At 49.7% G+C, this 70,635-nt stretch overlaps 1 protein-coding gene and 1 long non-coding RNA gene across 3 annotated transcripts; one reads left to right on the forward strand and one right to left on the reverse strand.

Annotated features, from left to right (window-relative positions):
• Positions 1–3,899: 3,899 nt before the first annotated feature.
• On the reverse strand, positions 3,900–8,871 carry ID2 (inhibitor of DNA binding 2). The gene is made up of 3 exons (XM_040224981.1): positions 5,849–8,871; positions 5,469–5,532; positions 3,900–4,663 (listed from the first exon to the last, which is right to left on the reverse strand). Exons 1-2 carry the CDS (start codon positions 6,194–6,196, stop codon positions 5,476–5,478), a joined length of 405 nt encoding a protein of 134 aa, XP_040080915.1. The 5' UTR covers positions 6,197–8,871; the 3' UTR covers positions 3,900–4,663; positions 5,469–5,475.
• A 642-nt stretch (positions 8,872–9,513) lies between these two features.
• LOC120851899 lies at positions 9,514–25,637 on the forward strand. 2 transcript variants are annotated; one of them, XR_005718434.1, is made up of 3 exons: positions 9,514–9,725; positions 13,349–13,425; positions 25,037–25,637. It is a non-coding gene; the product is annotated as an uncharacterized LOC120851899 (long non-coding RNA). The 2 variants fall into 2 exon arrangements; XR_005718435.1 differs by lacking the exon at positions 9,514–9,725 and adding an exon at positions 11,731–12,006.
• The last annotated feature ends 44,998 nt before the right edge of the window (positions 25,638–70,635 follow it).

A 70,635-nucleotide genomic window follows, 5' to 3' on the forward strand; every position in this document is an offset into this window, starting at 1 on the left:
GTGGTAAAGAAACTGCCTGCCGACACAGGAGGTGCAAGAGACACAGGTTTGATCCCTGGGTCGTGAAGATCCCCTGGAGGCGGGCAACTCGCTCCAGTAGTCTTACCTGGAGAATCCCATGGACAGAGGAGGCTGGAGGGCTACAGTCCACGGGGTTGCCAAGAGTAAGATACGACTGAGTGTCTGAGCACACACACACTGGCATTAGAATTTCTGAAACTAACTGGGTAGTATATATTTGAACCTGAGGGCAGATCTACCAATATGAATTTTCAAGGGAGCTATTTCTTTCCCAGACTGAACTCAGGCTGACAGACTTTCTTAGGATCTAGTGAGTAATGTATTTTTTTAAGTCTATACTTCAGCTGAGGGGGCCTTCAAGGGTTCTGTGTGGTGGTCACAGCTGTAACGTCCTGCTTCCACATGCTTTCCAAACCTTGATCCCCATCCCGTCAGGCCAGTGCCCTTAGGTTGCCGAGCCAGGAGCCCCCAGCCAGGACAGCCACAGTGGTGGGCACTCCCCTCCTCCCTCTACTCTGCTGGAGCTGTCTGCACGTGTCCTCTGCAGCGTTCCCTGGCATTCTTGTGACCTCAGGCTGGTGCCACTCAGAGTGCCTGTGTCCGTGGTTGGCACTGAACACAGTACCTGCGCTGAGCTTCTCAACCCATCTCACAGCCCCTGTCTCAGATGATCTTTATGATGAACCAGAAAGACATCCAAAGTCTTTGCAGCGTCATCAACCAGAACAAGGACACTCGGAGCCTGGAGGCACCTTCCCACCAGCACAGAAAGGGAGGGTGGGTGGCAAGTCAGGCTACTGACTCTCTGAATGGTCCTGGAGCCACGTGCCCACACTGTGGAGAGCGAGCCCCATAAATAATTAACATTGAAATTTTTTTTTTTTGAGAAAAGCTCCACAGTACAGCTTTTTATGGACAAGAATGCTATTTCCTTTTCAATTCAGAAGCCTCTTCTCCATTCCAGTAGAACACTGGGCCTAGTTGCTCTGTCCACGAACAGCTGTGCATCTTTCCTCTCTCAAGTCACATCTCTGAACCTAATTTCCACAGGATAGAAGATTTATGTCTGCCCACCTCAGAAGATTATCCATGACTCTGAGGACTAAGAGTAAATGTAAACTGACATTTATTGTTTGAGGTTAGTGGGACCTTGATTCCAAAATTAGATAAGGTCTGCACAAGATACCACAGCTCTATTTCATTCTCAAAAATTCCAAGCAAAATATTGGCTGACAGAACGCAACAGTATCTATAAAAAGTAACAATACGTTGTGTTCAGGTAGGATTTTTTTTAATCTCAGTTTCTAAAAATTTATTTATTTTACTTTACAATATTGTATTGGTTTTGCCATCAGGTAGGATTAATTGCAGAAATGAAAGAGTAGTTCACATCAGAAAAATCGGTATCATATACTAGAGAAATAATTTCAATAAATATGGTAAAAGTATCTTACCAAATTCACCCCCCAAATTATGATTTAAAATTCTCAAGAAATCCCTAACAATGGAAGGGTTCTTCCTAGAATGATAAAGACTATATATTACAACAAAATCCTAGAGTCAGGTCATCCATAAGGGATGGAGGGTGACCTGTGCTCCAAGGGCCAGGATAGGATAAAAATACCCACTCTCACTCACCCCTATTCCTTTAACACAGCATTGAAGATTCTGGCTAAAGTGCTTAAATAATTCAGAAAAATAAATAAATAACATTCAGTTAAACAGAAGCTTAAGGTAAGAGAAGGGAGAACGTTCAGGTTTTCGTTGGACTTCACAATTCATTTTTCTCCACAATCCCCTTATCATCTATTTGAGGCCAAGGATCACATCTGATACTTTTTAAAAAAAATCCAGGACCCCACCTGGTGTCAAGTTGGTGGTAGATACTAGTTTGCAAAAGGGATCTTATCCAAGTTATGAAGTAGTAAAGATGAAATGAGTCGCATGTGGAAACCACTGTACATGTGCTAGAGAAGTAAGCTTGCAGGACACCATCCTTCATTTTCAAAAGGCTGCATCTCCCTGATGCCAATTTCACTTCTAAGCCTCAAAGCCCCCCGCCCGCGAACGACCCTCCTCGAGGCGGCCAGCAGGTGGCGCCCGGCCTCCACCGGACAGACCCGGAAAGAGCCACTGGGCTCCGACGCCCCAAGTCCCCTCGGAAGGGCTCCCGTTTCCCGGACGCGGCTGCTCCCTTAGGTCGTCGATCGAAAGGCGCGAACTGCCCGCGGCTCCCAGCGACGGTGCAGGCCGGGATCGCCCCACGCTTCCCTCGCAAGGCCAGGGAGCCCTCGCGCGAGGTCCCCTCCGTCCGGGTCAGACACCGTCTCGGTCCGAGCCGACTGCGGGCGGGGCACCGAGCCTGGGGTCTGCGCCCCCCGCCACCCGGAGGGAAAGGACGCGGGTGGGCAGCGACCTGGCCTGGCGCTTCCCGCCCTCACCGCTCCCGGGTGCAGCCCCACGCGGAGTGGCCGGTCGTGCCGGGCGCTGGAGGGGCGGAGGACCGGTGGACCGACGGCCGGGGCCAGTCCTGAAGGGCGGCCACGGTCGGAATAACCGGCTCCGCAGGGGGGCCGCCGCCGGAGCCTGCCTCCCCGGGGGTATGATGATCCACGACAACAGCGACGGCCCCTGGATCCAAGGACCGGCCCACCTGCGGGCGAAGATGCGTTCCGGGGGCGGGGACGATGCGCATCGCGCGGGTGATGCGCAGAGCTGGCCCGGCCGGCTGCACGGGCCCCACCCCCGCCCTGGAAGGGTGCAGGAGCCCGGCGAGGCTGGGACCGCCGGTGCCCCCGCCCCCGCCCCGCGCTCGGGCCACGAAGGATTCCGCGTCGGGCCCGGAAACGCCGCAGCCGCCCGGGGCGGACTCGCCGGCGCCACCCTTACACCTGCTCGGCTAGGCCTGAGACGGTGGCCCCAGGTGAGACCCCCCCACCCCACGCCCCATCCTCACCGGCCCGTCCTCCTCGCTGCTTCTCCAGGTCCCGTGCACCCCGGACCGGCCTTCCTAGCATCCTACCCCCACCCTCAAGCCACACGACCCAGCGAAAGTGTCTTCCAACGTGAGAAGGTAGTATCAATATACGGGGATACAGATGAATCGTAAACACGTACCTACACTAGCTCTGCATTTTAAAGCCAGGTCCCAGCGTTGCCACGTGAGGGATGCGGTGGACACAGCACTCGGATCCTTCACTGTGGTTCCCTCTCTCTCCTTCGCTGCGCAGTCCAGGCGCAGCCAAGGGTGAAGGGCGATTTAAAGATTTAAACAGAAACCTGTCTCGGAGCCCGGGCAGGGCCCAAGCCTCCTCCCCAGGCTGGGTGAGCTACAGGTGCAGGAGGGAGCTCGCGGCCATGTTACAGCTTCATCCCCAGGGCAAAGGGGCCTTAGGAGCAACCAGTAGCATGGAGGGTTGTTTTTTTTTTCTTTTTGCCCCACCTCTAAATCTTAAAATCAGGTTCAGAAATTCTGTGGATTCTTTTCTTTCCTGATTAATAGCAGTTTCATTTGCTGCAGAAGTGTCTTATCCACTCAGACAGGTCATCCTCCAGATTCCACATCTAAAGTGCTAGGAGTCCCCACCACAGTAACTCTTGGGTTGGAAACCCCACCCCAAGGCACAGAAGTACTTTTTCCTTGACAGACTAAAAGAAACTTCTGAGTTTACAGACTCCCCAGGACGGTCAGCTTCCCTAAAAACCAGCAGCAGCCCTTTACCCCAGAGTGCTAGCCCTGACCACACATCTATCTGATAAGAGCCTTCTCCGCACTGCAGATTCCAAGACTTAGGGGTGGTAGAAGCGATGAAGGAGGAGGGATTAAATAAAATGGCGAGATAGAGACAGAATCTTAAAAATCATTCAGAATTCAGGCATTGACTTCAGACGTGTTTTATTATAATCTTATACAGTCTACATAAATTTGAACTTGTATTTATTTGGGTTCAGTTATAACATAGCATAATAAAAATCAAAGCACTGGTCCTCTGAAATAAAGCAGGCAATCACCATTCAATAAACACACTTGATTTATTTTGTATAAAAGGGTTAAGTTTACAACTAAACTTTTATAAAAAGTTTAGCATGAATAAGTACATCATTACACTTTGTATGCAGAAATGTACATTTCTGCCACTATACAAGAAAACTCTAATTAAAGAGTTCACAAGGTTTCACTCAATATATATATATATTTATATATAAATATATACACAGCATTCAGTAGGCTTGTGTCAAAAAGGTAATTTCTGACCAAAAGACTTCATTTAAGTAACTGAATACTGATCCTTCTGGTATTCACGCTCCACCTTTGAAAAAAGGCAAAGTCTGCTTAATTGGGCAATTCCTTGTGATTTTAACGTTTTCGCTCCCCATGGTGGGAATAGTATATAAAGAAAACCTTCCAACTGCAGAAAGGGCATTTAAAAGTCTTTTTCATAAATAACTAATATCACAGTCCAGGTCAGAAAACACCCTGGGGAAGTTGATCATTCTTAAGTTTTCCTTCCATTTTTTTTTAAAGGTCCATTTGACTTGTTGTCCTCCTTGTGAAATGGTTGAAAAATAAGTTCAGCGCCTTAAAAGAGCCTGTGGATTTGTTGTTGTTGTTGTGCAAAAGGAAAAAAAAAGTCATGAACACCTGCAAGAGATCGGGAGAGAAAGGACTGTTTAGGAGGTTTTAACCTAAGGGCAGAGACAGGCAGACTGGCGCCAGGAGGAAGCCGCAGTTTGAACATTTAACCAAACACTCAAACATTGGGCAAACCCTGGCGTCCAGATGCAGCGCACACACTCGGCCTGGACAGCGCAAATTAAACATTAAAATAGCAAAGGCTCAGGGGAAAACTTCCCAACGCAATCTCCTATTTGGATCTCCAACGGCAGTGCTCACAGGCGCCAGTCTGCTTCTTGTAACAATTATTTGATTGAAAACAGCCCTTTAGTTAACAGATAGGGAAGTCGGAATCCCACATCATAGGGTCTGAGACACAGGGTAGCAATGCTCAGCTAGCCGATCCCAGGGGGCTGGAGTTTTGGGGAAGGAGGATCCCTATGGAATTTGTGGTGATAAGATTAATTATATGGAGGTTAGTACCTCATAGTACCAGAGCAATAGCAGAAAACAGCCGGGGCATGTTACAGGCTCAGGAGAAGCCAGTAGGTATTCTCCTTCACCACCTTGGGAGTAAGTTACAGGCATTGATTTTTTCTTTTTCTTTCTTTCTTTTTTTTTTTTTTTTAAAGAAAACGTTCTGGGATTTTGAGTAACAGGAGCTAGATGGCTCTTCATGTCTAGTACGCGTAAACAATGTACTACGTGCAACACAACGAAGTACACATTCATTTACCAAACCCCCAAATTTTACAGATACGCAAGTACCCACGCGCGCACACACACACTCCAAGCGCCAGTTCACCAACGGGGGACACAAGCAGACACTCACCATTTATTCAGCCACAGAGCGCTTTGCTGTCATTTGACATTAATTCAGAAGGGAATTCAGAAGCCTGCGAGAGAAAGGGGGGGGGGAGGCACAAGACGTTAGACAACCTTAAGGAGAAAGAACCTTTAAAAAAAAATAGTTTAATTTTGAAAAGCAAGTTCCAATAACCCACGTTTATGATGAATTCAGACTCAGAGGCATTAACATGTCATAACTTAACAATTTCACGCACACGACTCCTTCCACAGCAGATTTTTTTTTTTTTTAATGACTGTAACAGGGACAGTGATAAAGTTATTAGCCCATCTGTAAGTCAGCGACTAGGGCCCGCCGCCTGACAACGGCTCTACCCGAGCATCGCTGGGGGGAGCGGGTCTTACCTGCAAGGACAGGATGCTGATGTCGGTGTTGAGGGTGGTGAGCGGCGTCCTGGACGCCTGGCTCTGTCCGGGTCGCTGGTGGTGCAGGCTAACGATGGCGGGGTGCGAGTCCAGCGCGATCTGCAAGTCCAAGATGTAGTCGATGACGTGCTGCAGGATTTCCATCTTGCTCACCTTCTTGTTCTGCGGGATGCTGGGCACCAGCTCCTTGAGCTTGGAGTAGCAGTCGTTCATGTTGTACAGAAGGCTCATCGGGTCGTCCACCGGGGTTTTGCTCCGGGAGATGCCCAGGCCGTGGTCCGAAAGGCTGTTTTTCCTAACGGACCTCACTGGACTGAAGGCTTTCATGCTGACCGCGGGGAAGGGAAGCGAAGCTATTGGGAGGAGGGAAGCGGGCTGCCCCGAAGCTCAGGCCGCCGCTGCCGCCGTCGCTGCCTCCTGCGAAGCTAGCTGCGCTCGGCACCGCACTCGGCTCAGAATGAAGCGGGGAGCCCGGCCCGGCGGCTTTTATACGCGCTCGCCGGGGCCACACGACCCGGCTTCCCCGCGACCCCATTGGTGGAAGGCGGCGCGTCCATCAGGCCGGGCGGGCGCGCCCATTGGCAGGTGCGGGCGCGAGGGGAGAGCTCCGTCCTTCCGCGTTCGCAGCCAATCGCCGTGGGGGTGGGCGGAACGGGCGCCAGCCCAGCTGAGGTGGTAAATAGAGTACAGTGAGCGCCGGGCCCAGGGGGACCTGGGGGTGGGCAGGGGCCGGGGGAGGGCCGAGAGACGGGAGCAGCGGGGCGCGGACACGGTGGCGGGGGGGGGAACCCCGGGACCGTAAGTGTGCACCCCAATTCCAATCCCGATCACGAGGCGGGACCCTCCCCCTAAAGGTGCCCCCCGACGGAGGCTGCTACACCTCCAAGCTTTCAGCATCACTAAGATCACAGCACCCCCGCGGAGTCTGCACGGCAGAGGGGGAAAACCACCACGGTTCCCCGCTCCTCCCGGAAAGTCATCAAGACGTTATGGAAAGCATTTCCGAAAAAAGGGAAAACGCAAATAACTTTGCCATCGACAACTGATGTTTGTAGATTGAGATCAGCCTCTTAAGATCAGGAAAAGCTTTATAAAAACAAACCCCAAAACACCCACGCGCGCGCATTTCAACGACAGGTTTAAGTGTGGGATCGTGCAACCCGGAGCAACGCAGAAGGCAGTATAGTAAACTCTGTGAAGTGAGTACTTACTGGATTAACCGTGCTGATCGCTAAGGAGCTCGAGACGCGCGGGACCCTTCCTGGGTTCCTTCTCTAACACTGGGAAGGGCTATTATAATAAAGGTATTAATCGGAAATCATTAGGAGTATTTGCATATTGAAGCTGTATTTACATACACTACCCTTGAGAGGCTGCTGGTCCGCTCTGCAGTGTCGGTGGCAAAGCAAGGTGACTAGCTATGCACATAGCATGATTTCTGGTGTCACATTTCAGCGCCTGCTGTATTTTTAAAGTTTTGTACAGGTAGGTGGCCCTAGCCACGGTCAATATCTTCACGCTGTTTTTTTAAAAAATCTATCAGGTACCAGGTTGGGAATCTTCTTAGCACCGGTACTGGAGGCAGCTTCAGGTTGTGTCACCCGCCCTCAACTTGTAAAAAATTTTTCTTTCTAGAAATCTTTTAAGAACTACAGTTTGCAGTTCTTTATTCAAATCCTTTTCAGTGAATTCACACATAATTCTAACTTAACGGAAGACTACAGTAAATTAGTTGTGTGTTTTAAAAATCATTTTTCTAGAATACAATAAACTAGAAAGTCTGAAAAAGCATTCTATTTTTAAGTGTCTTGTTTATCTCAATCTGCATCTCCTCGGCCTTTAAGAAGGAAAAGGAGGGCAGAACTGGAGGAAAAGTAAAGCCTAATAATGGGGAAACAGTATATTTTGCTTCAGTTAATGATTAATTCCTCAGCTGGTGGACCAGCCGGTCTGGTCCTGGACACCAACTACAGCCATGTGCCTGCACCACAGCTGCTCTCGAGGGAGGAAAAGTTGGTGGCGCTAGGGTGGATATCACCTTCCGAAAATCCAGCCACCTCAGGTGGGAGGATAGAGGTGATGGTTTCCTGACCAGCAGAGAAATCTGCTCAGGGCCTGCCCAGCGAATGCTGCCTGCGACTTCTTTGCGCACAGCAGTGGAGTCCCCACCTCTCCTCCAATATTAAGTCTGGAAATGACTTCATCCTGAGTCCCCACAGTTCGAACCTTTTGATGTTCTTTGTGTGCATGTGTTTCTGTCACATACGTGCCACAGTAGAACAGATTTTGTTTTGACACTATTTTGGTTCATGATGTTATACTTTGACTATTTTACAATAATAGCCAATGTAAACAAACATCTTTGGGATTCTCAAATTATTACTTGTGATTCTTGGACATTGCAGCTCTGAGATACTGACGCATTCCTAGCTTTTTCCAAGGACACCGTATGTTAACATCCGTGCCAGCCTCATTATCCCTCTAGCCGGGCTCCGGGCTGCTTCCTAATGAGCCTTGTGCGGGATTACTTTGCACACTCGCAAAGTTGATTAAGGCACTGCCTTCTCCCAGGCTCATGTGTGTACCCTGATGCAGTAAAACTGCTAAATATGGTGAAAATTTTCTGGTGTTTCTTCCTCTATCGGCCATGTCAGAGTCCAGTCAGCCTGGATGAGTGGAATTCGATTCGACTGGCAGGCCAACCAGTTCTACATTCATTTAAAGATCAACTTAAGGGGACTATGAGGCTAAGTTCATGATTTTTTTTTTTTAAAGGCCCGAGTTCCTAGTACGTTCTGTCTCAGCAAGCCCAATTCGCCATTACCTTTAAAATTATGTTTTCATCGGGAAAACGGTGAGGTGGGTTACCAAAAAAAAAAAAATCTGTCCATTGGTGTCTCCGTGGGCTTGAATTTGAGGCCTCTAAAGCTGCAGATGGGCCCTGGTTCTGCTAGATCCGTGGGTGGTGGGAAGGTGTGAATGGTTTCCGGTGGGGGGGGTGGGGTGGAGATGCATGCCCCCACCCCCCCCACTTAAAGTCACACGCCGGCCCAGGAAGGTCGCCTAACCTGGTTCCAGGGCTTCACTCCCTCGGTCTCCACCCCGGCCCGGCCGCAGGCTCCCAGCGCGACTGGCCCCTCGCCGTAATGAGAAGCAGCTCCGGGCCGGGCGCGCCAGGCTGGCCGGACGGCCTTTGCAATTCCTACCCCCACCCCCCGCCCCGCGTGATGCAACTGGGGGCGGGAGGAGCCTGCGGGAAGGCAGGGGGGGTTGCGGAGGAGGGGGTGTCTCAAGGTCCTCCCGGCACATCTGGCGCGCTGGGGAGCGCTCGCCTCTTTTCCCCCCGGTTTTGTTCTCCCAGCTGCGTCCATCCCGCCCGTGACCCCCCGAGCGAGCCCTGACAGGTGATGAATGCGCGGCGGCGGCGGCGGCGGCGCGCGGGCCGGGCCGCGGCGGGGCCGGGGCCGGAGCCCGGGAGCAGACTCTCTGGCGCCAGGCGCGTGACGCCGCCCATTCACGCCGCCCGGCCGCCTTGTCCTCGCGGCGCCGCTCAGGCGGCTGCCATGGCAACCGCGCCGTCACTCAGCGCGCGCGCCCAGCTGATCAATGCCTGCGAGGCCCGGCCGGCCCCGGCGCGCCCCGGCCCCGCCGCCCGGCCCGCGCGCACCTGCAGCCGCCGCGCGTCTTAAGTTTCCAGCGATTTGGGGCAAGGAAGGAGGACCGAGAAGAAAAGAAAAGGGGGGCTGGTTGGGAGAGAAGAAAACATACACACACAAAAAGCCAGGAGAGGGAGAAGAAAGAAATCTTCCTTGTGCAGAGGAGGCGTCATGTGGCTTAGAGGTTGCCAAAGCAAAAGGTTTTGCTTTATTTGTTTTGCAACCGAGGCGCTCAGGGTGGGGCCGGCGCGAGGGGAGGGCTGATGGGGAGAAAGTGACTCTCAGTGAAGGGCAAAAGTGATTTATTCCTTGGGATCCTCACGAGGAGGAGCTGGACTCTCCCAAAATACCTTTGAAGGGCTCCCTCCCGCCCCCACATACTGCCCATCCTCGGAACCTTGGGAGGTTGCCCTAAAAAAAAATAAATAAATAAAAATTCAGATTTTTTTTTTTTTCCTCCCAGGACAGCTCCCTCCCCTCGCCCCCCCTGAGGCTGGAGGATGGGCAGCCGGTTCCCGAGGCTCCCAGCCTCTGCGCGCGGGCGACCCGCGTCTGCGTCCTCATTACCACTACAAAGCCGGGCAGACGTCGCCTGTTTCCAGAGCTGCGCTTTCAGCTGCGAACATCAAGAGGCCAGAAAACATCCAAGTGGGCCCGAGGACGCAGACGCCGCCTCGGTCCTGGCTTTATCTCTAGGGAAAGTTCCATTTTAAGAACCAGATGCCAACATTCCCGGACAGTTTATGGTATCCGGATCCCTCGGGGTGCGCATCCGCGGCTTAGAGTGTTCGCAGCAATTATTTATCGTCTGCCCTGGAGAGGAGGTCCTGAACACGACTGTCCTCGGCGGACCCTGGGGGTGGGGGTGGGGTGAGGACACACGACTGTTCCCGAGCCGGTTATCTGGTTTAGCAGAGTTTGTTGTGGTTTTCGAGGAAACAGCATCTGGGTTACATAAGGATTCAAGTTTTTGCTTTGCTTGTTTATTTAATACCTTGGCAAGAGGGAACGCTCACTGAAACCAGATAACCGAATTTGGGTTTAAAACAGCCTTAGATGAGGGGCAACGAGAGGGGAAGAAAATGAACCAAACCACAAAAAGCAAACCAGGGGATGTTTATTTTTCTCCCTTTTGGAAGTTTTGAAGACCTGCCTAACCTCTTCTCGTCGCGCACAGCTAATAAATTGCATTAACAAAGCGCTTCAGCTACTACCGTGGCTTAGCGGGCATCCCTCCCCCGCGCTGCCCCCACCCCGGCCCTAATTCCTTCTAGGATTCGCGCGCGGTCCTGTTTGCCCAGAGATCTCAAGAGCACCAGGAAAACGGCGTGCTAAATCCAATTGCTTTCAACCGTCTGATCTCCTTGTAGGGAGATCACCTTTCAGCCCCGTTCAAAGAAAGCAAAGTTTGGAAAGTTTGGCGGAGGAGCCGATTTAACTACCAGCACGGCAAATATTTAGTTACAAACACTGTGAAGTGCCCAGATTTGTGGCCGCGTTTGGCTTTCACAAAGGATTTTCCTGTGACTTTTGTTCCGGTCACCAAATTAAAAAAGAAAATTAACTTAAGCGAGAGATAAGGGCTTGGAAAACAATCCCGGACCGCCCGCGAGCTGGCGGGCGCGGGACTGGCGTCGCCGAGTCTGCGCCGCCGTGAAGCGCGCGTCGCGGGGGTCCGGCCCCCGCGGGGAGCCCGGGTCACCGCTCGGACCCCGGGCCGCCGCCCACCGTGGGCCACCCCTCGCGGCACGCAGCGCCCCGGCCGCCGGGCTACCCGCCGGCGTCCGTGGGAAACCGCGGTAACCCTTTCCAGCCAGCGACAAGGGCGGGCTTGTCCGGAATCAGGCTGCATCTTAATATTATAATACTGCCCCCAAAGCAAAACCCGAGGCCCTGCTTGCGAGTCTCTTAACAAGAAACACATTGTGCGCTTTTTTTTTCCGCCTTTTTGGCCGAAGCCACATTGGCGCGCTGGCCACGGTACTGTGAGCCAAGTCCATGACTTCAGAGGGGAGGAACCCGCCTGCCCCGCACCACGTGCGCGCCCGGCCCGGATGGCCACCCCGCCGCGCCCTGCCGCCCTGTCCCGCCAACAGGTCAGGGGCTCCGGCCGGCCCGGGGCGCACTCGGCGGACACGCGTCCTGCGCCCACGGCGCTCTGGCCCCTGCCTTTTCTCGACCCGGGGAGGTACCCAGGAGGCGCCAGTGCGGGTAACTGAGCGCTGGCCGCTCTAGTCGGCTGGTGGAGATGCTTTATTTTAAAATAACTTTGACAGCCTTCTATGTCCCCCACCCCCAAGTCCTTGGGGCTTTTGCTCCCAGGTTCTACCATCCCTCTTCCCTAAAAAGGACAATTTACAGTATACCTTCTCTCAACTGGAAATAGCCCGAGGGTTCTGCAAGCCCTCTGACCCCTGTCACATGTCACTGCTGTCCCTGTCCAGAGGAGGTGACAGGATCTAGGGCTGCATTTTCAGGGAGGTGAGTGCTGGGGACCTGTGGGGGCGCCCCGGGAGGAGCAGTCGTGGGCACCCACCCTCAGCCTGGTGGTGATCACGCTGTCTTCCCAGCGCTGCTGATGTCAGGACCCTCATCTGTTTCGATGCCAACGCTGCCCATCAACCAGACTCTGCCGGTTGAATTAAGTGGTCCATTTCATCTTAACCATTTCTGCCTTTCTGGGAGTCTTTGCGAAGAGCACAGATACATTACATTTCAAAGCAAAAAGGGAACCGTGATGACCTTCTTTATTTAAAAATTTTTATTGGAGTACAGTTGATTTATGGGGCTTCCCAAGTGGCTCAGTGGTATAGAATCTGCCTGCCAGTGCAGGAGAGGCAGGCAGGAGACCTGGTTAGATAGCTGAGGGACAAGATCTGGTGAAGGATATGGCAACCCCCTCCAGTTTTCTTGCCTGGAGAGTCCCATGGACAGAGGAGCCTGGTGGGCTACAGTCCATGAGGTTGCAAGAGTCAGACACCATTTAGCAACTGAGCTCCGGCACACACATACGCACACAACTGATTTACAATGCTGTGTGAGTTTCTAGTGTATAGCAAAGTGAATCAGTTACACATATGTATGTATCCACTCTTTTTTTAAGATTCTTTTCCATATAGGCCATTACCCAGTATTGAGTAGAGTTCCCTGTGCTCTACAGTAGGTTTCTTTTTTTTTTTTAAGTCTTTATTTTCATTTTCTTCTGTAATGTATGTGTGTGTGCGTATGTGTGCGTGTGTTAGTCACTTAGTCCTGTATGTTTTTTGCGACCCCATGAATTATAGCCCACCAGGCTTCTCTGTCCATGGGGATTCTCCAGGCAAGAATACTGGAGTGGGTTGCCATTTCCTTCTCCTACAGTAGGTTTTTATTATTATTATTATTATTATTATTAGTTATCTAGTATATATATATAGTAGTGTGTATCTGTCAGTCCCAATCTCTCAGTTTTATCCCCCTAACCCCCTTATCCCCTGGTAACCATGAGCTTGTTTTCTAGTGATGGCCCTCTCTAAAGGGAGGTTAATTGTTCACACTGGGTAAGAACAATCATTTACAAGCTCATGACAGCTTGCCTGTTTTGCTCTTCATTTTGCCCCCAAGAGTTAGGAGGGGCAGATGCTGCCTCCATTTTACAAAAGAAGCTGAGGCATAGAAGAGTGACATACGCCTGTGTGAGCCCACACTCCCTAGAACAGTACCTGTGATGATCCAGAGGTGTGTGACCTTGACCCCAGGTGGGATGTCAATTACTTCTTTACCCTTGAAATTTGTTCCAGTCCTGCAGGGAATTCATAAAACACTTTGCTTTCCCCTTCCTCAGGTATTAACATAGAGGGACTGAGCCTCTCTACTGACAGAAGTTCAACTCAGGTCTGAGGACTTCACTTCTTAGTGCAGGTAACCTTTACAGACAGAGTCCTGGGGCCCACATCTCTAGAAATTCTGCTTAACTGGATTTGGTGAGCAGCCAAGGAAACGCTGAGGAGACATGGATGCAGGTGCTGCGGGTTCCACACTGACGGAATGACAGGTAATCTGTGAAATCAGTCCTGCGGCAGGCGCGGTTTGCCTCTTGAGGACCTGTGCATATTTGTTTTTGGAAAGCTGAAGGAAAGGAAGACAAGGGGTATGTTGCATTTGCCCCATCTTTACTTTCTCCCTTGTTTGTTCTTCCTGATGTTCCAGTAGTCTTTTTTTTAGAAGGAAATTTTAAAAAGTTTTTTTTTTTTTTAATTTATTCGTTGGCTGTGCTGGGTCTTCGTTGCGGCACGTGGACTTTCTTTAGCAGCTGCGAGTGGGGCTGCTCTCCAGTTGCGGTGCACGGGCTTCTCACTGCAGTGGCTTTTCCTGGGGCAGAGCATGGGCTTCAGGGGCATGTGCTTCAGTAGTTGCTGCAGGTGGGCTCAGCTGCTCCGAGGCGTGTGGAATCTTCCTGGACAAGGGATCAAACCTGTGCCCCCCACGTTGGCAGGTGGATTCCCAACCACTGGACCACCAAAGATGTCCTTTTTAAAATATTCATTTATTTGGCTACACCAGGTCTTAGTCGTGGCACGTGGGATCTAATCTCCTGACCAGGGATCAAACTCCTCTGTTGGGATCATGGAGTCTTAGCCACTGGACCATCAAGGAAGTCCCTCCAGTTTGCTTTCTTTTATTATTTCCTTTCTTATTCAAGGGCATCCTTTAGACATTTTTTAAGGGTAGGTCTGCCGGTGACAAGCTCTCTCAATTTTCCTGCGTCTGAGAAGGTCTTGTTATCCTCTTGATTCCTGATAGATGTTTTGCTGGATCTAGACTTCTGGGCTAACCCACTCCAGTGTTTTTGCCTGGAGAGTCCCAGGGACGGGGAGCCTGGTGGGCTGCCGTCTATGGGGTTGCATGGAGTCGGACACGACTGAAACGACTTAGCAGCAGTAGCAGACTTCCGGGCTAGAATTCTTCCCACATTTGGCATGCTATGCCACTTTAGCCTCTATGGTTTCTGATGAGAAATCTGATGTTTCTCAAATTGTTTTTTCCTTTGTAAATAAGATGCTTTTTCTCCCTGTTCTTTGTATCTTCAGTTTTTAGAAACGTGTCCATGATGTATCTTGGCAAGGATTTCTTTGTTTTTCCATTTTGAAGGTGTCTCAGCTTTTTGACTCTGTAGGTTTAAGTCTTTTGCCAAATTAGAAAGTTTTTCAGCCATTATTTCTTAACATACTTTGTCAGCCCCTCCCTCCTTCTCCTCTCCTTCTGGGGCTCTGATGACAAGAATGTTAGGTCTTTTCTTATAGTCCCACAGGTTTGTGAGGCTGTCCTTTTGTGTGTGTGTGGACAGAGTCGGACATGAATGAAGCGACTTAGCAGCAGCAGCAGCAGTGAGTGTTTTGCTTTGGCTATTGTACTTTTCATTTTGAAATTTTCCATTTGGTTCTTGTCTATATCTTTTATTTCTTTACTGAGATTTTCTGTTTTTTTCCATTGTTTGGAGAGTATTCAGAATTCCTCCTTGAAAGACATTTCTTTTTTTTTTTTTTTTTGCGGCTGCTATAAAACCCTTAATAGTTAATTCCAACATCATGTCAACTCAGTGTTGGCAACTGTATTCTTTTCCCATTCAGTTGAGCTTTTCCTGTTTCTTAGAAAGAAGAGTGATGTTTGTTTGAAACTTGTTTGGACTTTTTGGGTGTTATGAAACTCTGGATCTTATTTCCATCTTCTGTGAGAGCAAGTCTTTGCCGCCACCACCCTGGCTGGAGGCGAGGGGTAGGGGTGGGGGGAGATGGGCCTCGGCTTCATCCTTCATGGAGGAGGGTGAAGACCTCTTGGTTCCGGAAGGGTGTGAATGCTCCAGCTCCCCACCCAACTCCTGCTGAGACCAGCCTGTGGGGAGGGGAGCAGGGCCTGGTTACTGCTGGGTGGGGGTGAGTCCAGGCTCCCATGTGATCTCTGTTGACACTCTTGAGGGGGCTTCTTGCCGAGGAACACCGCTACTCCCCACCCCACCATCTGTATCACCACCCTGTCGTGGAGCGAGGCTGAGATACAGGCTCTCCACTTGGCCTTTGTGATGGGGGTACAGTTGGTGCCTCCGCTCTATCTGTGGTGCTTCTTTAGAGTCACATAATTATTGTCTGGAAGTTTGCTGTGTTACCAGGCTGCCTCGTTCCTGATCTGCTGCTTGAGAGTGTAGGCTTTTCTTTTTCTTTTCAGTGTCCACTGATGCTTCTGGGTACCTACTTCCCCAGCCCCTGATCCAAGATATAAGAAGCACAAAGAAAACCCAGGGAAAACATCACCATGTCCTTCCTCAGCCCCCAGAGTCAGCAGCTAGTGCACTTGTCTTCGCCTCTCAGAGTCTCCCATGTCTGTTTTCTCGCTGACCTCCAGGGTTCTTAGCTCTCCTTGGCAGGAGGAATGAGAAGTACATCTACTCCATCTTGCCTGGAATAGAAGTACCAAATGTTTATCATTTAATGAAATAAAGAACATGAAGCAGTGGTCTCTATTTGAAGAAAACTATTCACATTTCTTTATTGCTTGGGCTTGCAAGTGCTTTCCCAGGTACATTATTTCATCAAGTCCTGGATTTTAAAAAAATTAAAAATATGACTTAACTGTTGTTTTCATCAAGCCCAACCGGGCCCTGACAGCAGGTGTGTAGAGGCATCCTTACGTCTGATGGTTGTCGAGTCTCCAGTCTGAATGAGTACTGTCCTCGCCCTTGGCTGGAAGAATTGCTTAGAATTCTTTTCAGTGGAGTCTGATTCGTTCCACTAGCACTGTCTGGGTCCCGGCTAGCTGGACAAGCTGGAGGGATCGTTCCCCTCCCTTGGCAGGGGCCTGCTCATGTTGCTAAAGCTGCTGGCTCTCCGGCTCTATCATTTCTCCCTGGCAGATCCAGCCCCAGTTGCATGTCTGCTGGGCACCTAGCTCAGAGGGGCCCCATGCCTGGGGGTTAATGCTCTGCAGGTGTTATCTCGAGAGTCTTAACAATTCTTTCAGTTGTGTTTTCTGAGGGATATCTGATGGGAAAATGGAGTTTGTACTGGGGGTTGGTGCCTGGACCGAATGGGGGTCCCATCTTCCTACCTCCCTGGGTTCTCGCCACTTGTTCCCTGCCTCTTGCTGATCCACCACTGCTCCCCTATCTGCGGGAACCTAGGACTGGGGGCAGGAAAGATCAGAGTGGGTGAGTGTGGCCCACATGCTGAGTTGAATACCAGGGCCCTGGGCACCTGTGTCTTTATTTGCGTAAGTATCCTTGTGACCAAGAGAATGCCATTAAATCACAAATGAACCTTGATGACAAGGAGAGAGAGATGTAGAAGAAAAGAAGAATTCTTTTTTTCTGCTGCTTGAATGAGGTGGGTGGGCTGCACTTTGACTTTGCAGTGGTCCCTGAAATTTATTTAGCTTGTCTTTCACTGATAGCTTTTGAGGTCACTACTCTCCAAGGATGCCCCTTAATGAACTATGCTTCCAAGAGTTCAATGTGGGTGTCATCCTTCCCAGACTGGACCTGGGGAGGCCCTGTACACCCAGGAGAATGCAGTGGGTGTGGTCCTGTGTGATTCTCCAGGTTACCGTCAAGGACGGGGGTTAGTGGTGAATCAGGGTTTCTAAGTATAATCTTACATATGCCTTGTAGCTGTAATCATTGATAACTTATTTCGGCTTTTCCCCCCTGGAATTTTTATAACAAATGATTTACAATACACAAAATAAGTGTATCTCCACGTTTAACAAAAACACCTTACTTTTTAAAACTGTCTGATGTTTTATTTGACATCGTGGAGCATGTATTCATGTATAGTGTGAGTCTGGCTTCCCCGGTGGCTCAGTGGTAAAGAATCCACTTCCCAATACAAGAGCTGCAGCAGACATGAGTTCGATATCTGTGTTGGGAAAAACCCTGGAGGAGGAAATGGCAACCCACTCCAGTACTCTTGCCTGGGAAATCCCACGGACAGAGGAGCCTGGCGGACTACAGTCCATGGGGTTGGACACGGCTGAGGGTGCACACACATAGTGTGGGTCCATTTTTAACCAGTCAGAATCCCTGATAACTTTCCCCTGATGTATTGAGTTTATCACCATAATGGATCACTGTATTTTTTGAACCCAAACCAAGTAGGATAAATGGCCTGACTGACTCCAGGGCCCTGGAGAGGACGGAAAAGCTGGGCAGGAGAGGAAGGTGACCATCCATGGACCGCCCCACCACCCCAGCCTTTTTGGCATGGGAGTAAGAGCATCTGGGGCCCCCAGACATTCTAGAAACTGTATCATAGGAACATCTCATCACTTCTCAGCATCAAGATCTTAAGGTGATTTTGGTGTTTTTCTTTACATGTCATGGATTTGAGTGTGGAGCCATCGGGCTTCCTAGTTGGGCCCAGGTTCTTCATCCCATTGTCTCACTGATTTGACTTCCAGGTACCCCTGGGGATACTGTTTTCCCCCTGAAAGACCCTGTTGGCATGAGGACTCTAAGGTTGAGTACCAAGAAAGAGGCTGGAGCCCTCTGACAGTGGCTGTTGGCAGCTGCCAGAATGCTGCCATCTGTCTTCCTGTGATGCCATCTCAGGGTGGTCATTTTGGTCCTAAGAGTGGAGTCAGGAGAGGGCTACAGTTCGTGAAGTCCTGCCCGGAAGCCCTGAGCCCTGCTTTCCCAGAGATCTTGGCCTGATCTCCATAAACCCTATAAGATCCTTCGGGTGGGACCAGCTCACTCTCCATCTCATCTGGCAGGAAACCGCCCTGTCACCCGTCCTGTCGATGCAGCCAGCAGGCGGGAGCCAGAATCTGGGTCTGTCCTGATGTCAGAGTCTCCTCTCTGCCCTAAGTTACTTAATAAGACTTTCCAAAGTGTATTCAATCCATTTAACTATCATCGCGAGAAATGCTTGCTTAAAAAAAAAAAAGAAAGAAACACTGACAATGGATATTTTACAAGCATTTGAAACATAACATTTTGAAATAAAATATTCCTAACCATCCTCACCATGTCTTAGGGTCCCAGTGAGCTAATGGTTGCCGGTAGGAACAAAAGCCCATGCACAGTAGGTGGGGCTAGAAGATGTGATGCTGAGACTGGAGCATCCCTGAGTGCAGGTGGTCCTCAAGGTAGCCTCCCCATGGGGAGCCCCCAGCACTGCCGCCCGTGGTATGTGATGTGGGAGGCGCGCAGGCCCTTCTGACTGAGAATCCGGATGGTAACAGCACCTCGCTCTGGATGGCATTTTGAACATCCTCTGCCACCCGCTCCTCCTTTTACCTTCAGTCTTCCCCAGCATCAGGGTCTTTTCCAATGAACTGGCTCTTTGCATCAGGTGGCCAAAGTATTGGAGTTTCAGTGCGCGTCACACACAACACCTGGAAGAATGTAAATGCTCGGTAAACATGGCTGGCGGACAAAATGCACCCCACATTTCAGGTGCACAGTGAATACTTTTTTTTAAGTGTGAGTGAGTCCCTGTACTTTACCTGGTAAGTCTAGTCTAAGCCTTCTCGGTAAATATGACTCACAGCAGCAAGTGCTCCTTATGAAAGAACTAAGACATCCATAAAGAAATAGAAACTGGCACTTACGTTTACTAAGCTCTGACTAGTTAAAATAACTGAGAGAGAAGATGTCTTTCAGTAAACTTGCAGGATTCAGAGTAAAAGAGTTCTAATTTGGAGTCCTTGGGGACCAGAATGGCCAGAAGTGAACTTCAGAGGGTTTATTTAAAAAGCTGCAACTTCAAAGATGGACAGGTCCACGGGCCCCTCCCGCCTCTCTGCACAGGCCGGCTGGTTGTTTCCGTTACAAATTGATTTCCAGGGTAATACCCCTGAGGCCTGTCTCCCACGTGAGATAGGAGTCGAGACTCCAGCAACCCCCCCAGGTCATGTCTGCTGATCCAGGCCCAGCTCACGCACAGCTCAGGGTGTTTCTCGCTCCAAGTCTACAGTGGGTGCCAGGATGGGGAGGCATCTTTCAGGCACTTGGTCTCTGCTTGATTCAGTGGCTCAGCCTTACTCACCCTGCACTTCCAAGGCGTCTGAGCTCATCTGCACAGAGCCAGAAGCAGGGAGAACTTGGAGAGCCCCGTGGGGAAGCACTTGGCTGGATTTATGGATCAGGCCTGGATTTGGCTCAGAACACTGAACTTATCCCCTGGGCTTGGACTGCGATCTTTCAGTGTCAGCACTGCTGACACTTGGGCTGATGGCTCTAAGTTGTGGGGGGCTGTCCTGAACAGGATGTGCCCTGGCCTTTCCCCACTAGTAGCTGTTGTTCAGTTGCTCAGTTGTATTCAACTCTTTGTGACCCCGTGGACTGTAGCCCACCAGGCTTCCCTGTCCTTCACCACCTCCCAGAGTTTGCTCAAACTCCTGTCCACTGAGTCCATGTTGCTATCTAACTATCTCATGGTTAACCGGCCACTACTCCTTTTATCTTCAGTCTTCCCCAGCATCATGGTCTTTTCCAATGAATTGGCTCTTTGCATCAGGTGGCCAAAGTATTGGAGTTTCAGTTTCAGCTTCAGTCCTTCCAGTGAATATTCACGGTTGATTTCCTTTAGGATGGACTGGTTGGATTTCCTTGTGGTCCAAGGGACTCTGAAGAGTCTTCTCCAGCATCACCTCCCACTAGCTCCTCATAGAAATCCCTCTCTCTGTCAATGGTGACAACCAAAGATGTCTCCAGACATTGCTAGATGTCTCCTGGGGGGCGCGGAGCAAAGTCACCCTGGCTGAGAACCGCTGTCTCTTCGCCCCACCTGACTGCAGGGAGGCTGGGAAAGGTAGCCCAGACTTCTGATCGGGAAGAAAAGAAAGCTCATTTAGATCCTGTTGGCCAGGATCTAATGACCTTGGGCGGTTCTTCTGGTGCTGTGGGGACACTGGAGGGGCCCAGTGCAGAGCCATTTCTGTGGGTGAGGGGGTCGGTAGCAAAGCCTGAGGGATGGGACAGGAGCTGCACGGGACAAGGAGGGCATCTGGAAACCAGCTGCCAGTGTGGTCAACAGCTCTCCTGAGTGTTTATTTGTGAGCAGATGAAGAGGAAATGACCAAATGAAGAGGAATATCCCCATCATTCTCAAACACTTACTTAAAAGATGTGACTGAGTTCCCAGGCTGCCCTGGGGTGGGAATGGAGGTGACCAGCTGCCGTGTCACAGGGAGGGGGCTTTGATGTCCTTGTCTCACTTGAGGACCCTTCTCAGAATGGATTGGGGTTCCCAGAGGTAAAAATCTGGAATTTGCTGTCTTCCCGGGAAGGGGCTGTCATCTGGAAGCCCGGTGAAAGGGTTATTCCATCGCCCACGTGGCGTGCTGTGTGTGCACGTGATTATGCCTGGAAGAGGAAACATGTAGGAAGTTGTTTTCATAGCTTCTTTTTATTAGCGTTTATATGCGTTAATGAGCATGCAAACAGATCTGGCAAAAATGTCGGTAGTAAAACAACCAATATGGTCTTAAAGAGGGAAGTCACCAGCTTGTGAGTAATCAGATCTTACCTTAGCTGGAAAAGAAGACAGGTCTTCCAAGCTCAGATATGCAGCCACTGTGAGTTATGGTATAGTAAAATAGGGCTCAAAGACAGGTTCCCTCCCACTGACCCACCCATTCACCCATCCACCCACCCCCCCACCCATCCATCCACCCACTCATTCATTCATCCATCCACCCACTCATTCACCCATCCATCCATCCACCCACCCACCCATCCATCCACCCACCCATCTACTCACCCATTCACCCAGCCATCCACTCACCCACCCATCCACCCATCCATCCACTCACTCACCCACTCACCCATTCACTCATTCATCCACTCACCCACCTGTCCATCTATTCACCCATCCACCCACCCATCTATACCATAGATCCATCCAGTATTTACTGAACACCTACTATGTATCAGGCACTTTTCCAAGAACTTGAGTATCATCAGTGAACAAAATTGATAACCATCCTGACCACCAGGATGTTACATCCTATTGGGGAGAGATAAACAAAATTGTTGAGAAAATCACAGAGGTTATTAGAAGGTGATGAAGACTGGCAAGAAAGCAGGGATGGGAATATGCAGTGCCAGTAACAAGGCACAAAAGTGGCCATTTCAAATAGGGTGGTCCTGGTAGGCTGTATGGAGGAGGTGACGTTTGAGCAGAGCCTGGAAGAAAGCAGTCTCCCCAGTCACATTGCTGGAACTTGAGTACAGTAAAGGAGGAGAGGGCTGGGCACTCGTTAGCCTGTACCTGATCCCAACAACAACCCAACAGAAACAGCTACAGATTTAGGGGCTCTGCTTTAGTGTGAGTCAGAAGCTGAGACTCAGAGAGGCTAAGTAACAAGTTTAAGGTCACAGAGCCACTGAGTGTCAGGGTTAGGGAGTAAAGCCCGGGATGATAGATACACTTTCTGTGCATTTTTCAGTCAAGTATGGGGAAGATAGTGAGGAAAGTTATTCTCGAGTGGGAGAGGGTAACAAAACTCGTAGGCCACGTTTCCACGTTTGCTCAGGAATTGAGGGTCATTTAGGCACTGGTGGGACTTGGCTGTTTTGTTCTTGAAAGCAGAGCCGGAGAAAAGCCAACTGGAATGATTTGGAAGCGTCTGGAATCTATGGATTTGTAGATCCGCCCCCACCCTGCCTCTACCTAACCTGAGGGTAGGGAGATTAGGGCTGAGAGTACTTTACACTTTTTCACAAGATTCCTGGGCAATCCTGGGATCATGTTTTAGGGAACACTCCTGGGATCCCCAGCTTCTTAGCAGAGGTAGAAAGATGATCACAGAACCTGCATTTTAGATAAGATCTTCCAGGCGATTCTTACGGCCAAAAAGTGACTAGAAGCGGCCGTTTTGTTATCCCATGAAGGTTCCGACTTGGGGACGTTGAAGGAACTATAGGTAATAACCACTCAAACTTACCCATTTCCATTTAAATACACAGCTACTCATAATTAAAGTCAATTCGTTTATTGACTTTTGAATGTATGCCATACAGTAGTCACACAATGTCACAGTGCTTAGTCACTCAGTTGTGTTTGACTCTTTGTGGCCCCATGGACTGTAGCCCACCAGGCTCTGTCCATGGGATTTCCCAGACAGGAATATTGGAGTGCATTGCCGTTCCCTTCTCCATGGGATCTTCCCAACCCAGGGATCGAATCTGGGTCTCCTGTATTGCAGGCAGATTCTTTACTATCTGAGCCACCAGGGAAGCCTCATACAATATTGGACAGGACAAATTACAAAAAAAAAACAACAACAATGTAAGCAATCCTTATCTTTTGCTGGTGATAAAATTCTGTTTTTTATTTTTTATTTTTATCTAACACTGTTTCTGTCTACATATGTCTTTAGTCCTGCTCATTGCTCTGGCTTCATCTCAGCTATGCTCTTCTGTAGGCAAAGTTCTAGAAATTCAGTATTAACAGGACTTTACTATTTGGTGAGAGCCATGCTGCTTTGGCCCCTTGTGGAACCTTGGCCTGATTCGTCCAGCTCTGCCGTCCCCTCCCCGTCCCTCCAGGGAGGCCTGGCCGAGGCTGCCTCAGCTGTTTTGGTTGCCCTCTTTCCGGATTTCTCCGGGTGAGTGACTCAGCATGACTCAGCATTTAGGGGAGCCAGAATATTCTTCCATGCAGCCAGCATATGGTGAACATTCACACTGCTTGGAAAAATCATTGTAAATGAAACACACAGGAGAAAAAAAAAAAAAAGGCCCAGATTTCTTCACACCCAAATGAGACATTGGGTCAAGGATGAGGAGGACAAGTTGAGAAAGGGCCGTCCGGCTGGGGCCCCAGAGCAGAGTGGCTGCCTCAGAGGTGAGCTGGGGAGAAAGAAGCAATGACACCTGGCCTTCCAGGTGGAGAGGGGCCCAAGTGGCCCTCCTGTGAACAAGAAGACAGCTGGCCACGAAAAAACCAATGCAAGTGCATTCATTTATTGTGGGGGAAAGTGCCCTTTATTCCCGACTTTTAAGCTCAGTGAATCTTTAGCTTCTCTTCGTCCCTTTTTCTTTCTCAGTGGCATGAAGGCATGGCTCTTTAAAAGGGCCACCGAGCCGCTGACACTTGGCAGTCTCTCCAAGTGGGATTTTGAGGCTGTGAATCCTGCCGGGAGGGCCCTTCTGACACCCCTCCTTGGAAAGCTGGCGCAAGCTCTCAGACGGTTTCTAGGGTCATTGTGTTAAGCCTCTGGTTAAAGAACAGCCGCTTTGAAGCAGCTGGTTTGGGCTGGCCTCCTCGTCCCGGGATGGTTTCTCGGTATTTGGTGCTCACGTGACTGAGAACATACACTGGATTCCTCGCCTTTTAGAGTGTGCTGTTTTCTTCATCTGAAGTAGCTTGTTATGCTTCAGAAAGATTTTGCTTTTTAGGTCATAAAGTGGAGCTTGAAAACTGGAAGAGGCTTTTTTTTTTTTTTTTTTTTTTGCATGTGTATGTTTTGTTTTAATGTCTTGACTCTGTGCTGAATGCTTGAAGGGTCTTGGAGCAAGAGATGGGAACTTGAAGCTGGCGTGCAGAGGTTCTGTAGGATGTCCAGCCCATGCTAAGGGAGTGGCATTGAAGGGTCAGTCATTGAAGGGTCAGTCTTGGGTGGGGTTAAGCCCTGAGGCAGATGGACTGGGTGGCTTTCAGGCAATCACTCTCTCTCCTGCCAACCTGGTTTGGTTCTTTGAACAACAGCTAATGCCCTTGGAACATTCTCACAGAATAAGCTCCCTGAGAGCAGGGCCTGGTTCATCCTTTATACCCCGGTATCCCAATACCAATGGAGAAGGAAATGGCAACCCACTCCAGTGTTCTTGCCTGGAGAAACCCAGGGACAGGAGGGGAGCCTGGTGGGCTGCCGTCTATGGGGTCGCAAAGAGTCAGACACGGCTGAAACGACGCAGCAGCAGCAGCAGCACCCCAATACCAATAAAGAAGGAAATGGCAACCCACTCCAGTATTCTTGCCTGGAGAATCCCATGCACAGAGGAGCCTGCCAGGTTACAGTCTGTGGGGTCACAAAGTTGGACATGACTGAGCACGTATACACCTCTGCGTGATATATAAATAGATAACCAGCAGAGACCTACTGTATAGCACAGGGAACTCTACTCAACATTTTGTAACAACTCATAAGGGAAAAGAATATGAAAAAGAATACCCACATACTGAATCACTTTGCCTTGCACCTGAAACTAACATGATATTGAAAATCAGCTACACTTCCATTTTTAAAAAAGAAAAGTTCTCTACATCGAAGAGCATTCAGCGATTCTTACTCTGAAACAAGGGATCAAGGACTACCCTGGTGGTCCAGTGGCTAAGACTCTGTGTTCCCAATGCAAGGGGCCTGGATTCTGGCCTGTGTTCGATCCCTACCGCCAGGGAACTAGATCCCCTGTGCCACAACTAAGATCTGTTGCAGCCGAATAAAAAGTAAATAGTAAGTAAAAAAAGCATAGGATGCCATTTGAAAAAAAAAAAAAAGACATCAGTGTTTCCACTTCCTCCCAAATCAGCAGGAACATGGCAATGAGAAGACCTGCATGTGTACTGAAAAATGTTTGCTGAGCAAGGGGTCCCAGGGAGAAGCAAGTGCTGAAGAACACAGCGCCGAACGGAAGTGCCGGACATCCACCGCTGAGCAAGGACTGTGAAACCATTCACAGATGGATTTTGACTCGTTAGGGAATAGATACCAAATGTTTTTTGATCCTGTCAGGATCAAGAGAAAAATCAGTAACTTAGTGATTACTTTAAAAAAATAATTTATTTATTTATTTTAATTGGAAGCTAATTACTTTACAGTATTGTAGTGGTTTTTGCCATACATTGACATGAATCAGTCATGGGTGTACATGTGTCAGTGATTGCTTTCTAAAAACATGTGATACTCACATGGCCTGAGTTTCATTTTGTTGTTTAATTTTTAACCGATAGCACTTCCTTCCAGCTTGCTTCTGAAAGAAAATTGTATTTAGAGGTGACCTGCTGTTTACTAGAGTAGAGGGAAGACAACATAGGACTTCTCAAAGCTGTCCCAGTTTTTCTTACATCGTACCGTTCCCCTGCCCCCACCATGTAAAGCCTTTTGGAAATTTGAGTAAATGTCAGCTCTGATGTCTGTCGCATTCCGCTTCCCTCCACTACTATGGACTGTTTGTGTCCCCCACAAATTCATTATGTTGAAGCCCCACACCCCAGTGTGATGGTCTTTGCAGGTGGTCCTTTGGGAGGTGGTCAGGATTAGATGGGGTCGTGCGGGTGGGGCTCTCATGGTGGGCTCAGTGTCCTTCTAGTTCAGTGGGTAAAGAACCCACCTGCAATGTAGGAGACATGGGTTCAATCCCTGGGTCAGGAAGATCCCCTGGAGAAGGAAATGGCAACCCACTCCAGTATTCTTGCCTGGAGAATCCCATGGACAGGTGGGCTACAGTCGAGAAAAAGTCGGACACGACTGAAGCGATTAAACCACAACAGCCACGACAAAGAGGAGGCGCCAGGGAGCCCTCGGCCCCCACCCCATGTGAAGAGTGGCTGCAGCCCTGAGGAGGGCAGAGGGCTCTTGCCAGGTCCTGGACCCACTGACGCCGTGATTTAGGACTTCCAGCTTCCAGAACCGTGAGAAGAAATGTTTGTCTTTTAAGCCCCAGACTGTGCACTGTTGGGACAGCAGCCTGAGCTGCTACCCGACAAACGCTCCCCGCCTCAGACCTGGGCCCCGCCCTCCGAGTGCTGCTCCGTCTGGGAAGTCGTGGCTGCCGGGGGCCCAGGACCAGACATCTGACCCCTCACCGCTGCCCCTGCCCCCTGGGTCGTGTCCCGACTCTGGCCCTCAGGTCGTGCCCTGGCCTGTTGTCCAGCCTGAGCTCCTGCCCTGCGTGCTTGCTGCCCCTGGGACACCGGTTCACTCTTGCGCTGGGTGGGGGTTTGCTGGCGTCCATCCAGCTCTCTGGGGCTCCCTTCCTGCCCCCTGAAGGTGGCCCCAAGTGTGGCCATTTGAGAAATGCCACTTCCTCTGGAATCTTCCCTAGCCCACCGGGCCCCCCTTCCTCAGGGCTGTCTGCACTGGACTGGGCTGTTTCCTGCTCGAGTCCCGTGAGCTCTTCAGCAGAGGGTCTGCGGTGGCCCGTGACCCCGATGGGGAGCTCTGACCACGGTCCCTTCAGGCAGAGCGGTGTCCAGTGGGCAGGACTGTCTCGTCTCCACCAGGGCGCTAGGGCTAAGGCACTAGGCTTGAAGTGTGACCTTGACCTCAGCGCTGCCGGGAATATCAGGGATGCCAATGATCAGACCTCACCCCAGAGATGAATCAGAGGCCCTGGAGAGGGGCCAGGGGGTCTGTCTGATCAGCCCCCTCCCTGGAGGGACTAGAGGAGAATGTGAGCGTCCTGTGAGGCTCCTCTGGCAGCCTCCTCCCCCTCCCCCATCCCCTGCCCCCTCGAGTTTCAGCAGAAGCCTCCAAACCCACTGGATGAGACCCCCGTGTCCTAAAGGAACTCTCAGAGGAGCTAGATTGTCACTCATCACTTAAAACCAAGGGTCCACCAGCCCACTGGAGATGAGGCCAGACTGGATTTTGGCAGAAAGGGAGCTGAGTGTCCATCAGTGGTTCCAGCTAAAGGCTGATCAGCGACTGCCTTGGGTCCTGGGCTGCTGGCCAAGCGCACCTGATTGGACTGGGAGGCCGTGCTAATGAGGGCTGGTGGGGGAAGAAAAGGAGGCGGAAATGCCAGGTGAAAGTCCGAGACTCGAGCGGAGGACGCTGCCTGGAATCCTGGTGATGCTGGCTGCTTTGTCAGGCCTGGACGTTTAATTTGTCGTGTTCGTGGACTTGCAAAATGTTCCTGCCAGAAACGAACCCTGAAGGTCACTTTGTGCTGTTTTTAAAATTACAGTTGAGAACAGAAGTCTCGGCCACTCTTGCCTCCCTGCGGCCTCAGTTCACCCCGGGAAGTGGATGCTCTCAGAGTCTGGAGGGGAGGGGGGCCTCTTCTCCTCTAGGCTGCTAGTGGGTGGGGGTGAAGATCCAGGGTTGCCAGGAAGTCATCAGAGGGGTTATGCCAGTTCCAGTAAGTCCACCCTGGTTGTTGGAGGCTTTTGAAGAACTGAGGATACGTAACTCCTTTATACTCCTGATTTTTGCCCATTTCTTGGGCCAAAGGGAAATTTGCACTCAGTGCCCACTCTATCCAGCATTTGCCGTGGTGAGAAACCAAAAACATCACGGGGCTCCATCTCTGCCCTCCTCCAGGGAGCTCACAGGCAGGGCCACTCAGGGCAGACGTGCATAACCCAGCCGCCTCCTCAACCTTGATGTACCAAGCAGCGGTGTCAGGACTGGGGTCACCACGTGAGTCACTCTCCAAAGCAGGACGTTTGTGACTGGAGCCAGGGACACCATTCACAGCCAAGGACGACCCCACAAGCAGGCCTGAATTCAGACCCTCCTGGCAAGTGAGGGGCAGGCTCGCCTCCCTCCCTGGGAACTGGTTGAGGGTAGTCATGAGGGATTGCTGCTGTCATGCAACTGAGCAAAGACAGTGCACAGCAGCTGCCAAACGCTGTGCTGACCCTTGTCTGTGCAACAGAGAGGTTACAGCCACGGCCCTATGGTTAAGGGCAGGTGGGATCTGATGTAAGAAAAAGCAGAGACATTACTTTGCCAACAAAGGTCCATCTACTGAAGGCTATGGTTTTTCCAGTAGTCACCTATGGATGTGAGAGTTGGACTGTATAGAAAGCTGAGCGCCCAAGAATTGATGCTTTTGAACTGTAGTGTTGGAGAAGACTCTTGAGAGTCCCTTGACTGCAAGAAGGTCCATCCAGTCCATCCTAAAGGAGATCAGTCCTGGGTGTTTATTGGAAGGACTGATGTTGAAGCTGAAACTCCAATATTTTGGCCATCTGACGCGACTCATTTGAAAAGATCCTGATGCTGGGAAAGATTGAGGGCAGGAGGAGAAGGGGACGACAGAGGATGAGATGGTTGGATGGCATCACCGACTCAATGGATATGAGTTTGGGTAAAATTCCGGGAGTTGGTGATGGCCAGGGAGGAGGCTTGGCATGCTGCAGTCCATGGGGTCGCAAAGAGTCGGACATGACTGAATGACTGAACTGAACTGAACAGACAGATTGGCATGGAAGGTGGCAGTTGGCTAGGTGAGGATGCAGTGGGTACCCAGCTTCGTAGCTGAGTCCCGGAGCGTGCCTGCTCTCCTCCCATCCCACCTGCTTCTGCACAGATGAGGCCACAGCCATTTTCTCCCAGCAAAACTGGGACCCTACCGTTCCCCTGCTCCCAGCTGCCCACAGTTGGCAAAACAGCAGGACCTCTGTGCCCAGGGTCCCCTCTGCGGGTCCCCATCCTGGAGGCTCAGCCTGCCCCCAGGTGGCCTCCGTGCTTTTTCTCCCTCTGCTCAGGGGCCCTGAGATGCCACTTACCCACAGCTTCTTGGGAGGTTTTTACAGCCTGCTGCCCCATCCCCTCTTCAGAAAGGCCTTCTTGGCTGCCCTCTGGCAGGTGCAGGCCCCGCTGGCACCCTCTGGGCCATGCTATGTTCCATGTCAGACCCTGACTGGGGGTGGGGGCCGTCTCTCACACCTCAGTTCCCCTGCAGTGACCCCAGGGGTTCATCTGCATTTTCTTTCTAATCGCTTGTCCCCCACAGTTACCATGACAGCGTAGACAGTTCTCAGATAGCTGCTGAGTCAGTTGGCTTTAGTCTCCTGATGCATCTCCAGGAAAGGAGATCCCTCTGTCCACTTGGTGCCACCTCCAGCATCTTCTAGGGACACGGAGCATTTGTGCTAGGGAATCTCAGGGTTGGGCAGGATCCTGGGGATGGCCTGTCCACCCCGGGCCTAGTGACTGCTCCAGGGTGCACACGTGGCCCTTGTGTCTGCCCTGGGACCCAGGGTCTCAGTTCAGTTCAGTCACTCAATCGTGACTGACTCTTTGTGACCCCATGGACTGCAGCACGCCAGGCCTCCCGGTCCTACGACACGCCTGCTGTATTTCTGAGGTCCACCCTGACCCTCAGTGTCCTCATCAGACAAGGGCTGGGGCTGATGGAGGGCGTGATGTGCCCTCCCTCGCACCCCTTCTCACTCCAGTCCTGTTCTCTGACCATTCCTCCTCTTCCACTCCCTGTGGAAACCCTTCATGCTGGCTCTAGGGATCCCTGTGACACTGAGTCATACCTGGTTACTCACCTGCCAACTCCCGGAGTTTACTCAGACTCATGTCCATCAAGTCGGTGATGCCATGCAGCCATCTCATCCTCTGTCGTCCCCTTCTCCTGCCTTGAATCTTTCCCAGCATCAGGGTCTTTCCTAAGGAGTCAGCTCTTTGCATCAGGTGGCCAAAGTATTGGAGTTTCAGCTTCAGCATCAGTCCTTCTAATGAATATTCAGGACTGATTTCCTTTGGGATGGACTGGTTGGATCTCCTTGCTGTCCAAGGGACTCTCAAAGAGTCTTCTCCAACACCACAGTTCAAAAGCGGGGTCTCATACTCAGGCTTTGAAGATGGTAGGTGTGGTGGACGATTAATGTAGTGCTGATGACAGGCTAGAAGGATGCTCACCATGGGGGAAATGCCTTAGATGGTCTGTCTTTGGGTTCCTTCCTCCCGAGGCCACACCGCTGCTTTCCCTTGGGCAGGGAGGAGCCCCGCTGTGTGTCCCCCGGCAGGACCTCAGGCCAGGCCACGTCCCTGGGTAGAGGGATGGGGTTGGGGGGGGCACCTGAAAGTGTGAGCTGATCCTGTGGGCAGCGGTGCTCCTTACAGGTAAATGCTGGACATGGGTGGTCAGGGGCATTCTGAAGCAGGTGGGTAACCAGGTATGACTCAGTGTCACAGGGATCCCTAGAGCCAGCATGAAGGGTTTCCACAGGGAGTGGAAGAGGAGGAATGGTCAGAGAACAGGACTGGAGTGAGAAGGGGTGCGAGGGAGGGCACATCACGCCCTCCATCAGCCCCAGCCCTTGTCTGATGAGGACACTGAGGGTCAGGGTGGACCTCAGAAATACAGCAGGCGTGTCGTAGGCTTCCAGGGGAGCTCGCTTGACTCCGAGGTGAGCTGGCTTTCCACCACACCAGAGAAACCCCGTGTGACCTTTTATTCTCCGCGTTCTGTGATTTTTTTGGTCTAAGTCTTTCCATCCAGCCCTGCAGGCTACAATTGGGTCTCTTTCAGGATCACAGGAGGGAGAAACCCTTTCCTCTGAGCTTTTCCCTTCCTGTTCTGCTCCAGTGGACACTTGTAGGCTCTGAATGGAGACCACAGGCTCCTGGCTCACACTGGCTGGCGGGTGGTTCTGAAAGCAAAGCAGCTCTCACTTGCGGCCGGCCATCCTGACCGGGTGGCAGACCCCGGAGAATACTTGGTCCGGGGCGGACAGGCCATCCCCTCCTCACTCCCATCTCGGAGGTGCAGCTTTCTGCAACCTTCACGCTCCCCTGTGTTGTGCTGTCTGGCCCTCGAGACAAAATGGATTCACTTTTACTGAAATAACACATTGCAAATATTTCGTGGCTTCTAGTAAAGTTCGGTTAAAAAGAGTTGAAATTGGAACTTAACAAGAGAAGTTTGAAAATCTTCCTTAAACTCTGAAAATAAGTTCACTTGGCTAGCATCCAAGAGGAAGAAACTTCATCCCCTGTGATAATTCTCTTGAGAAGCTAAGGAGTCACTAATGGCAGAAGAGAAAGGGTCTTGAGCAAACAGGCATCTGTAAGGAGGGTGTAAAGGCAGAGAGGGGCTTCTCCAGTGACTCAGTCAGCAGAGAATCTGCCTGTGATGCAGGAGCCTTGGGTTCGATCCCTGGGTCAGGAAGATCCCCTGGAGAAGGAAATGGCTACCCACTGCAGTATTCTTGCCTGGAGAATCCCATGGACAGAAGAGCCTGGTGGGCTACAGTCCAGGAGGTCGTAAAAGAGTCAGACACAACCCAGTGACTAAACCACCACCATCCCCAAAGGAGGAGAGAGCCTTCCTGCCCACCCCACTGCTGGCCATGCTCCATCCCACCGCAGGGGCCCCTCTGGACCTGCCCTGAGGCTGCTTATCCTGTTTCTGTCTGTGCCTTTAGGGAAAGTGCTGGGCGCCACAAAGCTGGCCTGGCCTCCTCCCTCTTCCTTTGAAACCTGCAATCCTATTAATTACCAGATTCACTGCCATACACCTTCTTTTGATAAGCCTGGGTTTATTCAGGCCAGCCCCACTCAGCGTCTGCGTAAGCCCTGCCCGCTCCGTAATTGCAACTTCCTGCCAGGTTTGGCTGCTTCCGGCAGGATGCACACGCTTCCGCAGGCTCCCAGGCCAGCTTTGGGCCTTTGGCTGCACATTTGGCTTGCTCGTTGGGTTAACAGAGGAAAAGGGTGTTGAACAGCATTCAGTGGGAGGGAAAGCTTCCAGCTCCTGGACTCTCAAGTATTTAGTTAAACATGTTTTGATTTTCCAAAAGAAGGAGGGAATTTGTAGATGGAAGAGTTTGCTGAAGACCAAGACAGGAATGCATGAGCGTTTGGTTCAAACTGTCTTCGTGTATTTTTTTTTTTTTCTCCCTCTCATTTTCCCTGGAAATAAAGGGAATTCCAGGTAAAGACAAGGGCAAAAATACCCATAGTGAAAATGAGCCAGAAACAAAATAAAAAATCAGTAATAGTGATCTTGTTTTCATTTAAAAGTGTAGCATTTTGTTAGCCATGGATTATACATTAATTTTGATTCCTTAGGTACTGCATTAAAAAAAAAAAGATATATCGTGAGCACTGATTTTTTTTTTTTTTTTTTGACATCTTCAGTTTTACACTCAAAGCCTCACTGTTCTGTGTCCCTTCACCCCACTCCTGGCCTGGGGCTGACCCCTATGTCACAGGCCACCGGTATCACTTTAGCGTAGATTCACTGATGGAGGTAAAGAAATAGACTCACCCATGCCTCCCTGGCCCTGTGCCTGGGTCTCCCTTCTCCCTTCTCTGTCTGGCAAACTCTCACCCTTCGAGTGCCTGCTCCATGTGCCCTTCTTTTTAACCCTTTTTTTGTTCCTCTGATGCTTGGAGAACCCCCCTCGTCCATGCTTCTACACCGCTTGTGGCCACCTGTGCTCTAGCCCCGACCTCCCTGCATGTAAAATTCCCCCATCTGGGTCTGCTTCTGTGTTCCTCAGCAGACATCAAGGTTGGGTGCCAAGTTTTATTTATTTATGCCTTGCTTGGTTTTCTTAGTATATGGTTGCTGGGCATTCACTGCGCGATTGAAATGCAGTTACCTGGTGCTGAGATGGGTTTTTTTCAGTATCAATGAACTGTTAGTCTGAAAAAAGGAGCTGGTCTTGTGTGAGTCCTTGGCCTTTTTCCTGCGACCATGGGGCCCGTCCACTGATCTAGTGATCTCTGGTCAGCGGCTGGACCAGGATGAAGAAGGTGCTTACCCCTGAGAGTGTAGGAATTTGGAAGCGGGGGAATGACCCAACAGGAAGCCCAGTGGCTGGATGGGGAGGGAAGCGGAAGGGGTAGGGAAGATATTGGAGACACCCACTACATGAGGCTCATTAGTCAATATTTGCTGACTAGCTACAGTGTTTAGTTGACTAAGAGATAAATGAGTTATGCTTTAAACCACAGGTGTAATTGGATACGGGATGGTGGGGGGTAGGCCAGCAGGAAAGGTGGGAGACCCTGCAGACAGGGGACTCAGGGAATGAGTCCTTGGGGCACCGAAGGGCCCAGTGGATGGACGATACTGACAGAAGGAAGCGATTAGGTGATTCCTTTCCAAAATGTAGATCTTCGGAGGGATCTGCACATATATTTTTTCCTTTAAACTCAGGTCAGGGAAATAAGGAAGCTAAATGCTGTGGAAAGGCTATTGGTAACTCCTGCCAGAATAACTTGATAATATTTTTAGTTTTACTGCTCTGGGATATTTAAGGAAGATAAATAGGTTTTACAATGAGATGACAGGGCACAGACTGGCGGTTATAAGCTGGGCTTCTGGAGAAACGGTGGGTGATGATTTAGGAAGGTCATAAAACAGAAAAGCAGAAAACAAAAACAAAAACAGCGGTACGTCAGAATCCCAGAAGTGATTCAGGCCTGAATGGAGATGGTTTAGTTATCTAGGACTATATGAAAAAGTACCCCTATGTAACCGCCTGAAATTACAGCCATCGTATTGGGTCTGGTTCTGTGGGCCTGGAACAGGGGCTTGGGCACCTGGATCCCCACCCTGGGGCTCTAGGGAGAGGGCTCTTTCTCACCATCTGGTCACCTCCCTGAAGTTTCTTTCCGTGGACCCCCATCCTCCTTGGCGGCAGCTAATCTCGTAGGTTGGTGACAGTGTACATATGGTGGTGGGCTTCTGCCTGCGGAAATACAAGCTATGAGATTTGGAGGCAGAGGTGGGTACTGATATTAGGTGTTAGATGGCTTCCCAGGTGGCTCTAGTGGTAAAGAACCCACCTATCAATACAAGAGTCACAAGAGATGTGGGTTCAATTCCTGGGTTGGGGAGATCCCCTGGAGGAGGGCGTGGCAACCCACTCCAGTATTCTTGCCTGGAGAATCCCATGGACAGAGGAGCCTGGCAGGCTACAGTCCATGGGGTCGGAAAGAGTCGGGCACAACTTTGACCCAAGCACTCGTGGGGTGAAGAGAGGTGGGAGCTGGGCACAGGGGACCAACTGCTAACTCATGGAGAGGGGGTTGGGGCACTGGAGATCCCTGTCATGAAGGCCCTTTAGCTGCCCTTCTGGAAATGTCTGTCTAGTCAAAGCTATGGTTTTTCCAGTAGTCACATATGGATGTGAGAGTTGGACCAAAAAGAAAGCTGAGTGCCAAAGAATTGATGTTTTTGAGCTGTGGTGTTGGAGAAGACTCTTGAGAGTCCCTTGGATTGCAAGGAGTTCCAACCAGTGAATCCTAAAGGAAATCAGTCCTGAATATTCATTGGAAGAACTGATGCTGAAGCTGAAATTTCAATACTTTGGCCACCTGATGCAAAGAACTGACTCATTTGAGAAGACCCCTGATGCTGGGAAAGATTGAACGTGGGAGAAGAAGGGGACGACAGAGGATGAGATGGTTGGATGGCATCACCAACTCGATGCACATGACTTTGGGTAAACTCCAGGAGTTGATGATGGACAGGGAAGCCTGGCGTGCTGCAGTCCATGGGGTCGCAAAGGGTTGGGCACGACTGAGCGACTGAACTGAACTGGAAATGTCAGGGGTTCCTGGATGCTACGATTTCTGCAGATCCTGCCAGTCAGGTGTGTGTGTGTGGGGGGCATGATTCCAGCCAGGGTAGGGGGTTCTAGCCTGAAAGAGTCCCAGGTTGGGTGAAGCCCAAGGGCCCTGTGACCTCAGAGGAGGCCTCTGCCCTATATCATCTGCCATGTCAGACTGTCTCAGCCGGGGTGGAGGCCCTGGGGAAGAGCGTGATGCCTGCAGACCCTGTGGGAGCACTGGGGCATCCCCACCAGGGGCTCACCTTGAAGGACGCATGGCTTTGAAGGCTCTGTGTGGGGCAGAGGCTGGGACCCCCCACAGGGGCAGCGTGGCTCCTGACCGGACAGCCCAGCAGTGCTCAGAGGTGCTTAATGGTGTCTGGAATCAGCACCAGACGCTTTGCAAGGACTGTTTGCCCGAGGGTGCGGCCACTGCAAGAGAGCGGGTCTTGATTAACTGATAAAACAGGGGCCAGATTGTTGGGAAAATAAAGGAATGGGAATGTTCTCTTAGATCCACAGCGTCCTGTCTTCCAGGAAGAACCCCTGAGGCCTGAGTCAGGGCCCCCTCTGGCTCTCTCTGCTCCCCCCACCCTCTGGCCCGGAGGAGAAGGGTGAAGGGGGCGGGCTCACTGCTGATAGTCAGGGGTCCCAGGACGAGGGCGGGGCAGGGGTCCGCTCTCCAGTCTTCCCTTCTGCATCCCACTCCCTAGTTCGTTCAGCATTGTGAAGGGTACCGCCAGCGGCCTGTGGACACCCCAGGTCTAGAACCCAAGTTCCTTCCCACGCCCCCCAGAAAGCAGGTCCTCAGACCTGGGGTGTTCACAGCAGGCTGCGGTCCCTCCTGGGAGGACACCCAGCCCACTGCCTGCTTTTTCTCTGAGCTTGTGGCCCCCAGATGTCAGCAGGCAGAGGGCTTCTTTTTCAAGGATGATAAGTGTTTGCCAGGGACACGTTTCCAGGTCCTGTGATGGCAGGACAGTTCAGTCTTGGCCTAGAAGCTTCGGAAAGATTCTGAAGAGGGATCGGTCACTGGCAGAAGCCTGGGGCCACGCTGGCCTGTCTCCCTGCTTCTCTGCATGGAGAGCCTGGTTTCTTGGCGGCGGCTCTGGGTGTCCCGGTTGGCAGCCAAAAATCCATCTCGTATGCGGTCAAGAACATTTTATGCAAACCATCATTGAAGTTGGACGGGGGGAAACAAAACAAAACAAGCCTGAGCGCTCAGAGGCCAAAGGGGCCCCCAGATATTCCATGGGAACAGCCCTGATCTGCCCCTCCTGGGCAACCGCCTCTCCAGGAAGCCTCAACGGGGTGCCATGAATGTGACCTTTATTCTTCTTGGCCTTGTGCAGAGTCAGGTGAGGTTATTGCAAGTAGAATATAGAAATATTCCTTTTTCATTCCAAAAAGGGCCCTTAAATGTCAAATGAAATGAAATGAAATCATTGTATCGGGGCAGAACATATATAAGTTGCAGATGGCGTGGTCTTTCTATAAATTCCCCCAGCCTCACTGCCTCCCCTTGGGTTTTATTGACTTGGGCCAGTTTAAATAAAGTTCAAACACACTTATTAGTTGAGCAAATGTCATCTGCTAGAGTCTGAGCAAAATTCATGAGCTCACTTCTCCTCCCTCCCCCCACCTCCCCACTCCCCCACCCACCCCAAGCCCCCAGTGTTCGTCTGGCTTCCTTGCCGGGCTAATTATAAGGTTCTCTGACAGCAAGTTCATATGACATAGTTTAACTCTTCGGTCCACCTTTAACACCTGAAAGTGAGCAAATAAAATGCCAGGTGCTTAGTATCCTGGCTGAGAAGGCAATGGCAACCCACTCCAGTACTCTTGCCTGGAAAATCCCCTGGACGGAGGAGCCTGGTGGGCTGCTGTCTGTGGGGTCACACAGAGTTGGACATGACTGAAGTGACTTAGCAGCAGCAGCAGCAGCATCCTGGGGGCCTCAGCACCTCTGGGTGCAGGCCCTTTAGAGCAGGGCGGCTGAAAGGGAAGGGGGTGTTCGGGGGGGGGGGGCGGGCGGTGGTGTGGTGGAGGTGAGAGGAGGGGACCCACCCGGAGAAGGAAGGCCAGGCTATGTGATAAACATGCCCAGCTCCAAAGACTGGAGCCCTCTGCACAGATGTTGCAGTGTTATGAGATAATTTGGGGGCCTCCGTGGGGTGAAAGGGTGGATTTGTCAGAAAGGGCACATACCTAGGGCAGTCTTTTCAGGAGCTGCACGGGCACTTCATTACCATGTCAATCCTGGGAGGAGGCCCACTTTAGCACAGCGGTTGGCGGAATGCATATGGAGCGCACAGACCCCAGAATGAATAGTGAATGGAGAACCAGCTGAGATCTGCCTCCAGCTTTGTTCGCGGATGACCAGGGTAAGGGACCCCGGAGCCTGCAGCCCAGATGGTAGGAGGAGGCTGTGATCTGGCGGGTTTCTCTCCTTTCCCTCAATATCCTATCACTTGTGGGGCTTTTTCTTCCTTATATATAGATACTGTGTTGTGTTAGTCACTCAGTCTTGTCCGATTCTGTGACCCCATGGAGTGCAGCCCGCCAGGCTCCTCTGTCCATGAGAATCTCCAGGCAAGAATACTGGATTGTCTTATCATACCCTCCTCCAGGGGATCTTCCCAACCCAGGGATCGCACTTGGTTCTCTTGCATTGCAGACGGATTCTTTACCGTCTGAGCCACTAGGGAAGCCCAATGTGTATTCATACTGCGGTGGCCTAATCGGGTCTTCGATTTCCTGACTTCACTCATGTGAACTTCTCTTTGGGGGACTCGGAGATGAAACGCAAGAGGATCTGAAGCAATAAACATTTACAATTTCTCCCCTCCAAAACAGAAGTTTAAGACACCCAAGTCTGTGAGTTGTGGAAGTCGTTGAACATGTAATTAAGAAATCATGGAAAAGACAAAGTATTTGAATGGTGAGTTCAGAATTACTTCTGGGTTCTCCTGAGTGAGCTGGGCGACATCCTGAGGAGGAGTGCTGTAAATCAAAGGACTGGCATTATCTAGTTTCCTTTCTGGCTTTAAAAGTTAGAACAGATGTCACCAGAGAGGACAAAATGGATTTTACCCACCAAGAGGGGCTTTTCTTGCCTCCGTAATAGGAAGCGCCTTGAAATGCTAATATCCGCAGTCTGTGTTGCCGGGGTTTGCATAGCGATGGTGGGAAACAGCTCTGATCCCAACAAAACCTTTTGTTATTAATCAAGAAAATCTGGTCTTCTGAAGCAGCAAAGAACTGGAAATTAGCGAGGCCACTGGCAATGAGGCCAGGGAGCAAAAATGAGGGAGAAGATTCCAGCACCCTACTAAGACATGCTGGGCGGGGGAGAGGGGGCATGCTGGACGGCGGGCGCCCCCCAGCCTTCTCTGCTCTCCCTGAGCCTTCAGATTTGGAGGGGGAGGGATGACAGCTCTTGTCTCTTGTGCGTTAAAGCCGTGTGTTTTCTTTTTCGGCAATTTCAAGAAGCAGGCTGGAAGAGTCTCCGTTAAAAGCACGCTAATGAAGTAGTGCTAAGAAAAGAAAGCTAAACACCACAAAATCAAAGTGGAGCATTTTGCTCAGCTAATGGGCTTGATTATGAGATTTTACAGGCCCTTTTATAAACTTGAATTTTATTTTGTGCTGGGGAACAGGAAATTTCTGTTTGGTTTTAAACATACATGATCACACCACCAAATATTCCTAATTTAAGCCTATGAGAGTCGAACAAGATTTTTATGTCTAAGAAAGAAAGGGGTGGAATCAGCTCCGCCAATGGTAGTTAATAAAAGCACAAACTTTAAGCATCGTATTTTACAAAAATGGAAGTGGGGGCTGCAGCCACCCTGGTGCCCTGTCTTCATTTCCTCCGCCCCTTGGGGTGCTCAGAACCTCCCTGCCCGCTCCCTTCCGTGCCAGGTGTGTCCACCTGGCCGCACCTCCTCAACTAGAGCGGGGCCAGCCGCTGCCTCATAGGGTGTACAGCATCCCTGGCCTGCTCCCACTAGATGCCAACAGCACCCTTCTCCCGAGTGACCCCCCAAATGTCTCCAGACTTCACCAAGAGAGTCCCTGCTTGAGAACCCCTGAGCTTGTTCAACCAGCTGCCCCAGGGGGATAACAACCATGCTTGGAACTTTCTAGCTGCTCAGCGTCCAGCCTGGCATGGGACACACAGTCGCGGGGTGAACCCATGCTGGGGGCAGTGATGTCACTGAGAACTTAGTAACGGACGGACGGTGAAAAGTCAAAGTTGCTCAGTCGTGTCCAACTCTTTGCGACCCCGTGGACTATACAGTCCCTGTAATTTTCCAGGCCAGAAGACTGGAGTGGGCAGCTTTTCCCTTCTCCTGGGCATCTTCCCAACCCAGGGATCGAACCCACGTCTCCCACATTGCAGGCGGTTCTTTACCAGCTGAGTCACAAGGGAAGTCCAAGAATACTGGAGAGGGTAGCCTATCCTTTTTCTAGCAGATCTTCCCCACCCAGGAATTGAACCAGGGTCTCCTGCATGGCAGGAAGATTCTTTACCAACTGAGCTATCAAAGGACAGACAAGCCAACACCAACAGCAGACTGTATGCCCTCATTCTCCTTCCCCCACAGGATGGACAGCTTTGGATTTTCCCTTCTAGGAAGTCAGCTGGAGGGGAGAAAACAGAAAGAAGCAAGAAGCCCCAACAATCCACAGCCCAGATGAGCAACTCCATGTTGGGTGTGTTAATCTAAGGTCTGCATATTGGCCCCGTGGGCAGATGGCATCCACGTGGAATAGAAACGGGGCTGCCATTGGGTTCTCGGTTTCGTCTCCAGCAAGATTTCAAGTGAGGCTTTGCTACTCTTTCAATGATGCTTCATTTTCCTTGTAGGGACACCTTGCTTTTTGGAACGAGTTGTTAAAAAGTTACCTGTAGGTACGATGAGAAGTGTTCACCTATGAAAAATGTATGCATTTTTCTATTGAAAGTGAACTTAGAGAAAACCTGTTATAAAGAATTTAATTACATCATCATTGACTGTATCTGTACCTTCACTCAATTAATTTCTGAGAGTTTGATATTGAAACTCTAACTAAAAATCTTAATTTATCTACTTAAACAGTTATAATATATAGTGGCACTATACGTAACTTTGTTCTATATTTTCCAAGTCTCCTATAAATGTGTTATCATATTTTCATAATTCAAAAAATAAAAAAAGAAAGATAAAAATAAATAAATGAAAACAAATTTACTTATACCATCATTGATGGTATCATCAACCTCTTCCCTGTCCTGCTGCTGCTGCTGCTGCTGCTAAGTCGCTTCAGTCGTGTCCGATGATGTGCGACCCCATAGACGGCAGCCCACCAGGCTCCCCTGTCCCTGGGATTCTCCAGGCAAGAACACTGGAGTGGGTTGCCATCTCCTTCTCCAGTGCATGAAAGTGAAAGTGAAGTCGCTCAGTTGTGTTCGACTCTTCGCAACTCCATGGACTCTAGCCTACCAGGCTCCTCCATCCATGGGATTTTCCAGGCAAGAGCACTGGAGTGGGGTGCCAGTGCCTTCTCCGCTTCCCTGTTCTAGGTTTGCCAAAACTATGGGAACACTGGGAGTTCCCACGGCCTCTTGGAGGTTCCATAGCCGTATTGTGATTGCTTTATGCATAGCTTGCTCACAAGAGTTTCATGAGAGAATGGAGGTAAGATAATACATGGAGAGTTCAAGGGTACCCACAGACAGAGGCCAGTCTGTGTTACACTTAATTCCTGACCTGTGGATCAATGGCACTGCTCATTTGGGGCGGAGAGGGGGACCTGGGGGGCATGCTTCCAGCTGTGTGCAGACGTGGGCTCTCAGGACAAAGGAGGTCCTGGCTTCACCAAAACATGGATTTGTAAAAGACCGCTTGCCTCTCTGCCAAGGGAGCTCTGCTCTCTCTGACCTAGGGCTATCAAGGAAAGCTTGGGGCTTTGCGGAAGGAAAGGTCCTGAAAGTCAAGGTCAGCCGAGGAGCGAGGATTGGTGGGGCAGGTGGCTTCAAAGTAGCTTCTTCTGAACTGTCCCTGCTCTCATTTCATGTCTCGATGCTGCATGCGAGTCTCCAACTGGCTGTGTGGGGCCAGGCTGCTGCCCACAGGAGGGTGCTCACCTGGGGACCTGCCTCCAGACCTGCAGGGATCAAGCAGGGCTCTGGGCCTGGCACTGGGAGCAGGGATTAGCCTGCAGGGGGAGTGGAAGCCTGGGGATGGAGGGGTGGGCAGGCTTGTCTGGCCTCATCTCTGGAGGACAGGGTGTTGTAGAGTGCACGCTTTGGAGTCAGAGCTCAGGACTGGTACCCAGGGAGAGAGAGCCCAGAGATGGATGGGTGAGGCTTCACAGAGGACAAACGCTACCCACTCTGCACCTCGCCATGCTCACCTTGCCTGGAAAGCGGCGGGGTTGGGGGGGGCCTCCCTCTCGGGCTCTCCTTCCCCTGGAGCTGCCTCTCCCCTCCACCCCCTCTCCCCCAGACTCAAAACACAGTGTCATCATTAGTGTGAAAGACCAGAAACCAGAGAGGGAATCCAGTTTTGTGGGCTGGCTGGGGCCCCTGGGACGGCTGAAACATTGCTTCTGAGGATGAAAGGACTGACTGCTAGTCTACCTAGGAGCTGTTTAACTTTCCAGTGATTTTTTTTTTTTTTTTTGGAGACCAGCTGGTGGGTAAGGGCCAGAGGGAGAAACGGGCACCAGCAAAGTGCCTTGTTCAGCCTTGTTCCCACGAAGCTTTCCAGTTGCTTGGTCAGTACCCCAGAGCATCAGAATTCTCCCAGTTTCCTGCCCCGCCCCCTCACCACCCTGCCCCCACCCCCACCCCTTGCTCAAAAGCAGTCTAGCTTATTCCCAGGCATTAAGAAAAGAGCATGTGTGATTGGAAAGCAGCGGAATAGCCTTCCAGACTGAGATTTCACCTATTGGGGGGGTGAGCATGGAGCAGAAAAAAGACTCCATTATAAGCACCTTAAAAACAGACCACAAAGGAAATGCTGACATGGCCGGGCCCCCAGGGCCAGCTCCAGCGGGCAGTTAGGGGAGGGAGGGTTTTGTGCAGAGTTCAAAGCCCCAGTGAAAGCAACCGAGGACCATTGTGTTTGGGCAAAAGGCAGTGCTTATCAGAAAGGAGCGTTAGGTTACCGCGCCTCTGGGCTCCGGAGAGTTTTAAAAGGCAGGCTTTGGAGCCCTTGGAGGCTTCCGGAGATGCTTTCTAGGGGACCCCGTGTGGGGACGGTTTCTGAGACCACTGGCTGTGCTGGCTGAAACCATTGCAAAGGGGCCGATGGAGGGTGGGTGGAAAAGACTGTTTGGGACAGTTACCCAGCGATCACTTGCCTGAGTCCAGGAGAGTCAATATTTCTGGGGAGTCTTAGTAGTTTTAGGGACGAGAGAGGTTGCAGCTCTGGGTCAGTGGAAAAACCAAGAGCTGAGATGCCTTTTCTGATGGATCTTGAGTCAATATCCTCAGTTCAGGCATGAGTACGTGCCTGTGTGCTACGTGGCTTCAGCCGGGTCCGACTCTTTGCGACCCTACGGATCGTAGCCTGCCAGGCTTCTCTGTCCATGGGATTCTTCAGGCAAGAATACTGGAGCGGGTAGCCGTTTGCTACTCCAGAGGATCTTTCCGACCCAGGGATTGAACCCACATCTCCTGTGTCTCCTGCCTTGGCAGGTGGATTCTTTATCACTAGCACCCCCTGGAAAGCCCAGTTCAGGCATATTGGACTAAAAATCAGCTGAACTTATGGTTGCTGAAGGAAAGGAGGAGGGAAAGGGATATTTAGGGAGTTTTGACACGTACACAGTGCTGTGTTTAAAATGGATAACCAACAAGGACCTACTATATTGTGACCCCATGGACTACAGTCCAACAGGCTCCTCTGTGCATGGAATTCTCCAGGCAGGGATACTTAACCATCTAAGCCTCCAGGGAAGCCCAGGGAACTCTGCTCAGGGTTATGTGGCAGCCTGGACAGGAGAGGAGTTTGGGGAAGAATGGATATATGTGTTTGTATGGCTGAGTTCCTTTGCTGTCCACTTGAAACTATCACAACATTGTTAATCAGCTATACCCCAAACAGAATAAAAATTTAAAAAATTAAAAAAAAAACTTCAAAAATCAGCTGCTCTCATTTAACACTGACCAATGAGTGAGTCTTAGTGGATGGTCCTTTCCCAGAGTCAGCCCTGGTCCTGAGAAAATGTCTCATTACTGCTAGGGACCTGAGCTGATACGGGACCCACACCCCACTTAGGGGGCCCAGAGACGTTCTGAGGAGAAGGTCTTTCTGTGCATTTAGGGGGCCCCATGCCACCTCCTGGTTGCTGAGCAGAGATGAGCTGTCCTCCTGGGAGGACTCAGTTCAGTGTGCCCACCCCTGTCAGGTGGTACCCTAGGAACACCTTTCTCTAAATCTGCTCCAGAGTCACTCTCATTAAGAAATCTCCTTGCACTTTGTCCTTACACTTCCCCATCTATGGAATGAGAAAAACAACAGTTTTTACGTAAAAGGCAAACCAACCCACTCACCGACAGGACAAAACAAACCCAGCCGGGCCCACTTGGGGAAAATTACACACAACTATTAAAGTGGACGAGGAAGAAGCCTGAAAAATTATAACATGAATGATGCTGAATGAATGATAATGAAAGAAAAATGGAAAACAATTATGCAACAGTGTTTCTGGGAAAATCTGGCTGGCCCTTCAGTAAGAATTCCCATTGGCCAAATGTTAACATCTAATTAAGATGTTAGCTCTTCTTTCCTCCCAGTGTTTCATTCTTATCAGTTCTTCCAAAAGTCTCCAATTTCGTGCAATGTAAACAGAAATAAGAGAGGCCAGCCACGCAGGACTGCAGGGGTGGAGGAGAGTGTTTTAGGAATGCGAGGGAGGAAAATGCAAGGAAGGGAAAAGAGATTTTAACAGCCTTGTCTCTTTTCATGCGTTAAGAACAGAGATTCTGGCCAGAGGAGCCCTGGGGGCAGGGAGACGGTTTGAGGCCAACTTCCCTGCCTGGACCAGACCCTGGAGGGTGAGGTGAGACAGTCTGGGGGGCCTCATGAAGACAGGCATCCTGCAGCCTAAGCACAGAATTCCCAACCTGCCAGGAGTCTTCAGATTCTTAAAGCCACCCGGGGCATTTTCAGAACAACAAGAGTTTTTTTCTTTTTTTTCTTTTCTTTTTATTGAAATATAATTGATTTCCAATGTTGTATTAATTTGTGCTGTACAGCAAAATGATCCAGTTATATAGATATTTTTGAACACATTTCTTTTTCATATTCTCTCCCATTATGGCTTATCACAGGATATTGAATAGCGTTCCCTGTACTCCACAGTAGGACCTTGTTGTTCATTCATTCTATATGTAATAGTTTGCATCTGCTAATCCCAAGCTCCCAATCCTTCCCTCCTCCACCCCCCCACCCCCTTGGCAACCATAAGTCTGTTCTCTATGTCTGTGAGTTTGCTTATATTTTGTAGGTAAGTTCATTCGTGTCATATTTTAGATTCCACATATAAGTGTTATTATGTGGTATTTGTCCTTCTCTTTCTGACTTAACTTCACTTAGAATGATAACCTCTAGTTGCATCCATGTTCCTGCAAATGGCATTATTTCACTCTTCTTCATGGCTGAGTAGTATTCCGTTGTATATGTGGACCACATCTTCTTCACCCAATCGTCTGCTGATGGACATTTAGGTTGTTTCCATGTCTTGGCTATTGTGAAAAGTGCTGCTGTGATTCCTGGGGTCCGTGTAAATATCTTTGTGAATTGTAGTTTTGTCTGCATATGCCCAGAAGTGGGATTGCTGGGTCATATGGAAACTCTAGTTTGAATTTAGAACAAAATTAATTTTAATTCCCTGGAGTTAGAAATATGTTTGCTGTCAGTGGCCTGACTAGATATCCTAGGCTGGGTCACTGCTGAGACAGAGAGGAAGAGTTGTCTAGGAGAGGTGGGGACAGTGGGGAAAGAGTCTGTCTGTGGGACTGGACATCAGCTCTGTGCACCCCGGGGGCCTTCTGAATCATTCACCCTCCAGGAGCTCCTGACTGCCAGCTCTGAGTTTAGAGAAGCTCTAAGTGAATGGCTTAAGGGACCTCAGAGGGAGGACTCTGATGAGGCTTAGCAAATAGCTTCTTATTGAATTTAGGAAGGTGTTCTTGCCTGGAGAATCCCCATGGACAGAGGCGTCTGGTGGGCTACAGTCCCTGGAGTCGCAAAGAGTCGGACACACCTGAGCAACTGACACTATCACTTTCAGGTCTGAAGAGAACACCTCTGGCCTTGCTCTCTGGTTCCTGGAGGAGACTCTCCTCGCCCAGGAGAAGTGTTGGCACAAAGACTGGAACAGCTCACAGGTCCTGAGCCCTCGGGATCTGCCAGGTACCTGCTGTGTCACGAGAGTATTCCACCCACTTTCACAGCCCGCTAGTATGAGGGGCACGCTAGTATTTCATGAATGAGAAATGGAGGTGGTTCAGATTGCTGGAAGGACTTGTCCACGGCTGTGCAGCTAATGAGGCAAGCTGGGATTCGGGCTCTCAAGGAAGCGACAGCTGCCCTGGGCTGTGGGGAAGGGTGAAGGACAGAGGCTCTCTCAGAACTCAGAAACTCTGTGCTGGATCAAAACGGATGGCTCTTATTTGAGAACAATCGATGCTTCAAGAATTGATCTTTGGGGATGTCCCTGGTTGGTGGTCCAGTGGCTAAGACTGGGCATTCCCAGTACAAAGGGTCAGGGAACTAGATCCCAGAGGCTGCAACTAAGAGTTCAAATGCTAAAGATCCCACATGCCTCAACGAAGACGGAAGATCCCATGTGCTGGAAGACCCAGCAGCTAGGACCCAGCGCAGCCAAATAATAAAACATTAAAAACAAAACAAAACAAAAAGTTATAATTAAAACTTAATTAGAAAGAAAAAAAGTTGCACAGATTTCACGTTTGGCCCCTGGGATCGTCCCTCTCGCTCTGACATTTTCGAGAGAGGAAGAAAGGAAAGGAAACGCAGCAGCAGGTGGGCCTAGAATCACACCTGCGAGGACCTCTTGTGGGTCTTGACAGAAAAGGGTTGAGCAATGTGTGCCGGAAAGTGGCCAGTCTCCACCTGCGTTATTTCATCACATCGTAGCAAACCTCCCTGAGGGAGCGGGTGTTGTTACCTTGAAGATAAAAAACCTGAGTCTCAGGCAGATACAAGATCAGTGTTGACAGGAACATTATGTACCCCCAAAAGGCATGTTCATGTCCTAAGCCCTGGTGCTTGTGAATGTGACTTTATTTGGTGAAAGTGTTAGTCGCTCGGTCGTGCCCGACTCCTTGTGACCCCATGGACAATAGCCCATCAGGTTCCTCTGTCCAGGGGATTCTCCAGCAAGAATACTGGAGTGGGTAGACACTCCCTTCTCCAGGGGGTCTTCCCGACCCAGGGATCAAACCTGCATCTCCTGTGTCTCCTGCACTGAAGGTGGATTCTTTACCATTTGAGCCACCAGGAAAGGCCTTTATTTGGACACAAGGCTTTTGCAGATGTACTCTAATTAAGAAGAAGTCCTGTGGGTGGGCCTAACTCAACGACTGGGGTCTTTATAAGAAGAGGGGCATTTGGGCAAGTATGCAGAGAGGACACAGGGAGGAGCCATGGATGACGGAGCCAGAGCTGGAGAGAGGCATCTACAAGCCAAGGATCACTGAGGGCTGCTGGCAACACTGGAAGCCCGGAAGAGGCAAGGAAGGGTCCGGGCCTTGAGTTGTCAGAGGGAGCGTGGCCCAGCCGATGCCTTCATTTTGGACTTACAGTCTCCAGAGACGAGACAGAAAAGCTTTCAGTAGTTTTCAGCCACCCACTTTGTAGCAGTTTGTCACGGTGGCCACAGGAAATGAACACAGCAAGCACTCACCTTGCTTCCATTGTGTTGTTTAGGCGCTCAGTCCTGTCCGATTCTTTGCAGCCCCATGGACTGCAGCACACCAGGCTTCCTTGTCCTTCACTGTCCCCTGGACCAGGCTTCCCTGTTCTTCACTGTCTCCCAGAGTTTGCTCAAACTCATGTCCTTTGAGTCGGTGATGCCATCCGACCATCTCATCCTCAACACTTCTCCTCCCACCTTCAGTCTTTCTCAGCATCAGGGTCTTTTCCAGTGGGTCAGCTCTTTGAATCAGATGGCCAAAGGATTGGAGCTTCAGCTTCAACATGCCGAGGGCATGGCCAAAAAAGAGAGAGAAGAACGTGGAGAGTTCCCTAAGGACATGGGGGTGCTTGAGAGCAGATGGTGCGGGGCAGGAAGGGGATAAGACAGTGGCTGGGGTGGGGGAGGGGGCCTGGAGTCTCTGGTGGCCTGGAGGTGGGTCTCCATGGAGACCATGGTCCAGGAGGGGTCAGGGTGCTTGAGGAGCAGATGGACCCCAGGTGTGGACGGGCAGCAGGGGAGACAGGAGGATGGAGAGGGGGCTGAAGGCAGAGAGCTGCCCTGGGGAGGCTGGGGAAGTCAGGGTGGCTGTGAGATGTTGCCACGATGACAAATAACCCTGTCCAGGCATTGAACATGGTGCTGGAGAGTGACTCAGAGCCCAAGCATGCTGGTCCCCTTGTCCTGTGGGCGGGGAGCTATGCTGGACCAGATGAGGGTGAATATCTCATGAATGCGCGTGGGAGGCCGACCGCACTGGAGAAAGAGTTAATAATTAAACCATTTGCGCCACCACAATGAGCCGGGCAGGCCTAGGGTCCTTGGGGCTGACCCTGCTCCTGCCCACCCCGTCATCATCGTCGGTATGTAGTCTACGCAGGGACAGCACAGGAAGCTTAGCCCGAGGGCCCCCAACAACGAGGCATTTTAGTTTTGGAAGCTGTCAGGACAGGAAATTAGTGAGAAATTACTGATTAGAAAAAGTCAATTTGGCCTGACTTGAATTGGTAGGAGGGGGAGAAATGCACTCCTCCTGGGGGGCGGGGGTCTCTGAGTCCCTCTTTTCTGGGGAACCTGGAGCGCCAAGGGGTTAAACAGTTGCCAAAGGCTCTGAAGCAAGCAAGGGTGGCTGGGCCGGGAGTGAGGGGGGAGGCCTGTTGGCTCCCAGGTCCCCCTTGCCCGAACCCCCCATTGTGGTGTTGGTGCCCCCAGACTCCCAAAGCTTCAAGAGGAGGCTCTGAGACTGCAACAGGATCCAGGGGCCTGGACCCTCTCTGACTCTGCCCTGTCTTATGTGGTCGTTGGGGGAGAAGCCAGAACAGGGCGGCCAGCCTCATGCCACCATCACCTGCCTGGTGACCCCGGGCGACCTCAGGGCTCCTGCAGAAGGCTTGACAGAGCCTTCCTCTGGCAGATGAGGCTGACCAGGTGACTTTCTAGGATGCCGCCCAGTCCTAAGATTGCAGGGTTGGTGATTTCTGGAGATTCGAAGGGATAAAGACTATCTTTGTGCTCAAATGAGCCAGGCTCTGGGGCAGAAAGTCACTCCCTCGGGGCAGTGACTGGAGATCAGTGTCCCCCTGTGCCCACCCTGCCAGCCTCCTTTGCTCTGGGCTGCCAGGAGCCACCCTGCAGCCCCTATTCCTTTCCCACCATCGCTGCCTGGGGCATAGCGGGGCACAGGCCTCTGGCGTCCCTTGGCTGGGTGGTCCTGCCTGTTCTCCCCATGATGTCTGGCTGCCCACTCTCAGGGCCTGCCCCACCACCACTTAGACGAAGTCCCCGCGTCTTGTTGTCCCTCCTGGGCTCCCCAGGCTCTGCACGTCACATGGCAGGCCTCACCCCTGCTTCAGAGCTCCCTAAGGTTTCCCCAGGATGGCCTGACTGCCTGAGGGGTCCCTTGGTTGGAGCTCCCCAGAGTCTGGGGGCTCCTCTTTCTTCCAGGGGGCCCTGGCCGCTCCCCGTGGACCCAGCCTTTCCAGCTCTTTCCAAAGCAGGAGAAAGGCCACTTCCTGGAAGAGATGTCCCACAGAAGGCACACCCCCTGTCTCCGCCTGCTCACAAGGGGACCTGGGTCCCAGAGATGGTCCTTCTCCAGGGCTGTGAGCACACAGGGGTCCCAGCGGATGTGGCTGTCTGATTATAAAGACCACATGTGAGTGCCGCCCAGGGGCTGGTCCAGAGTGGAGGTGTCTATTCACAGTGTGTCCTGGGGAAAGCACCCTCCTTTGATTGCGGTAGGCAGAATAACTCCCCTCTTCCCCCAAGATGAACACATTCTCAGCCCGAGAACCTGTGAAAGGAAGAGGCACTTGGCAGATATCGTTCAGCCAAGGGCACTGAGGTGGGGAGATTGCCCTGGATTACCCAGGTGGGCCCAGTGTGGAAGCGTGTGTCTGACTCTTTGCAGCCCCATGAACTGTGGCCCACCAGGCTCCTCTGTCCATGGGATTCTCCAGGCAAGATGGCTGGAGTGGGTTGCCATGCCCTTCTCCAGGGGATCTTCCTAACCCAGGGATCGAACCCGGGTCTCCTGCATTGCAAGCAGATTCTTCACTGTCTGAGCCACCGGGGAAGCCCCAGGGTGGAAGGGGGAGGTGTCCCAGCGATGCTGTGTGGGAAGACCCAGCTGGCCAGTGCTGACCGTGAAGGTGGAGGGTTTACAAGACGAGGAACGCAGGCGGCCTCTGGAAGCTGGAAAGGACAAGGAAGCAGGCTGTCCCTGGGAGGCTCTAGGAAGGACACAGCCCTGCAACACCTTGGTTTTAGCCCCATGAAACTTACTTTGGACTTTTGGCCTCCAGAAGTGGAAGAAAATAAATGTGTGTTGTTCTAAGCCACTGAGTTTGTGGTAATTTGAGGGGTAATTTCTGTTTGTGGCAACAGAAAAACTAACAAATCCAGTGACATCTTTTCTTGTACACACGTGTCCAGGGTGGAAACTGGGCCGCAGGGAGGGGGCCCACGTGAGCTGGCAGGCCCTGGGGCTTCTTGCCTGTGTCCCCCAGCCCGACAGCCCCATGGATGCCACACTCAGAGAGCTGCACTTCCTCAGCTCCCTCTTTCTCGTTGACCTCAGAACATTTCCTTAGAGGTTGTGGTGGGGGCGGGGGGCGGGGAGATAGCAGGCGACTCTTCTCTGGTCTGTTCAGCCTGCAGCCCCCGGGAGGAGAGACTTGAGGTTGGAGGAGGGAGGCCCCATCTTGGCTTTCAGTTCAGAGAAGATCTCCAAACAGGGCTGCACTCAGGCCATGGTCAGAGAAGGGAGGGCATTGGGGGTCACAGGGCATTGGGAAGGCATTGGGAGGCCACAGGGTATTTGCTTCCACTCTCAGTGGAGGCCAGGTCCATATGGGTGTGTACAGCAGCCTGAGAGCAGGGGAGGGACCCAGGATCTAGGCAGATGATGGAAACTCTGCAGGCAAAGATTCAGAGGCAGGACTGGGGTGGTGTGACCCAGATTCCTCCTCTTCCCCGGGCATTTGGATCCTTGCCAGCCTCCCCACTCTGGGCCCCTTCAGCCTTTGGGCTGTGAGCAGTGCTGATGTGTGCTGATGAGTTCAATCGACTCAGCAGACCCAGAAACCATGTCTTCATGAGTCCAGGTCCTCAGACATGGAGCCCATGGGCCCCAAGCACTCAAGTGAGCAAGGTGTGACCTTGGTTCCTGAAGCCCTAGAGACTCCTGGGTGAACCCCTCACCCCAGCACAGTCTGCCTATCTTGGAGGATTAACTAGGTTTAGAAAGAGCCTTGTGAAGGGTGCATTGTGTGCGAGGAAAACAGGAGCGCAGTGACCTGATAGCATGGAGGTTGGAAGCCCAGGAAACAATTGCAGGGAGGTGGTGGGATGTGGGGGGCGGGGGATGGGCAAGATAGAGCTGAGGCTGTGGAGGGACAAAGGTCGCCCTGGAAGAACGCCTCGGATTCTTGCTTCCAAGCATAGGATCTGATTTTCAAGATGGCTCTCAAGTCTTCTCTCTTCCAAGAGTGGGAGTGTCCTTAACTGTTTTCTGGGAGACCTGTACAGCAGGCCCCAAGCACCCATAGGTGCTGGAACAATGGGTAAGTCATTTTGAAAGAAGGCAACCCTATTGAGACACAGCCAGAATAGGAACTTTTAAAAGTGAATGTTTTTGGAAAATAAACTTTTGAGACATTTCAGTTGAGATGTCAGTGAAACCCATTGAAGGAGTACATCCATTGGCATTTATTCTATGATTTTATGGAGTAAAAATTTGGTTCCCTGAATCCTTAAAGGTGAGTATATCCCTCCTGTAAGACTACTGATACATAATAAAGATTGGCCAGTGACTTTTAAAATAAATTTTAAATCCAAGTATCAGCTCAGTTCAGTTGTGTCTGACTCTCTGAGACCCCATGGACTGCAGCACACCAGGCCTCTCTGTCCATCACCAACTCCTGGAGCTTGCTCAAACTCATGTCCATCTCACCAGTGATGCCATCCAACCATCTCATACTCTGTCATATCCTTCTCCTCCCACCTTCAATCTTTCCCAGCTTCAGGATCTTTTCAAGTGAGTCATTTCTTCGAATCAGGTGGCCAAAGTATTGGAGCTTCAGCTTCCCAGCATCAGTTCTTCCAATGAATATTCAGGATTGATTTCCTTTAGGATGGACTGGTTGAATCTCCTTGCAGTCCAAGGGACTCTCAAGAGTCTTCTCTAACACCACAGTTCAAAAACATCAATTCTTCGACCCTCAGCTTTCTTTATATTCTAACTCTCACATCCATACACGACTACCGGAAAAACCATAGCCTTGACTAGATGGATCTTTGTTAGCAAAGTAATGTCTCTGCTTTTTAATATGCTGTCTAGGTTGGTCATAGCTTTTCTTCCAAAGAGTAAGCGTCTTTTAATTTCATGGCTGCAATCACCATCTGCAGTGATTTTGGAGCCCAAGAAAAGAAAGTCTCTCACTGTTTCCATTGTTTCTCCATCTATTTGCCATGAAGTGATGGGACCAGATGCCATGATCTTAGTTTTCTGAATGTTGAGTTTTAAGTCAGCTTTTTCACTCTCCTCTTTCACTTTCATCTAGAGGTTCTTCAGTTCTTCTTCACTTTCTGCCATAAGGGTGGTGTCATCTGCATATGTGAGGTTATTGATATTTCTCCTGAAAATCTTGATTCCAGTTTGTGCTTCATCCAGCCTGGCAGTTTGCATAATGTACTCTGCATATAAGTTAAACAAGCAGGGTGACAATATACAGCCTTGATGTACTCCTTTTCCTATTTGGAACTAGTCTGTTGTTCCATGTCCAGTTCTAACTGTTGCTTCCTGACCTCCATACAGATTTCTCTGGAGGCAGGTCACATAGTCTCGTATTTCCATCTCTTGAAGAATTTTCCAGTTTGTTGTGATCCACACAGTCAAAGGCTTTGGCGTAGTCAATTAAGCAAAAGTACATGTTTTTCTGGAACTCTCTTGCTTTTTTGATGATCCAACGGATATTGGCAATCTGATCTCTTTTTGAAATCCAGCTTGAACATCTGCAAGTTCACAGTTCACATACTGTTGAAGCCTGGCTTGGAGAATTTTGAGCATGACTTTATTAGCTTGTAAGATGAGTGCAATTATGTGGTAGTTTGAACATTCTTTGGCATTGCCTTTCTTTGGGGTTGGAATGAAAACTGACCTTTTCCAGTCCTGTGGCCACTGCTGAGTTTTCCAGATTTGCTGGCATATTGAGTGCAGCACTTTCACAGTATTGTCTTTTAGGGTTTGAAATAGCTCCACTGGAATTCCATCACCTCCACTAGCTTTATTCATAGAGATGCTTCCTAAGGCCCACTTGACTTCATATTCCAGGATGTCTGGCTCTAGGTTAATGATCACACCATCATGATTAATTGGGTCATGAAGATCTTTTTTATATAGTTCTTCTGTGTTTTCTTGTCACCTCCTCTTAATATCTTCTGCTTCTTTTAGGTCCATACCTTTTCTGTCTTTTATTGTGCCCATCTTTGTATGAAATGTTCCCTTGGTATCTCTAATTTTCTTGAAGAGATCTCTAGTCTTTCCCATTCTATTGTTTTCCTCTGTTTCTTTGCATTGATCTGAGGAAGGCTTTCTTATCTCTCCTTGCTATTCTTTGGAACTCTGTATTTAAATGGGTATATCTTTCCTTTTCTCCTTTGCCTTTGCTTCTCTTCTATTCATAGCTATTTGTAAGGCCTCCCCAGACAGCCATTTGGCCTTTTTTGCATTTCTTTTTCTTGGGGATGGTCTTGATCACTGCCTCCTGTATAACGTCACGAATCTCCGTCCATAGTTCATCAGGCACTCTGTCTATTAGATCTAATCTCTTGAATCTATTTCTCACTTCCACTGTATAATCATAAGAGATTTGATTTAGGTCGTACCTGAATGGTCTAGTGGTTTTCCCTACTTTCTTCAATTTAAGTCTGAATTTGGCAATAAGGAGATCTTGATCTGAGCCACAGTCAGCTCCCGGTCTTGTTTTTGCTGACTATATAGAGCTTCTCCATCTTTGGCTGCAAAGAATATAATCAATCTGATTTTGGTGTTGACCATCTGGTGATGTCCATGTATAGAGTCTTCTCCTGTGCTGTTGGGAGAGGGTGTTTGCTATGACCAGTGCGTTCTTTTCGCAAAACTCTGTTAGCCTTTGACCTGCTGTGTTTTGTGCTCCAAGGCCAAATTTGCTGGCATATTGAGTGTAGTAATCCAAGTACAGTGGGCATAGATAAATACGTTTCACTCAGTGAATGATCATATCCACTGCTGTTGTATTTCCATAAAATGATCATTAAGGTGAAATAAATAACACCAAAAATTTTTTTAAGTTTTTTTAAAAAAGTTGTTTATTTGTAGATGCATGGGGTCTTTGTTGCTGTGGGCAGCCTCTCTAGCTGCGGCGAGCAGGCACTACTCTCTAGCTGTGGGGCACGGACTTCTCACTGCAGTGTTTTCTCTTGTTGCAGACCTTGGCCTCCAGAGCGCGGGCTCAGTGGTTGTGACACACAGGCTTAGTTATCCCTTGGCACGTGGAATCTTCCCAGACCAGGGATTGAATCCAGGTCCCCTGCATTGGCAAGCCAATTCTTAACCCATGGACCACCAGGGAAATCCTAGAGCCAAAGCTTTAGGATCGGTGGCATTCTTCTTTCCCTTTAGATTTTCTATTAATTAATTTGACACAGTAACTTACTGAGCACCATGACTTTTTGTTGTAAGCCTGGCTAAAGTTTGTGATCTGCTGGGGCACACGTGTTACTTTAATGAATCCTCACAAGGATCTAAGTTGATGGCTTCTATCGTGATCCCTGGGCTTCCCTCATAGCTCAGTTGGTAGAGAATCTGCCTGCAATGCAGGAGACCCCGGTTCTATCCCTGGGTTGGGAAGATCCCCTGGAGAAGGGATAGGCTACCCACTCCAGTATTCTTGGGCTTCCCTTGTGGCTCAGCTGGTAAAGAATCCACCTGCAATGCGGGAGACCTGGATTTGATCCCTGGGTTGGGACGATTCCCTGAAGAAGGGAAAGGCTACCCACTCCAGTATTGTGGCTTGGAGAATTCTATTATACAGTCCATGGGATTGCAAAGAGTTGGACATGACTGAGCAACTTTTACTTTCACTATGGTGATCCCTAATTCAGAGATGAGGAAACTGGGGCCCAGAAGGATCAGGTAGGTGGCCGAGAGTTGCACAGCAAGTGTTGAAATTAAAGGCCCAAGTGGACCCTCTCACCCTGGGGTATCACCTCTCAGTAGGATGGCCCGCCCGGATGCCAGGGGTGTGATGCAGTTCATCCCAGGCTAAGGCAGGCTCTCTTTCTGTAAACATTTATCAGACAACTCCTGCTCAGGCACTGGCTTTGAGACTGGATGGGTAGGCTGTCCTGGCACCTCCCAATTTTTGCCAGAGATAGAGGGAGAGGCAGGTGGTATCGGGGCCACTGGCAGTCAGCAGGGAGGCTGAGGGCAGAATGGGAAGCTTGAAGTTGACACATTTTTCATTTTAAAGTTTGCTACACTGACTTGTCAAGTAGGAATTAGAAAAGGTGATGATTTCTGGAAGTTCACACACCTAAAATAATCTGGAGGCGATAGGCAGCACACCTTAACCTCTTGAGGTACGTGTTCACTAGCTGGACACATCTTAAAGGCTTGGAGCGCGTGACTGAGACCGAGGGTGTTTATCTGGCCTTTATATAAAATTCCTTAAAAAAAAAAAAAAAACTGAACAGAGAGAAGTTCTTTCTCTCAAATCAGATGAGAACCATCAGGCTGAGGACTTTAAAAAGAAGAGCATGACTGTGGTATCCCAAACGTCTGCTGCAGAGGGGACAGGTCTCTGGGAGGTGAACTCACTGCTCTCAGGATGAGTACCGGCCACCACCCTCACCCCCCGGGCTCCCGAAGCCAGTGTGTGCCTGAGTCCCGTGGCCTCATGTGGCGCCTTGAAGGGATCAAGTGCCTGAGTTACTCACATCCCAGTTCCGCATGGGGTAGGTGATGGTGACCACCCACGGCTGGGGACACGGGCTGAGGCCTGGGCAGCAGACCTCAGCCGGGGCTGGGGGGAGGCCGTTCCTGGTGAAGAAAAACCCCCTCAGGGCACCCCAGGCCATCTTCTGCACAGAAGCAACAGCCCAGATTTACACTCCTCTGACTCCCGCATGACAAGCACCCCCGCTCTGAGAACCCGGGTCAGGTGGTCTTGGGGTGAGTCTGTCGTTTGTCCTGTTTGTGGACTTGAGTGGACGATGCTGACCCTATTCCTGATGGCTGAGCACCCGCTGGGACTGCCCAGCCCGGTGCCCTGGCCTTTCCTGCCTCTCGCTCTGCAGCTGAGGGGCTCTGGGGTCTGCACACCCTGTCTGCGTGTGGGTGGGTGAGGTGGCGGGGGGTCGAGCATGGTCGACTGAGAGTGCTCAGTGAGCTCATGGCCGCACAAGGACATGCTTCGCTGGACACAGTGTGTTATCAGGGTGAAGGGCCAGTGTGGCCGGACTGAGCAACAGCACCCTGACGCCTGGGCCCTGGGCCTGGCCTGCTGTGCTTCACTGTCCTGCTCTGCTGAGTGAAGCCAAGACCCCCACCTACGCAGCAGGACACCAAGGCCACGAAGTGCAGGCCCTGGTCGCCCCCTGCCTTGCCTCCCCGCTCCCAGCTGGTCCTCTGATTCTGTTCATACCCTGCTTGGATGCTTGTTAGCTGTGTGACCATGGGCAAGTGTCTTAACCTCTCTGAGTCTCAGTTCCTTCGTCCATCAAATGGATACACTGATTCTGACTTCGGAAGACTCTGTTGAAGGTGCTAGGCATTGGATGTAGGGCTTGGCATTGCAGGTGCTTAAAAGAATGTCACTGCCCTCCGTGCTCCTGCTGTCTTTAAAGGGGGCACTCTCCTCCCTCCTGCTTCATCCTCTCCAGTCTTGCGCAGCTCTCTGCTCTCTGTGGGGCTCCTCTGCTGCACTTCCACGGGCGCCCCCTGACTGTCTGACGGCCCTGGCTGGTCCTGGCCACTCGGGCAGCACGGAGCCAGGAGGAAGGAGCAGTAGCGAGACCCCTGGGTGAGACCCTCTTCACGCTGATGGGGGGAGAAGCCCTCCCCTCCCCTTCTCAGAGCAAAGCCAGCCACAGGATCCTAAGTTTGAGGCTTTTCTTTTTTGGAAAAAAAAAGAGAAAAACAGTGTTTCACATGACTGATAAGTTGTAGAGAACAGTTCCTGTTGGGAGCAGAGGAGTGCAGACCTGGATTTGGGGGGCGGGGCCCCTGTGGTGGGAGATGGAGGGAACTGGGCTTCCCGCCTTCAGGGAAAGATGGTCCCTGAGTAGGTTGTTTGGATGGCAGGCATCAAAAAGCATGTGTGTGTGTATGTGTGCGTGCGTGCATGCGTGCGTGTATGTGTGTGCACATGTGCACACATGTATCTGTGCGCATGCATGTGTGTATGTGCACATGTGCGTATATATGCTTATGAGTATATGTGTGTTGGGGGGAGAACCGGACCCCATCCTTGCCGAGTGGGCCCCCTCGTCCCTGTTGCTATCATGGGGGGAGGGGAGCCCGGTTCCCAGGAGGGGTCATGGGGACCTGCCCTCAACCCAGGCTCTCAGCCTTGGAGGTTTTATGGGTTTTATGGAGAAGGTTTTATACCGAAGAGAAACGGGGCCTTGTCTGTTTGTCCACTCCACCCGGGTCACTGCAAGCTTGACCTGGTTCAGATAGCGCTTTATCACACCACTCCCTACCCAGAAAAATCCCTGCCATTTAGGGGTTTCCTATTTATCTTGCAGTTTTATGGCCACTTGGCAAAATGGCCATGACTGTGGCCTGTGTGTTTAACTATAGAGTCAAATTATATATTGATTGAGATCTCTGTTTGTGTTTCTCTGTGTGTGTGTCTCTCCATGTCGCTCACACACTGACACACACACACATTTTCACACAGACACACAAGCACACCCCTTACGGGCACAGCTAGGCATGAAGGCACCTGGGGTGGGTGAGGGTTGGCCCTCCAGCCAAGCTCCTTTTTGGAAGTACAGTCAGAGCAGCTGTGTCCCTGGGAAGAGATGTGATTCACTGGGGTGCCTGGTGGCCCCGATCCCTGCTATTTAATGGTGTCTGTGAGAGACAGTGAGGGGGAAGGAGGGACAGAAAGCCACAGAGCCTGGGGGCTGCTGGAGGCCTGTGTGCAGGACACCCGGCGCCCGGCCCCTGGGCAGGTGCCCACTTCTGGCCTCAGCCCCGCAGACATTCAGAGCCTCGTGGTCAGACTGAACGCTTAGTCCAGTTTTCACTGGTTTCTCTCCATTCCAGTCCTGCAGACGGGGCTGATTGCTGTGTTTTCAGAGGCCGACTGGATTGCAGGGCGCCATGCTGGACACAGGGCCCTGCCGGCGTAGCCCTCTGTGGCCAGTACTCTTGGCATGTTAGCCAGTATGGCCCTGAGTCCACAGGTCACATCTGGCTCTTCATGGGCAGTTGGTTTGCAGTACTGCCTGTGTGGTTGTGGGTTCGAGGCCCGGGTGCTGTCCTGGTGCCAGGGCTGGCCGGTGCTCTGACCTTCAGCCACGTGGCCTGTCAGGCCCCTGCGCCTTGGGCCTCGGGAAGACGGTGCCCCCTCCCCATGACAAGCGGCAGACAGCACAGACAGCTCTCTGGTGATGGGGGCACATCCGGCCTGGGTCACCTGGACGCCCACTGCGGCCAGGATGCTGGGCTTCTGCTGAGGTCAGCAGTTTGAGCTTGTCTCCCTGTGACCATGCATGGTTGGCCTGAAACTCTTTCCCAGATCCCATGGGCATCATTCCATGGGATGGAAGAAAGGGGGCAGTCAATGCAAGGAGCCACCCCAAAAGGGGAGAGAGCCGGAGACCAGGGCATGTGTGCTGTTCTCTAAGGTGAGAGGCATCAGCATTGAAAATTGATTGCAGGAAGCTGGTGGAGAGAGAGAGCAGGAGAGAGAGAGATGGCCCATCCACGAGACAGGGGCCTCAGGAAGCTGGAAGGGAGTTGGTCAGGAGCCCAGCTAGAGAGGGGCCTTGAGGTGAGGGAGGGACCAGACGGGGCAGAGATGGGCCTGGCTGGACGTGGGGAGAGCTCCTGCCTGCGGGTGGCCTCTGAAGCGTTGGCACGAAAGGAGGAGGCAGCTCTGAGTTTTCAGGAGGGGGGCACGTTTCCAGAAGTTATCATGTGACTGGAAGCAGCGCTAGGGGTCAGGGCAGGGGCTCCAGGTGGCGACAGGGAACAGGGCCCTGGGGGACCAGGGCTTCTCCTCATGGGGCCCATGCAGGTAAAGGCAGGGGCAAGGTCACACTCTGGTCCCTGCTGCACCTCTGACCTTGTGTGACCCTTAGTAGGATGCTATCTCCCTGGGCCTCGACTTTATGCATGTGATGAGGAGGCCAGACTAGAAAAGCAATAAGGCCCCCTAGAGACCTGGGAGTAAATTGAAGGCCACAGGTTGAAGATGGAAGATCTCTCTCACTCCTGATTAGTGCTGGAGAGGAGGAAGTGAAAGTTGCTCAGTTGTGCCCAACTCTTTGCGACCCCATGGACTATACAGGCCATGGAATTCTCCAGGCCAGAGTACTGGAGTGGGTAGCCTTTCCCTTCTCCAGGGGATCTGCCCAACCCAGGATCGAACCCAGGTCTCCTGCACTTCAGGCGGATTCTTCACCAGCTGAGCCACCAGGGCAGCCCTGGAGTTAATGCGTGTCAGGCCTGAAGTATGAAACCAAGAAGCAGGATTTGATTACTGCCTTGGGATTTTGCACTGGGTTCTTTTGCACAGAATTTAGGTTTGTAGGTTAATTACAAAAATGTTACCAGAAAAAAAGAAAACCCTCCTGATTTTTCATGGGTGATTGATCTAGATGTTGAGTTCCCTTCTGTCTCTTTGATGTCTGCAAGCAGAGGATTCTGCGGCTCTTTGGCATCAACAGTTGGCAGTGGGGAAGGAAGAAAGGAGGTGAAAGTGTTCAGCATTTCTATGTGTTGGTTTAGTTGTCGTTTAGTCACTAAGGCATGTCCGACTCTTTGAGACCCCATGGACCGCAGCATGCCAGGCTCTTCTGTCCTCTGCTATCTCCCAGAGTTTGCTCAGAATCATGTACATTGAATCAATGATGTCATCCAACCATCTCATCCTCTGTCATCCCCTTCTCCTCCTGCCTTTAATCTTTCCCAGCACCAGGGTCTTTTCCAGTGAGTTAGCTCTTTACATCAAGTGGCCAAAGTATTGGAGTTTCAGCATCAGTCTTTCCAATGAACATTCAGGGTTGATTTTCTTTAGGATTGACTTGTTTGATCTCCTTTCTGTCCAAGGGACTCTCAAGAGTCTTCTCCAGTACCACAGTTTGAAAGCATCAATTCTTGGGTACTCAGCCTTCATTACAGTCCAGCTCTCACATCCATACATGACTACTGGAAAAACCATAGCTTTGACCATATAGACCTTTGTTGGCAAAGTGATGTCCTTGCTTTCCAATACACAGTCTAGGTTGGTAACAGCTTTTCTTCCAAGGAGCAAGTGTCTTTTAATTTTGTGGCTGCAGTCACCATCTGCAGTGATTTTGGGATGCAAGAAAATAAAATCTGTCACTGCTTCTACTTTTTCCGATTCTATTTGCTGTGAAGTGCTGGGACTGGATGTCATGATCTTTTTTTTTTAATGTTGAGTTTCAGGTTGGCTTTTTCACTCTTCTCTTTCATCCTCTTCAAGAGGCTCTTTAGTTCCTCTTCACTTTTTGCCATTAGAGTGGTATCATCTGCATACCTGAGATTGTTGATATTTCTCCCAGCGATCTTGATGCCAGTTTCTGATTCACCCAGCCTGGCATGTCACAAGATGTACTCTGCATATAAGTTAAGCAAGTTGACAGTAATACAGCTTTGTCATGCTCCTTTCCCAGTTTTGAATCAGTCTGTTGTTTCATGTCCGGTTCTAACTGTTGCTTCTTGACATGCATACAGTTTTCTCAGGGGACAGGTAAAGTGGTCTGTTACTTCTGTTTCTTTAAGCATTTTCCGCAGTTTGTTGTGATCCACACAAAGACTTTAGTGTAGTCCAATGCAGGGGGAGTGGATTCAATCCCTGGTGGAGGAGCTAAGATCCCATATACCTCTGGCCAAAAAATAAAAAAATAAAACAGAAGCAATGTTGTAGGATGTTGAATAAAGACTTACAAATGGTCCATATCAAAAAATTTTTAAAAGCGAGAGAAAGGGTGTGGTGAGATCATTTAATAACTTTACTTCTCTCTGCTCTCTTGGCCTCTGCCTGTTATAATGAACAGTTAAGGAAATTAAAAATAAGCCATGTATTAGGTCCAAGAGGGGAAAAAAGCAAAGATAAAGCAAGCCGGTTAGGAGTACGTTTCATTTCGTGTGTACAGTGCGATACTCAGTCATGTCCAGCTCTTTTGTGACCCCATGGACTGTAGCCCACCAAGCTCCTCTGTCCATGGGATTCTGTCCAGGCAAGAATACTGGGTTGGGTTTCTATTTCCTCCTCCAGGGGATCTTCCAGGCCCAGGGATCAAACTTGGCATTTCCTGAGACTCCTGTGTGGCAGGCAAATTCTTTACCACTGAGCCACTGGGGAAGCCCCATTTCACTTTGTCTTGAAACTAAAACTAGAATTTACACCCATCTCAAGGAATCTGACAGATTTGAATGGGGTCATTGTTCTTGCTCATAAAACAAGTGCCACTGAGTCACATGAGAATACATAACGCATCCACTCAGAAGGAAGTATGTTAAGCAAGAAAACAATATTTCTGTTTCTTCAGACTCCATTCTGCCTGTCTGCTAGGACATCAAGGGGCTAGGAGCACTAGGGGCTCTGCTTATTTCAGCTTAAGCCTGCGAATCTTGATCAAAGTCATCAAATCACCTATCTGCCCCTCTTTCTTCCTCTGTGAAAGAAGAAAGTTCTTTGGGAGCATCTGTACCTTCGAGGCGTCTGTGCAGATACGGTTGCACCTCTCCTGCCCCTGGGTTCTCTCCTCTTTCCCCCCAGCTTCTGGATGTTTGGGAGCAGGTCACTTTCCTCCTCCTAAAGTGACCTACTCTAGAATTTCCTGAGATGCTCCAAGCTGCATCTCAGTTGCAGCCCTTTGGCAACTGTGCACACTATCCTACAGGCAACTCTGTTATTTCCAAGCATCCTTTTGCTTCCATGTCTTTGAAAAAAATTAACTTACTTGAAACATAATAAGCACACGAGAAGTGCAAAAGCATAAATGCATGACTTGATGAATTATCCTAATGTTCACATGCAACTGTCACAAACTAGAACTTTACTAGCAGCCTCAAGTGCCTCCCATGTACCCTCTTATCCTACTCCCCAAAGCGAACCACTATCCTGATGTCTAACAACAGATTAGGTTTGCTGTTTCCACCTTTATGTAAACTGAGTTATGTTCTTTGAGAAGACAATGTGTGTGCTGTGGGATGGAATATTCTGTAAATGTCAGGTAGACTGCATTGACTATCCAGGTCATCTCTATCTTCACAGATTTTCTGCCTGTTGTATCTACCAGTTACTGATAGAAAGGTACTGGAGCTTTCAGCTGTAATAGTGGATGTATTTGCTTCTACTTGAAGTTCTATCAGTTTTTGCCTCTCATATTTTGATGCTCCATTATTAGGTATTCATGTATTAGGGCTTTTATGTCCTCTTGGAGAACTGACCCCTTTATCATTATGTAAGTCCCCTCTTTATCCCTGATAAGCTTCCATATTTTGAAGTCTGCTTTGTCTGAGATTAATGTAACTATTCCACCTTTCTTTTGACTAGTGTTCAGTCTAGTTCAGTCATGCAGTCGTGTTCGACTCTTTGCAACCCTATGAATCACAGCACACCAGGCCTCCCTCTTTATCATCAACCCCTGGACTTCACTCAACCTCATGTCCCTCGAGTTGGTGATGCCATCCAGCCATCTCATCCTCTGTCATCCCCTTCTCCTCCTGCCCCCAATTCCCCCCAGCATCAGAGTCTTTTCCAGTGAGTCAACTCTTCGCATGAGGTGGCCAAAGTACTGGAGTTTCAGCTTTAGCATCGTTCCTTCCAAAGAACACCCAGGACTGATCTCCTTCAGAATGGACTGGATGGATCTCCTTGCAGTCCAAGGAACTCTCAAGAATCTTCTCCAACACCACAGTTCAAAAGCATCAATTCTTCGGCACTCAGCTTTCTTCACAGTCCAACTCTCACATCCATACACAACCACTGGAAAAACCATAGCCTTGACTAAACGGACCTTTGTTGGCAAAGTAATGTCTCTGCTTTTTAATATGTTATCTAGGTTGGTCATAACTTTCCTTCCAGGGAGTAGGTGTCTTTTAATTTCATGGATGCAGTCACCATCTGCAGTGATTTTGGAGCCCCCCCAAAATCAAGTCTGACACTGTTTCCACTGTTTCCCCATCTATTTCCCATGAAGTGATGGGACCAGATGCCATGATCTTCGTATTCTGAATGTTGAGCTTTAAGCCTACTTTTTCACTCTCCACTTTCACTTTCATCAAGAGGCTTTTTAGTTCCTTTTCACTCTCTGCCATAACAGTGGTGTCATCTGCATATCTGAGGTTATTGATATTTCTCCCAGCAATCTTGATTCCAGCTTGTGCTTCTTCTAGCCCAGCGTTTCTCATGATGTACTCTGCATAGAAGTTAAATAAGCAGGGTGACAATATACAGCCTTGAGGTACTCCTTTTCCTATTTGGAACCAATCTGTTGTTCCATGTCCAGTTCTAACTGTTGCTTCCTGACCTCCATACAGTTTCTCAAGAGGCAGGTCAGGAAAACTTTCAGAATTTTCCACAGTTTATTGTGATCCACACAGTCAAAGGCTTTGGCATAGTCAATAAAGCAGAAATAGATGTTTTTCTGGAGCTCTCTTGCTTTTTCCATGATCCAGCGGATGTTGGCAATTTGATCTCTGGTTCCTCTGCCTTTTCTAAAACCAGCTTGAACATCTGGAAGTTCACAGTTCATGTATTGCTGAAGCCTGGCTTGGGGAATTTTGAGCATGACTTTACTAGTGTATGAGATGAGTGCACTTGTGTGGTAGTTTGAGTATTTTTTGGCATTGCCTTTCTTTGGGATTGGAATGAAAACTGACCTTTTCCAGTCCTGTGGCCTCTGATGAGATTTCCAAATTTGCTGGCATATTGAGTGCAGCACTTTCACAGCATCATCTTCCAGAATTTGAAATAGTTCAACTGGAATTCCATCACCTCCACTAGCTTTGTTTGTAGTGATGCTTTCTAAGACCCACTTGACTTCACATTCCAGGATGTCTGGCTCTAGGTGAGTGATCACACCATCATGATTATCCGGGTCATGAAGATCTTTTTTGTATAGTTCTCCTGTGTATTCTTGCCACCTTAATATCTTCTGCTTCTGTTAGGTCCATACCATTTCTGTCCTTTATCGAGCTCATCTTTGCATGACATGTTCCCTTGATAGCTCTAATTTTCTTGAAGAGATCTCTAGTCTTTCCCATTCTGTTGTTTGCCTCTATTTCTTTGCATTGATTGCTGAGGAAGGCTTTCTTATCTCTCTCTGCTCTTCTTTGGAACTCTGCATTCAGATGCTTATATCTTTCCTTTTTTCCTTTGCTTTTCACTTCTCTTCTTTTCACAGCTATTTGTAAGGCCTCCCCAGACAGCCACTTTGCTTTTTTGCATTTCTTTTCCATGGGGGGGTCTTGATCCCTGTCTTCTGTACAATGTCACGAACCTCAGTCCATAGTTCATCAGGCACTCTATCGGATCTAGTCCCTTAAATCTATTTCTCACTTCCACTGCATAATTATAAGGGATTTGATTTAGGTCATAACTGAATGGTCTAGTGGTTTTCCCTACTTTCTTCAATTTAAGTCTGAATTTGGCAATAAGGAGATCATGATCTGAGCCACAATCAGCTCCCGGTCTTGTTTTTGCTGACTATATAGAGCTTCTCCATCTTTGGCTGCAAAGAATATAATCAATCTGATTTTGGTGTTGACCATCTGGTGATGTCCATGTGTAGAGTCTTCTCTTGTGTTGTTGGAAGAGGGTGTTTGCTATGACCAGTGTGTTCTCTTGGCAAAACTCTATTAGCCGTTGCCCTGCTTCATTCTGTATGCCAAGGCCAAATTTGCCTGTTACCCCAGGTGTTTCTTGACTTCCTACTTTTGCATTCCAGTCCCCTATAATGAAAAGGACATCTTTTTTGAGTGTTAGTTCTAAAAGGTCTTGTAGGTCTTCATAGAACCGTTCAACTTCAGCTTCTTCAGTGTTACTGGTTGGGGCGTAGACTTGGATTACTGTGATATTGAATGGTTTGCCTTGGAAACGAACAGAGATCATTCTGTCGTTTTTGAGATTGCATCCAAGTACTGCATTTTGGACTCTTTTGTTGACCATGGTGGCTACTCCATTTCTTCTGAGGGATTCCTGCCCGCAGTAGTAGATGTAATGGTCATCTGAGTTAAATTCACCCATTCCAGTCCATTTTAGTTCTCTGATTCCTAGAATGTTGACGTTCACTCTTGCCATCTCCCGTTTGACCACTTTCAATTTGCCTTGATTCATGGACCTGACATTCCAGGTTCCTATGCAATATTGCTCTTTACAGCATCGGACCTTGCTTCTATCACCAGTCACATCCACAGCTGGGTATTGTTTTTGCTTTGGCTCCATCCTTTCATTCTTTCTGGAGTTATTCTTCCATTGATCTCCAGTAGCGTGTTGGACACCTACTGACCTGGGGAGTTCCTCTTTCAGTAGCCTATCATTTTGCCTTTTCATACTGTTCATGGGGTTCTCAAGGCAAGAATACTGAAGTGGTTTGCCATTCCCTTCTCCAGTGGACCACATTCTGTCAGACCTCTCCACCATTACCTGCCCGTCTTGGGGTGGCCCCACACGGCATGGCTTATTTTCATTGAGTTAGACAAGGCTGTGGTCTGTGTGATTAGATTGACTAGTTTTCTGTGAGTATGGTTTCAGTGTGTCTGTCCTTTGATGATTCTCACAACACCTACCGTCTTACTTGGGTTTCTCTTACCTTGGAGGTGGGGTATCTCTTCATGGCTGCTTGACTAGTGTTAGCATGATATATTGGAGAAAAAATGGCAACCCACTCCAGTATTCTTGCCTGGAGAATCCCGTGGACAGAGGAGCCTGGTAGGCTGCTGTCCATAGGGTCGCACAGAGTCATGACTGAAGCGACTTAGCTTGCATGGATGCATTGGAGAAGGATATGGCAACCTACTCCAGTATTCTTGCCTGGAGAATCCCAGGGACAGAGGAGCCTAGTGGGCTGCCGTCTATGGGGTTGCACAGAGTCAGACACGACTGAAGCGACTTAGCAGCAGCAGAAGCAGCAGCATGATATATCCTTCTCTATCTCTTTACTTTTAACCTGTCCGTGTCTGTACATTTAAAGTGGGTTTCTTGTATTCAGCATAGTTGGGTCTTGTTTTTTATCCACTCTGATAAACTCTTTTAATTGGAATATTTAGACCATTCATGTTTTAAGTGATTACTGATATAGTTGGATTAATGTTGACCATATTTCTAACTGCTTACTATTGTTACATTTCTTCTTTGCGTCCTTTCCCCCCATGTTTTCTGTTTTTTTTTTCCTTCTCTTTTTTTTTAAATCCATGGTGACTTGAGAAATCTACATTTTATTTAAACTTTAAAAAATGTAATTAATTATTTTGGCTGTGCTAGTTCTTGGTTGTGGCACACGGGATCTTTAGGTGCAGAATGCAAACTCTTAGCTGTGGCACGTGGGATCTAGTTCCTTGATCAGAGATGGAACCCAGGCCTCCTGCACTGGGAGTGTGGAGTTTTAGCCACTGGACCACCAGGGAAGTCTTTGTTTTCTCTAGTTTTAATTGAGCTTTTTATATGATTTCACGTTATCTCCTTAGGGTATCAGTTACACCTTAAAATATTTTAGTAGAAGTTGCCTTAAATTTTAAAATATACATGTTAAACTGTTCTGTGCTTGCCTTCCAGTAACACTGTATCGCTTCACATGTCAGTCAGGTAACTTTCAAGAGACAAGTTCCAGTCCCTCCCACTTATCACTTATAATATTGCTGGCATTCATTTCCCTTACTTACCTGCTGTAGTCACTCAATACATTGTTACTATTACTGCTTCAATCAGTTATATTTTATATCTGTTAAGAATGAGGAAAACACAAGATTTTATACCTTAGTTTATTCCTTCCCCAACACTCTTTTTTATGTAGATATGAATTCCTAACCTACATCATTTTCTTTCTCTCTGAAGGATTTCTTTGAACTTCTTTTGCAGGAGCGGTCTGCTGGTGATGAATTCTGTTCTTGTCTGGTTGAGAAATTTTTTATTTATCCTTCTTATTTATTTATTTACAACAGCTTTACTGAGATATAACTGACATACAAAATATTGCACATTTTAAGTACACAATATGGTGAGTTTGGACATATGGATACAGCTGTGAAAACATCACCACAATCAAGTAATGATATATTCGTCACCTCCAAAAGTTTCCCTGTGTTCTCACTTTTATTTTTGACATACAGAAAGCTGTGCATAATTAGTATATAAAACTTGAAGAGTTTTCTCCTTCCCTTTTGAAGGGTAATATCTCTGGATATGGGGGCTTCCCAGGTGGCTCAGTGGTAAAGAATCCACTTGCCAATGCAGAAGGCTTGGGTTTGATCCCTGGGTCAGGAAGATCCCCTGGAGGAGAAAAGGCAACCACTCCTGTTTTCTTACCTGGAGGATGAAGAGAAGAGCCTGGTGGGCAATAGTCCAAGGGTTTGCAAAGAGTCTGACATGACTGAGCACTCATCTCTGGATATATAAAATTCCAAGTTGGTATTTTGTTTTTCTTTAAATATTTTGCTCCATTCTCTTCTTGCTTGCATGGCTTCTGGTGAGAAGGGTGCTGTAATTCTTATCTTTGTTCCTCTGTAGAAAAGCTGTTTTTTCTTCTGGTTGCAATTCAAGGGTTTCTCTTCATCCTTTGTTTTCTTAGTTTGAACGTGATGTGCCTACGTGTAGATTTGTTGATGCTAATCCTGGTTGGTGTTCCTCGAACTTCCTGGATCTGTGATTTGGTATCTGTCATTAATTTTGGAAAGTTCTTGGCCATGCTTTCTTCAAATATTTCTTTTCCTCTATTCTCTTCTCCTTCTGGTATTCCAGTTATGCATAAGTTATACCTTTTGAACTTGTTCCACAGTTCTTGGATATCTGTTCTATCTTTTCATTCTTTATTTTCCTTGCCTGTCAGTTTGAAAACTTTATTTTGACCTATCTTAAAGCTCATGATTCTTTTCTTGGCTATGCCCAGGATACTAATGAGTCCATCAGAGGCATTGTTCATTTCAGTGTTTTTGACCTGATAGTGTTTTAAATGTCTAGCATTTACTTTGATTCTTTCTTTGAATTTCCATCGTTCTGCTTACATTACCCATATGTTCTTACATTTTGTCTATTTTTTTCCAATAGAATCCTTAGCATATTAATCATGGTTATTTAAAATTCCCTGTCTGATAATTCCAACATCTGTGTTATATCTGAGTCTGGTTCTGATGATTGCCTGTCTCTTCAGACTGTGGCTTTGTTTGCCTTTTGGCATGCCTTATACTTTCTTGTTGAAAGCCAGACATGTTGTGTTGGGTAAAAGGAATTGATGTAAATAGTCTTTCGTGTGAGGATTTATATAAATCTGCCTAGAAGCTGGACTGTGTTTCGTATTTGCTGTAGCTGTAGGTGCCAGAGTCTTCAACTCCCCTGACTGTCCTTGTTTCTCTCCCCTCTTGACTTCAGGCTTCCCTCAGCTCTCCTTCTCAGGGAAGGGCCATGTCTTGTAGCTCTTCCAGCCAAATTCCAGTTATTCTATGAGCCCTGTTGGTGCCATGGTAAGACACTGGGAAGGGGAAAGTGTTGTACTATCTTCTGATTAAATCTCAGTCTTTAATGGACCTGTGTTTTGAGGCTGTGACCTTCACAAATGATGTAGCTTTTGTCCTCCTGTCTTCAACTCACTTCCCTATAGGCGTGCATGCTGCATACTAAGTTGCTTCAGTCGTGTCCTACTCTTTGCAACCCTGTGGACTGTAGCCCATCAGGCTCCTCTGTCCATAGGATTCCCCAGGCAAGAATACTGGAGTGAATTGCCATTTCATCCTCCAGGGCATCTTCCTGACCCAGGGATCGAAACTATGTCTTTTGTATCTCCTGAATTGGCAGGCGGATTCTTTACCATGGAGCCACCTGAGAAGCCCCGAACCTTTTGTGGATTTTGTTAGAAAAGCTGGTTGCTTCTTAGCAAGGCTGCCCTCAGACCTGAGATGTGAACTTTGCGGAGTCCCTTCCCGGATCCTCGGTGGTTCTGCCTCCCAGCATGTCAGGGATACTCGAAGCTTTCAGAGACTGCATCTTCCTGACTCCCAAACATCCCAGTTGGCCTCCCAGGTCCCACGCGACTCAGCTGCTGGGAAACAGATCAGGTTGGTAAAAATATGTGTGCATGTTCTCACGGAACCTGAGAAAAATCACACCTCAACTTTGACCGAAAAAAAAAAAAAATCTGTTTGTGCCGCTCCAATAATCATTTCCTCCCTGGTGCGATGGCAGGCCATATGTCTGCAAAGTGACCAACGAAAAAGATGGTCTACCTCCACTACACCTTGCAAAATATATTTTCCTAGCTGTCAGCTCTAAAATAGAAAGAAGCCGAGCCACAGGCTTCTGCTTCCAAACAATAAACCCAGGACAACCTGCTCCTGAGATGGAGGAAGTGGGGACCTGGAAGCTGGCCTTAAAGGTTTGTGACATATGTGTTTAGGGGTGAAAGCAGCCAGTGGATTTTTTTTTTAAAGATTCTTCTTTTTCTGATGTAGACCATGTTTAAAGCCTTCAATTGAAATTGTTATAATATTGCTTCTGCTTTATGTTTTGGTGCTTTTGGCCACGAGGCCTGTGGGATATTAGCTTCCTGAGCAGGGATTGAATCTGCACCCCCTGCACTGGAAGGCGAAGGCTTAACCACTGGACCACCAGGGAAGTCCCATCAGTGGGATTTTGAAGTTTAGAAGTTCAGTGTCTGGCGGTGAGGGGAGACTCCAGTATGCAGAATATAAAGCAAGCCTTGCCTAGCCGTAGAAAGTGGGACTTGTTTGGGGACTGACTCACTGAGGAGCCCCTCGGCCCCTCGGACACTGTGCAGGCCCCCAGAGGCAGGCTCCATGTGCTAAGCCCCAGCGTTCATCTCATAGCATCCTGAGGGCTCGGATGGTGAAGGGTGGAAGGTGAGCTGTCTGCAATGTGGGCTTTCCTCGCATCCCCTCATTCCTGGCCCTTGGGATTGTTTTGAGTGTGTGGCCCAAGAATTCAACCCTGAAGGTGGTCATTGTCCCCTAGCTGCTGGTGTGCACAGCACAGAAATAGCCCCAGGCTTGTCACGTTGTCAGTATTCTCCTCTCTGTACTGCTTCCCCAGGGTTGACCAGAACTATTCTAGAATGACCACAACACTGTTTCAGGAGCATGACTGCCTTTTGACAAGGGACCTTGTGACCTTAGGTTGATGGTAATCGTTACATGCCTCGGTTCTCTTACCTGTGACTGCCAAGGGGAGTGTAAGGAGAAATCGAGTGAATAGAAGCAGAAAATACTTTTAAAAAGGCCACTGACTTGAGTGCCCATTTCATTACTCAAAATTGACTTCTTACATAAATGAGCAATTCATTATGTGTGGGACTTGAGATCATGTACTTCCCACCCTTTAAAATATCACTGACATCCTTTGTGGTCCTAATTCATGGACTACTTGGAAGATCTGAGAAGTGAAGTTTACCTCTTGGATTTTTCATTACCAACAGGTGGGAATTTACAAAGGTGTGCTGTGGGCTATGTGTCTGCATTCTCCCTAGATTCATGTGTTGAAGTTCTCACCCCCAGGGTGATGGTATTTGTAGTGGGGGGCCTTTGGGAGGTGATCAGATGGTGAGGTGATGCCCCCATGAATGGGCCCTTGTTCAGAAACAAGAGAGCGATGAATTCTCCCTCCACCACGTGAGGATGTAGCGAGGAGGTGGCTGTTTGCAAGTCAGGAAGAGAGCTCTCCCGAGAACCCAACAAGGCCAGTGCCCTGATCTCTTCCAGCCCCCAGAACTGGGAGAAATAAGTGTTTGTTGTTGAAGCTGCCTCATCTGTGGGATTCTGTTCCCGCAGCTGGGACTGGCCTGTAATTGTCAAAGGAGTATGGCTTGTAATTGTCAAAGCGGGCACTGTGGTCCTCGCAGGTGCTCTGAGCCTCATGAGATATAAGTGCTCAGCACTCCTGGCATCCTGCTTGAGCTGTGTCCCCACGATCCCAGGAGGTGCCCACGGAAACCCAGGAGTTGGCTTTTGTTACCGCATTAGATTCATTTT

Source organism: Oryx dammah, unplaced genomic scaffold, assembly GCF_014754425.2.
Source record: "Oryx dammah isolate SB20612 unplaced genomic scaffold, SCBI_Odam_1.1 HiC_scaffold_25, whole genome shotgun sequence".
Taxonomy (NCBI): Eukaryota; Metazoa; Chordata; class Mammalia; order Artiodactyla; family Bovidae; genus Oryx; species Oryx dammah.

Excerpts from the sequence above, each read along its gene's own strand:
- ID2 (XM_040224981.1), bottom strand. The coding sequence starts at position 6,196 with ATGAAAGCCTTCAGTCCAGTGAGGTCCGTTAGGAAAAACAGCCTTTCG. Across the intron at positions 5,533-5,848 it reads TCAGCATCCTGTCCTTGCAG|GCTTCTGAATTCCCTTCTGA; the intron begins GTAAGACCCGCT and ends TTTCTCTCGCAG.